Raw genomic sequence first — 69450 nt, 5'->3', positions numbered from 1 at the left:
GGAGCTGCCTGAATGGTTCCTTTAATGTAGTTGGGGGCAAAAATTGGTTGTTCAATGGTGCAGTCACTCATCAAGTCAAAGGGCATCATAAAAGAAAGCATGGGGTCATTGACTAAATGTGAAGTCACGAAGACCACCTAAGAAAGGAAAGAAACTTTGGGAAAGGAATGCGATTCGTCCTTGCGTTGAGACGTAGAAGAACAATTCTAAAGTCGAGGCTGCTTTGGCATTCTGGCCTAATTGAGAAACATCACAGATTTTCTTCCATCACTCTTCAACAAGGAAAATCTCCAAGTGGTAACGTTACAAAACATTTTGAAAGTCAAGGTTTAACCTCTCTCCCTTTTAAGGGAAATAAACGTAGAGTTAATTAGATCAAAGGAGAAGCAGAAATTACCTGTTATGGGACTTTCCTGGGGGTTCAATGGTTAGGAATCTGCCTGCCAATGCAGGGGACATGGGTTCAATTCCTAGTCCAAGAAGATTCCACATGCCACAGGGCAACTAAGCCTGTGTGCCACAACTCCTGAGCCTGAGCACCCTAGAGCCTGTGCTCCTGAACAAGAGAAGCCACTGCAATGAGAAGCCCGAGCACCACAACTACAGAGTAACCCCAACTCAGCACAACTAGAAAAAGCCCGGGCATAGCAATGAAGACCCAGCACAGTGAAAAAATAAATAAATAAAATAAATTAGATTAAAAAGAGAGAAATTACCCGGTATGAAGTGAGAAACAACGTTCCTTTCTTTGTGCCATTAAAGAGATGGGATTCCACTGGTTTCTGCAGGAAGCAGAGGTCCACATCCTCACACTGCTTCAACACACTGCAGAAAAGAAAGGCGGACAGCACGCGGTTTAGGAGTTATATGAAAAGACACAAACAAAGCTCTCGGTGCAGTTTCTAGCCTGGAGGGAGGTTTTTGGCTGCTACTGCTACTATTTTATTAAAATAGAAAGGAATTGAAATGATCTTATTCTCTGACAACTCACACTTGTCTTCCTCTTTATCACTGGGTTCTTTTTTTCTTTCTTTCTTAGCAAACCTAATTCTATTCTTAAAGTCCACTAATTCTTATACTTCTTGTGCATTTTATATAAAGCACTGTGTTAATGAAACTGTTTCTTGGACTCTGGTAAAGAAGGTGAGACATATGAAGTGAGCTACAGGATCCTCTGACATGTCTGCCATGTTCTCCCTTCACTCCTAACCTGAAAACCCTGGACCCATCCTACTCTTACAGAATCCTACTGGGGTTTTTTCTCTTTCTTAGTTTTATGTATATATATATATATATATATATATATATATATATATGCTATTAATATTTATTGAATGAATGAATGACAACATGGATATAAGTAATAATGCAAGAAAAACATGATATGCATCACATAGGCAGAACAAAATATCATGGCAGGTAGAGATCAGCTCTTGATAGAAGTAATTAGGAATGATTTTATAGAAAAATTGAAATTTGAGCTGATTCTTAAGAGATGAATAGTGTTTCATTGGGCAGAAGTGAGGGTAGGGGACAGTCCTGATGGGATGCAAACAGCATCAGTGGAAAGAACACTGTATACTTGGGAGCAGCCTACCTGCGTGAATTTATCAAAACATCATGGAAGTGTGATTAGGAGGAATAGTGAGATAAAGCTGGGCCCGTCCTGGGACCAGAGCTAGAGACATCATTCAACAGGCAAGGCAGAACTGTGACCTGCAGCTGTCTCTGCAGGTAGGTCACGTGATCAAGGAAATGGTGATATGTCAGAGGGATCCATTTAAGAACTAACATAGTCCTGATATGAGGTAATAAGAACTGGAATTAGGGTGATAGTATATGGCTAAAAAGTCCTTCTTAAAAGAGTATTAAAAAGTGGATGTCAGCAACAATAGTGGAACAGGGATCTCTAAAAGCCAGTCTAGAACTCTAGAATCTAATCAAAACTTGTAGCAACCAGGGGAATGTTTAATCAAGAAAAAAAATAAGAGCGTCAGTAAGAGCTTCGTGCACTTCAACTTAGGCCAGTACTCCTCCACTCCCTAGCTCGGCACAGCTCTGAAAACAGCAACCCACATTCTCAGTATAAGTACAAAGCGCTGGGGCGAGGGGAGAAGAACAGACCTTACTGTGGTTTTCTGCTTTGACCTGTCCAGGGGTTCCCTGGAGGACTAGCTCAGCATTCTCTCAGGATTAAGGCAGCTACCCAGGGCACGTTTGTTAAACAACACTTCAAAATGTGTGAGAGCTGTTAAGTGGGGCAAAAGATGATTTTGGGGGGCAAACAATAAAAAACTTAAAAGACAGGAAGAAAAGACTGGGGAATGAGATGCTTTGAGAAATAAAGGCTTTGAAAACCTCTAACATGTTCATGGGAATCTAGAAAGCATCACAGACTGGGTGCTTTCACATATCAGGGCTGGGTTGATGCTCAGAAGAAACCTGAGAAGGCTCTAGAACAGTTACCTCTGGCTGACAATGAGGCTCTGCCCAATCAGGAAGTAAAAATTAAGACAGTTTTACATTGCCTGACTGAGTGACAAAGACTGGCTCACACACACACACACACACACACACACACACACAGCCCATCTAGGATATATAAAGAACTCATACAACTCAACAACAACAAATCTAATTTAAAAATGGACAAAGGGATAACCAACAAGGACCTACTGTATAGCACATGGAACTCTGCTCAGTGTTACGTGGTAGCCTGGATGGGAGGGGAGTCTGGGGGAGAATGGATAAATGTATATGCATGACTGAGTCTTTTTGCTTTTCACCTGAAACTATCACATTGTTAACTGGCTATACCTCAATACAAAATAAAAAGTTTAAAAGAAAAAAATTCTTTCAAGGGACAGAGGATTTAAATAGACATTTCTCCAAAATAATATATAAATAGCAAAAAATACCAGAAGATGCTCAACATTATTAATCATCAGATAAGTGCAAATCAAAACCACAAATGAGATATCACCTCACACCTATTAGGATGACTACTATTGAAAAAGATATCCTAGGTGTTTGTGGCCTAGAATATTGACAGGTTGAAAATTCTGTGCACTCTTGGTGGGATTGTAAAGTGGTTCAGGCACTATGGAACAGTATGGAGTTGCCTCAAAAATTAAAAATAGAATTACTCCATGGTCCAGAAATCCTACTTCTGGGTATATGTCAAAAAGAATTGAAAACAAGGTCTCAAAAAGATATTTGTGCACTCATATTCATAACAGCCAAGAGGAGGAAGCAATCTAAAACTCTATCAGTGAATGGAGAAACAAAATGTGGTATATACATACAATGGAATATTATTCAGGCTTAAAAAGGAAGGAATATTGTCACATGCCACAACATGGGTGAACCTTGAGGACACTGTGCTAAGTGCAATCGCAGAGACAAAGACAATTATACGATTTCACCCACATGTGGAATCTAAAACAAAATCAAATTCATAGAAGCAAAGAGTATAACAGTAGTTATTGGGGGTTGAGGGGATGAGGAAAATGGGGAAATGTTAGGCAAGGATACAAATTTAGAGTTATGTAAGATGAGTAAATAGACCATTCAGGTATGACCTAAATCAAATCCCTTACGATTATACGCTGGAAGTGACAAATTGATTCAAGGGACTAGATCATGATAGAGTGCCTGAAGAACTATGGATGGAAGTTTGTAACATTGTATAGGAGGCGGTGACCAAAACTATCCCCAAGAAGAAATGCAAAGAGGCAAAATGGCTGTCTGAGGAGGCCTTACAAATAGCTGAGAAAAGAAGAGAAGCAAAAGGTAAAGGAGAAAAGGAAAGATACACCCTCTGAATGCAGAGTTCCAAACAATAGCAAGGAGAAATAAGAACACTTTCCTAAGTGATTAATGCAAAGAAACAGATGAAAACAATAGACTAGGAAAGACTAGAGATCTCTTCAAGAAAATCAAAGATACCAAGGGAACATTTCATGCAAAGATGGGCACAATAAAGGACAGAAATGGTATGGGCTTAATAGAAGCAGAAGAGATTAAGAGGAGGTGGCAAGAATACGCATGAGAACTATACAAAAAAGATCTGAATGACCCAGATAACCACGATGGTGTGATCAGTCATGTAGAGCCAGACACCCTGGAGTGCAAAGTCCAACTGGCCTTAAGAGGCATCACTACGAACAAAGCTAGTGGAAGTGATGGAATTCCAGCTCAGCTATTTCAAATCCTAAAAGATGATGCTGTGAAAGTGCTGCACTCAATATGCCAGCAAATTTGGAAAACTCAGCAGTGGCCACAGGACTGGAAAAGGTCAGTTTTCATTCCAATCTCAAAGAAAAGCAATGGCAAACAATGCTCAAACTACCGCACAATTGCACTCATCTCACACGCTAGCAAAGTAAAGCTCAAAACTCTCCAAGCGAGGCTTCAACAGTACCTGAACCAAGAACTTCCAGATGTTCAAGCTGGGTTTAGAAAAGGCAGAGGAACCAGAGATCAAATTGCCAACATCTGCTGGATCATTGAAAAACCAAGAGAGTTGAAAAACATCTACTTCTGCTTTATTGACTACCCCAAAGCCTTTGATTGTGTGGATCACAACAAACTGTGCAAAATTCTGAAAGAGATGGGAATACCAGACCACCTGACCTGCCTCTTGAGAAACCTGTATGCAGGTCAGGAAGCAACAGTTAGAACCGCACATGGAATAATGGACTGGTTCCAAATTGGGAAAGGAGTACATCAAGGCTGTATATTGTCACCCCGCTTATTTAACTTCTATGCAGAATACATCATGTGAAATGCCAGGCTGGATGAAGCACAAGCTGGAATCAGACTGCTGGGGAAAATATCAATAACCTCAGACATGCAGATGACAACACCCTTATGGTAGAATGTGAAGAGGAACTAAAAAGCCTCTTGATGAAAGTGAAAGAAGAGAGTGAAAAAAGATAGCTTGAAACTCAACATTCAAAAAACAAAGATCATGGTATCTGGTCCCGTCACTTCATGGCAAATAGATGGGTAAACAATGGAAACAGTGACAGACTTTATTTTCTTGGTCTCCAAAATCACTGCAGATGGTGACTGCAGCCATGAAATTAAAAGACGCTTGCTCCTTGGAAGAAAAGCTATGACCAACCTAGACAGCATATTAAAAAGCAGAGACATTACTTTGCCAACAAAGGTCCATCTAGTCAAAGCTATGGTTTTTCCAGTAGTCATGTATGGATGTGAGACTTGGACCATAAAGAAAGCTTAATGCATAAGAACTGATGCTTTTGAACTGTGGTGTTGGAGAAGACTGTTGAGAGTCCCTTGGACTGAAAGGAGATCAAACTAGTCAGTCCTAAAGGAAATCAGTCCTGAATATTCACTGGAAGGACTGATGCTGAAGCTGAAGCTCCAATAGTCTGGCCACCTGATGCGAAGAACTGACTCACTGGAAAAGACCCTGATGTTGGGAAAGATTGAAGGCAGCATGAGAAGGCATCAACAGAGGATGAGACGATTGGATGGCATCACCGACTCGATGGACATGAGTTTGAGCAAGCTCTGGGAGTTGCTGATGGTCAGGGAAGCCTGGTGTGTTGCAGTCCATGGGGCTGCAAAGAGTCGGAAACGACTGAGGAACTCAACTGAACTGAAGATGAATAAGTCTAGAGATCTAATATGCAGGCGTGAAGACTATATTTAATAATACTGTACTGAACACTGGAAATATGCTAAGAGAGTAGATTTGAAGTGCTTTCATCACACTAAAACAAAAAGGTAATTATTTGAGGAAATGAAATGTTAACTAACTTGACTGCAATAATCATTTCACTGTGTACATTACATTATTGTTATATACTTTATATACAATTTTTGTTTTTTAATGGTTAAGATAGTAATTTTTGTTATGTGTTTTTACCACACAAAAATGATGAACAAATTAGCCAAAAAGTGGAGGATATTTATGAACCAAGAAAATTCACCAAATACATATATAGTCAATAACCATAAGACAAAAATAATTTCATTAGCAATAAAACTTTAAAAAAAGATTTCATTATTTGGATTCCATTATCAGACTAGCTTCCCTGGTGGCTCAGATGGTAAAGTGTCTGCCTGCAACACGGGAGACCTGAGTTCAATCCCTGAGTCAGGAAGATCTTCTGGAGAAGGAAATGGAAACCCACTTCAGTACTCTTGCTTTGAAAATTCCATGGATGGAGGAGCCTGGTAAGCTACAGTCCATGGAGTCGCAAAGAGTCAGACATGACTGAGCAACTTCACTTTCCTTTCCTTTCCTATCAGACTGGCAGAGCTATCAAAGATTAACATTCAGTGTTGGCAAGGTGAAATTGGACACAAAGTATTAAAAAGAATGTAAATTGATACAGTTCTGTAGGGGGATTTTTCCAGTGGTCATGTATGGATGTGAGAATTGGACTATAAAGAAAGCTGAATGCAGAAGAATTGATGCTTTTGAACAGAGGTGTTGGAGAAAGATTCTTGAGAGTCCCTTGGACTGCAAAGAGATCTAACCAGTCCATCCTAAAGGAGATCAGTCCTGAATATTCATTGGAAGGACTGATGCTGAAGCTGAAACTCCAATACTTTGGCCACCTGATGCGAAGAGCTGACTCATTTGAAAAGACCCTGATGCTGGGAAAGATTGAGGGCAGGAGGAGAAAGGGTCGGCAGAGGATGAGATGGTTGGATGGCATCACTGACTCAGTGGACATGGGTTTGGGTGGACTCCGAGAGTTGGTGATGGACAGGGAGGCCTGGCGTTCTGTGGTTCACGGGATCACAAAGAGTCAGACACGACTGAACAACTGAACTGAAACTGAAACCGTAGGGGGAATTTGCAATAAATATATTTCCATTTATAAATATGTTAAATATAAAATATGTGTAATATTTAAAAATATTTTTACAAGGATTTTTATATAAATATGTAAAAAAAAATTTTTTAAGTCTATGTCCTCTGGGGACTTCCCTGGTGGTCCAGCAGTTAAGACTTCAAGCTCCCAATGCAGGCCTGGGTTCAATTCCTGGTCCGGGAACTAGATCCTGCACACCAGAACTAAAGATCCCACAGGCCACAACAAAGGTTTGTGTGCCAAAATCAAGACTCAACACAGCCAAATAAATAAAAATAAATATTTAAATAAATAACAAATAATAATTTTTTAAAAGTCTATGTTTCCTGACCCCCCAATTTCACTTTCAGGAATATGTCTGAATGGAACATTTTGACAGGTGAACAAAAATAAATCTTTAAGAAATTCACTGTGGCAATGTTTATAGCAATGACAAATTAAAACCAGACTTATCCCAGATAGTGGCTTGAGCAAAAATGTCTGCATATTGGAGTACCAGACATCAAAAGTAATGATGTATTAATAGATGCCAATACTGCAAAGCATTCTCAATACATCAGTAAATGAGGAAAACAAATTACAAAGCAGTCTGATAGGGGAAGGTGTGTGTATTTCCACAGGGGGATGTGCAAAAGGATACACATCAAAATATAAAAAGCACTTCATGTAAGAATTTGGAGTAATTAAATGTTTCCCAATTTTTCTAAATGGTATTACCTGCACATTTTAAAATATGGATTTTTTTAAAAAACAAAATCAGTATTTTCCTTTTTACCAGTACAGTCTGGCTCATACATTTATGACTTTTCAGCTGGGATCAGAAAAAAAATCTCCACATAACACAGCCAAGCTGTGATGAATTTCTTAACTGTGTATTGTGAATAGTCAGGAGAAGTCAAAATATAACCAATCTTCTTCCTCTCAAGCTATTTCTGTAGTTTCTATCCGAAAAGGTAGAGCCCTGACAGAGCTTTGCTTGCAGAGGAGAAAAAAAGAGACATAGTTCTCCTTTTCGAGGGGCAGCCAGCGTAGTGACATGAATACACACTACCAAAATTCAGAGCTCTCCCACATGCCTGACCATATGATTTTAGGCAAATTACTATTTGTTTCAGTTTTTCCACCTGTGACATGAAGAAAATCATACTGATCCTCATTGCAGATAGAGCAATTATAAACATAAAGCCCTTAGAACAGTGCCCCAATAAGGCGAACCATTGGAGAGCACAGAAAGGACTCCACAAAGATAATTCACATAAAATCAATATTTGTTATACTTTTTTTAAGACCACGCTTCATTCCTTGCCTCTAGCACACAAACAGAAAAGCAGAGAGACAAACTCGTAGCCCAGCTGAGAAGACACCCAAACACCAGATTAGAAGTGGCTTCCAGGCACAGAGCCACAGGCACACAGGTTTCAGTTCTCCAGGCCAGCGTGCAGGGCATCAGCATGGTGGGCAATCATCTCACTACTAGGAAAACTGAACAAAACAGCAGCCGTCCTTCAGGGCCAAGGGAGGATGTACAGCCTTCAGAGTGTATAAATCTGTCAGGAAAATATTCTGGGGAAGGAAGCATTGAAAAAACAGATCTGGACATCAGCACGATGTACTGTCTTAAAGGATCTTCCTGATAAATGCATTCAAAGCAATCTGGGTGTGTTTTGCCGCACCTGAGCACTGCATTGGGCTTCAGAGTCTCACTGCTAGGCGAGAGCAAAGGAAAATGAGGGCAAATCTGAGCAGAGAGAGGAGCATATTTAAGAACTGTTGGGGAGTTTGAACAGGACTCTTAACAGCCTGGGCAGGGGATTGAGGAGGAGAGTGAAGCAGGGGCCAAGGTATTGGGTTCAGTTCAGTTCAGTCGCTCAGTCGTGTCCGACTCTTTGCGACCCCAAGCATCGCAGCACGCCAGGCCTCCCTGTCCATCACCATCTCCCGGAGTTCACTCAGACTCACGTCCATCGAGTCCGCGATGCCATCCAGCCACCTCATCCTCTGTCGTCCCCTTCTCCTCCTGCCCCCAATCCGTCCCAGCATCAGAGTCTTTTCCTATGAGTCAACTCTTCACATGAGGTGGCCAAAGTACTGGAGGTATTGGGTAGGGAAGTAAAAATGGGCAACTCTGGGCTGAACCTGACGAGGCTGGAGGAAACAGGTGAACGGCAGGCACTGCTAGCACCACAAAGCCATGGGTGCAAACCCCAGGGCCCCCACGGGAGGTGAGAGAACATCACTCTTCCCAGACGTGTCTTCTTTTGGTCCCCATCTTTTCAAAAAAGTAAGACCAGCCATCTCCTTGATTGGGGATGAAGAAGAGAGGGGGCTTTTTGAAGTTCTGAGGGTGAAGAGAGGCCCTGGACAGTTTAGGATCTTTCTAGAAAGAGCCACACGCGTGCCTTTTCTACCTCCCAGCAGCCTGGGACCTTGTTGCCGTCACTCTACAAAGGTAGCTCACTCCTAACGGCACGGCACGGCACGCCACCCCGAGGGTCGGTGTGACTTCCCTTTCCTGCCACTGCACTTCCAACTTTTTTCTGAGGCAGCACACGGCTCACTCCCTGGGCACGTGCCCTTCACACGTGCGACACCCCTATTCCCGCCTCCGCCACATTCACATCCAGAACACCCGCGAGGCAGCGCCGGCTCTAATGGTCGGGGAAGAGCTACGCTTGCTATGAGCGCAGAAAAGGCGGGAAAGTCTCTGACTGGCTGAGAGTTTGTGCACCGCCAATTCTCCAGGCCTCTCCTCCCTCCGACAGCTCCACAGGCTTCCTTTCAGGCACCTTTCGCCAGTGGAGATGAGGGCCCCACGACGGCTCTCGCTGTGGCTCTGGTTCACTGCCATCCTGCCCAGGCCCCCTCCTGCCGCCCCGCAGATGGGAAGGGGCGGGGCCTGCGCCAAGCTGTTGGGCGGGGTTCTGAAGGGGAGGGCGGAGATTATGGCGCAAGGACCCGGAGTGAGTGAATGAGGCAGCTGGTCACGTGAGGGGCCTCCGTCAGGGGACCCAGCAGAGTCAAGGTTGAGACAGCCGTGAGGGGAAAGCGGGCAGGTCCAGGGGATTGGCTCCGCCTCCGGAGCGCCGAGGAGTAAGGGATGAGGCGGTGATCACCACAGCCAGACCCCGTCTTGGCCGCTGCTTTGTCGCCCCTGCCTAGCTGCCCCGCTGCCCACGAGTATGGACTTGAATTGGTCCTGTCAGGAATCAAAATTAAAAGCGGGATTTTCCTATGCTCTTCCTGACCCAGGTCAGAAAATTGTTGCCCTTTGGAGAAAAAGTTTGAAATGATTCCTCACTTCTCCTGAGGCGAGCAGAACTCTCTTCCCCCAGAGAAAGACTGAAATCAGAGCCAATTTTTTGTGAGGCAGCGTCCAGGAAATGGTGCAAGAGCTGGGTGAGGGGATCCAAGAGGGGATTTCGACCCTGAGTGAGTCTGTTCCAGCTCCAAGATGGAGAGAGCCTTTTGTCTCTCTGTCTCCCATCATACCTGCCCTGCCTCCTCCAAAGGGTGATACACTTTATCAGAGTTGCTCTTAAGACTAAAACGTTGTGTGTTTGCTTATTTCCTTGAACTTCACCAATAGCACCAGAGGTCTTCCAATAAAAGGATGTTAACGTCTGGATTACCTACCATCTATTTCATCAAATTTAAGATGTTGTCAGTTATAAAATAGGGGTTTCCCAGGTGGCTCAGAGGTAAAGACAGCCTACCAAGCAGGAGACACTGGTTTGATCGCTGAGTCAGGAAGATACCCTGGAGAAGGAAATAGCAAGCCACTTGAATATTCTTGCCTGGGAAATCTGGACAGAGGAGCCTGGTGGGCTACAGACCATGGGGTCATGAAGAGTCAGTTACAACTCAGCAACTAAACAACAGTTATAAAATGCACCATCTTAAAGTGTAACTCTTAAGGGGAAAAAGCTGCTAAATCTACTGACATATGTTGTAAGATGCATCCTGATTTCAGGAATATACACGTATACATATATTCTTAATTATGACTACCATAGGAATGGTGTGAAGCAGTGAAACAAACATCACACATTGCTCTCTAGGTCCTGTCCTGCATTGTAAACTAAGTATATAACCTTGGGCAAGATGATCATGCTTCCTAGCCTTGTTTCCTTATCTGTTTGAAGAAAGAAGTAGAACTCTGAGGTTTCTTTCAGCTGTAATATTTTATGTTTGCCAAGAAAAGAAAGAAAGTGAAGTCGCTCAGTCGTGTCCGACTCTTTGCGATCCCATGGACTGTAATCTACTAAGCTTCTCTGTCCATGGGATTTTCCAGGCAAGAGTACTGGAGTAGATTGCCATTTCCTTCTCCAGGGGATCTTCCTGGCCCAGGGATCGAACCCAGGTCTCCTGCATGGCAGGCAGACGCTTTACCCTCTGAGCCACCAGGGAAGCCCAACTGTCCCTCAAATCTTCTCACTTTTCTTCTCCTTGTGGCTCTAGTTCTGGCCCTCATCATTTAACTTGAATGACTCCAAGAGCACACTGACCTTGCTTCCTCTAGTCTTGACTCCTACCATTCGTTTATACCTTGAGATCATCATACAGAACGTTGAGGATCCAAACACAATTGCATATGGTTGTTGTATTCAAATTCAGAGAAATAATGTGCAGGTAGAGTTGTGTTATTTGCTGGCTATAGAAGACAGTGTAAACCGCATAGACAGGAAGGACTGACAAGTTCAAAAAAGATAAGAGAAAAGCTAGTGCTTTAAGTTTAAATTCTTAACTCTTAAAAAGTCTTCAGTGCAAAATAGGCAGGTTTCTAGCAAGATGGATCCACTCCTCTCACAGTTTTGGTTTTATGCCTTTGGAAAAAGGAGGAGGGAAAGCTCGGAAATTAATTGAATGAAAATAAGCATCGTTTCCATTGGAGGAAACAGGCTACATAGACTACCACATCCCTCAAGGTCATGTGAAAGATCTGTAACTTATTTTGGATACAAAATTCCAGGGAATAATGCCTGGCAACCAATTTCTTGCCAACTGAAGATGAACAAAAATTTTCCATCTCTAATTTCTGTCTCTGCTTCTTACCAACATGGTCCTATCTCACCCTCCACAGGAGTGAGATGATGTAATAGCTAATTTGGCCAAGGATAGAGGTGCACAAATAAAACACAGTTCAGACAGTTATTGTTCAAACAGCAATGTTTAGTTGTACAACACATAAAGTCTAGCAACATTTACACAACCAGTTTGAGTGTCTGTTGGCTTACTTTCAATTGGGAAAATTAACCATAATGTCACCAAAAGGTTGGCTGGGACTGGTAACATTTAAGAAATGGGTCGTTCTTGCATCCCCTAGGCTTGGGCCTCTTGCTCCATCAGGATTTGGTTGTAGATGAATGGCCCACAAGTCACCAGCCTTTGAGCAAGTTGTGTCCAGGTGGAAGTGGTCGGGCAGTGGGCAACGGGTAGTCCATAAAGACTCAGTGCAGGGGTGGGCAGTGGCAGCCAACATTCGCAAACATTCATGCATCTGATGGGAGGGCTTTGCCCTCCACTGGGGATTTTCCACCAGCCTACAGTGACCGACTGTGGCCAGGCTAATTCATTACTCACATTAATGGAGTGGGGGCGGGGTGGGGTGTAGGAGTAGCCAGGGTAGGTGGGAAAAGATTCCCTCTTATTGCTAAGTGGACAGAAGGATGCTTTTCTTCCTAGAGTTCACATCTCGTGAGCTTCTGGAATTTGGCGTGTGTGTTTAGTTCTTATTTAAAATCTAAGGATAAGGAAGTCAACTCCAGGAATGTCCCTTCAGGAAAACCACCATTCCTAAATGGCTGCTATATGGGGTAGGGAGGGTGTGTGGCTGCACTCTGGGCCAGTCACCAGCGGTGATTTTTTTTAAAAAGTGATCCTGGCCCTTGCTCCCCCCCATCTGGAGTGACCCATCCTTACAAATAAGCTTTAAGCAATGAAGGAGACATCCTTGTCCCACGTTGGGGCTCACACAGCTGACGTCAACAAATCCGACAAGCAGAAAAGTTGCTTTCTTGACCCTTTAAGGAAGTCAAGAGCAGCTCATGCAGATGAATGGACAGGGAGCAACGCCATATCCCTTGGAGATGGTTACAAGTAGCTGATATGGGTTTGCAAGGGCAGAAGAAGCTCTTGGTGAGTTCTTTCACCCTACGGATGGGCTAGGACCGGCTGACACAGACGATGGAGGAGGGCAGTGCTGGCGGGAACTCCATTCCACTGGGAGGAGAGGGGTGGTGTGGATAAATGGAAGCAGCAACTGTCCTAAAGAGGCAGCTGGCCGCCCCCATCTGCTGAGGGCTGAGAGGGGCTGTGGTGGTGGGCCCGACACGCACAGCGCTAAAGAGCGCGTAGCCCTGCAGCAAGAAGAGCTGAGCGGAATGGAGGGAGGAGCGGCGCCTGGAATGGCCTTCATTCGGCAGTGGGGCAGGGGGTGGCTGGCACGGGTGGAAGGACAGTGCCCAGGAGGCCTTCTCCCTGCAGGGGGGTTGAGAACGGTTGAGGGTGTGGAGACCGGCAGCTGACAGCAGGCATACAGAACAGCTCCTCCAGGGAGGCTGAGACCATGGTTGAGGAACCCCAGGCATCTTTCTCCTATTCTCTTCCTCGGCCTCGCCAGGGCCCCCCATGCCCACCCCAGACCTTCCCTGTGAGGCCAAGGTGTCCAGTCCCACGTCTTCGTATAAGCCAGGGGTCCCTCTTCTGTTGAAACTTAGCAACCTCTGGATTTTAACCCTGCGCTGTTCTGCTCTGACTGGTGCCTAACCTGGGATAACTGTGTGGGTGAGGGAAGATGGGGGTTGGAATGGTAATGAGCTTCCAGGAAAGATTGGAGACCATGAGTTAGGGGCCACTAGCAATCTGATCACCCACCTCTTTCTCCTGGTCTGCTGAATCTTGGTCTTAAGTCTATATGTTTTCCTAGCACCTGAGTGATAAGGGCCTATAAATTCTGGGATTTGTAGAAGGCCAGTAAAACACCTCGGGTTGGACCAGGAGATGAAACAGGAGGTTGTAAGAGGTCACTGTAAACTGTATCAATTTTTCCCCTTGCCTGAGGCTAAATTGTTTCCCCAGGTTGAAATTTCAGCCACCTTACAGACTAAAGGAGAAAGAGAAACTTGTGTGTCAAACAACATGGAAAATATATGCATTAATAAATACAGGGCTGAAGGGGAAGGCAAGAAAAGGCTACTTGTAGGCTTGTGAGTGTCATTGGGCATGTCTACAGGGGTGAGGAAGAGGAAGTGCAGAAAGCTGAGAAAGACAGACAAAAATGCAAGTAGCTTCAACACGAGAAAGAGAATAGAAGAGAAGGAGAGGGAGCTCAGTATACACAAGAAGGGGGAGAAACAGAAGCCAGCTTTAAGGAGGAAGAATCCTGATGGACAGGAGGGAGATGAGGTTCAAAACTGTCTCTGAAGCCAAACAACCAAGAAAGACAAACACTGTATATTGTTCTTGATACTTCTTTAGACTCAGTTCTGCTAGGACCTGACACCTAAAACAAAGGTTGTCTCACTTGACCAGCACATGTGTTTCTTTAACCAGACACTGGGAACCACAGAGCTCCCTGTGTCCTGTCCTTTGCAAGGCTGCCCACAAGCTCAGGGCCATTTTCATCACTCGACTGCAGAAACTGTGTTTCCCATGCTTCCCACAGATCTGATTTCCCTTGTAATCTCCTTTTGTACTGTCCTGTGATTTTACTGGGGATGTTAAGTGGCCTAAAGTCACTTTTGGAAGTAACCTGGCCATAAATCCTAAATATAGAAGTGCAGCTCAAGTGGATTAGGCTAAAAGGAAACGAAAGATGTCAGAGGGGGCAGGACAAAGGAGGGAAGGAAAGGGAAGAAAGAGAGAAGAGGGGAGCAGAGGAGAGTGAGGCAGGGGGCTGGCGGTGGGATATGTGGAAAGCAGCAGTCTGCGACAGAGACAGGTGGTAGCTTCTGGACAGTGAATGCCACACAGACCGAAGGGTGGAGCTCTCTCCTCCAATTGTAGGCACTAATTCTGCAAGAGCCCAGCACTGGCCGACTTCTCTGCTCTCCCTAATCTTTCTTTTCCCCAAAAGTCCTAGCCTCACAACAGACCACCCCGGGCTTACAGGGAGGTTAAGTCCTCAACTCCCCCCACCCCACCATCCCAGGTCGAGCTCCACAGACCGTCTTTGGAGAATCTCTGCGGTCCCTGCTCACAGGTGGGTTCAGAGATAAGAAAGCGTTACCTGAGGCTCACCTGCTCCCATCATTTTTAAATGAAGCCTCCCCCAGACCTCTTGAGTGAGGCACACGGCCTTGTTCTGGGACACAAGGAAAGGAGACAGATAATGGACAGCCATGGAGGAACCAAGCTTACTAGGATCTTTCCAGGGAGGCAGTATAAATACCTCAGCCCTGCACAGGCGCACACACATACACACATATGCACGCACACACACATACATACTCTCTATCTCTTGTACACACACAACACACACACACACACTGTAGACAAGATGCTCCACAATTACCAGACAGGCCTGTGGGACAGAGTAGAAAGGAAGAAGGTGGTGGGTGGTGGTCTGAGGATGTGTGTGTGTGGGGAAGTGGGTATGTGTGATGATAAGGAGAAAGGGCCATCATGGGTTACTGCCGTGGCCTTCCTCTGTGTCCACGCTCACCGGGGGGAGGCCTCCATTGTCATTAAGACGCTTGGCCCTGTAGGTCTCATAGTGGATGTTGTGTGTCACTTCCTTGAGGTCCTGGAGGTGCGTCCTGAAGGACACAGGGCAAGAGAAAGAGGGATGATTAGGGGCAGGACGAGGGAGAGAGGGCCCACGTCTGCGGTCAACACATGGCTTCCAGGGTCTGGACCCGGTGACTGGGACCAGAGAGCCAATGACACCTCGAGCCCCTTGTCCTTCAAGATGGGAGTGGGGACTGCGGCAGAAGCTCTGTCAGAGGGACCTGGGGACCGAGGAAGTGGATCTGAACAAGTGGCCTCTGGACCCCAAATAATTAAACCTGCCATCGGATGGGAGGGGTGCATCTTACCTGATGACAAAGTCTCGAAGCAGGGCAAACTCACAGTGGTTGAGGTTTTCCACTGTGAACAAACAAACAACAAAAACAGGTGGTCATTCACTACTGCAGATACCAGCAGGTGAACTTCTCTTCAGGTCATGGACTGAGCCATGGGCCGGGCATTTGCCACCTTCCAGAGGTGTGCTCATCTGGGCACTCAACTGCACTGGATTTTACTCATTGAACAAGGATTCATGAAGCAGCGACAAGGGCACAAAACTATTCTAGACTCTGTGGAATAATAGCTCATAGGTAGTATTATATTCCCCATTTTATAGGAGAAGAAACTAATACACACAGAGTCTAAGAAACTTGCCCAAGGCTGAAGACACAATTTCCATCTTTAAGGAGCTTATAACCTGATTGGAAGACAGTAAACGCACAGAGAGAATAATCGAGCCATCTTAAAAAGGTCAGGATGGCTTGATAAATCTAATTCAATATAGATCAAGTGCCTACTATTTGCAAATCACTTGACAAAGACATGGAAGCTGAAGAGAATTAAGTCATGAGCACTCTTTCTCATAGTCTATGGGTAGGACAGATGTTCTTATAATTTCATTCAATTCAATTGATGAGAAAAATGCTATTTAAAAAAAAATCCCAACAAAAGATAGAAAAATAAGAGACAACATGATATAATGGGATAAACTTGGTTTTGAAATCAAAATATCCAGGTCTCAAATCCAGGTTTCACCACTAATAAGTCATGTGATCTTGGGCAGGACACTTAACCTGAGATCCAAGTGCCTCAGCGAGGATGATCTGAGAACAGGGATTCCATCCCTACCCTGCCCCCCTCCGAGGGTATCATGATGAATTCATCACCTAAGTGATTCTCTGAGAGCTCTCAGAATCACTGTGACCTTCTCAAGGTCACATCATTCCTAATAAAATGAAAATGGTAACATCTGACAACCCTTCAGCAGCTTTTCAGATCATGCCTCCTTTCATGTGAAAACCTTTCTCTGGTTTTTCTGATCTTTATTAATCTCTCCATGTTCTGAACTCCTTTGACCCTCAAGCTAGTGCCTCCCAGTCAGGTGCTAAATCCATCTTTTATTTCTTCCTGCTCATGGGTCTCAGCTTCTCAATTAGATTGTAAGCCCCTTACGGCAGGGTCTGGCTGGCTCTGGCTGGCATTCATTTTATATATTGCATCCTAGGACTGTGCCTTGACCTACAGATGCTTAATTAATAAGCATAATTGACTGGCAACCAGTTCTTCAAGAAGATGCATTGAATTACCTTCAATGATGCCCCAGGGAGTTTTTCTGCCGAGGACCCGCTTGCCATTCACTTGGTACTCCTTGTCACTTCCCACCACAGCGAAAGGCATGCTCTCCTGCTGACAAAGCAGACACCCGCACATGTCATCCTTCTACTCTTTGCGCTTCCAAGGGTAGGATGGCATACAGTCCTGGGCCTCTAACCTTGAACTGCACATTTCTGAAGCTCATTCAGTGATCCCACTGATGGCAGAAGCCAGGCTCTTGTCTCTTAAAAAGAGCACTGGACTGGGAGTCTGAAGTCCCAGGGTCCCAGACCTGATTGCTCCCCTGCCTGGCTGGTTAACCTCAGTAAATCAGCTTTCCCACAACTGGCAAATGCTTTGTACTCTTTAGCCCTTTTAACAGGGTTTGGTTTGATTTGGAACAACTCTGTGAGCTAGCCAAGAAAGACAGACCTCTTAGACGACACCCACCAAATGGACAGCCAAAGTAATGAGTTTTACGTGGTCTCCCGCACTGGCAGAGGCCCATGCCTGCTGCCCTGCCAGAGTTCAAAGGCCACTTTCTGATGTACCTAGGCTCCTCTGCTCCAGCAGGTGTCTGTTCCCAAGTTGATCTGCCTGGTGTGTACTGTTACTGCATTTTGATAAATTAACTATTATATAAGCTGAGGACATACCAGTGTGGAGATCTGTTTCTCTGAAAATGAGATGTTTCAGAAAGACTTGATAAAAGTGAGCTCCTTTTGCATTAAGAGTGGATTTAGCAGGACTTCCCTGGTGGTCCAGTGGTTAAGAATCTGCCTTTCAATGCAAGGGACATGAGTTTGATCCCCGCCAGGAGACTAAGATCCCACATGCCACAGGGCCCAAGCTCCTCAACTAGGGAGCCTGCATGCTGCAAATTACAGAACCCATGTGCTCTGGCCCCAACTAAAGAGGAGCCCCAAAGCTGCAATGAAAAGCCTGCATGCCACAACTAAGACTAGACATAGTAAAAAATGTATTTTTTTTAAAAAGCACTGAATTTTAAAAAAGAGTGGATTTATCTCCAAAGAAGAGGCCTTGTCTCTACATAAAAAGAACATTTAATGAACATGATGGGTTTTTGATATTTTAATTTAATAATTCAGTAAAACATCTATTTTAAAACATTTAAGATTTGTATGTTTCATTTTTAAAATGATTTCTTCAGTTGATTTTTTCAGTGAACTACCTGTCTCAACTACATCAGGTGAGGGACTCCTCCTAGGTTACCACACTTGATGAGAAGGAGACTCAAGGCCTAAGTGAGGGATCTGTCCCAGGTTACAGTGATTAAAAGACGCTTACTCCTTGGAAGAAAAGTTATGACCAACCTAGACAGTATATTCAAAAGCAGAGACATTACTTTGCCAACTAAGGTCCGTCTAGTCAAGGCTATCGTTTTTCCAGTGGTCAGGTATGGATGTGAGAGTTGGACTGTGAAGAAAGCTGAGCGCTGAAGAATTGATGCTTTTGAACTGTGGTGTTGGAGAAGACTCTTGAGAGTCCCTTGGACTGCAAGGAGATCCAACCAGTCCATTCTGAAGGAGATCAGCCCTGGGATTTCTTTGGAAGGAATGATGCTAAAGCTGAAACTCCAGTACTTTGGCCACCTCATGCGAAGAGCTGACTCTTTGGAAAAGACTCTGATGCTGGGAGGGATTGGAGGCAGGAGGAGAAGGGGACGACAGAGGATGAGATGGCTGGATGGCATCACTGACTCGATGGACATGAGTCTGAGTGAACTCCGGGAGATGGTGATGGACAGGGAGGCCTGGCGTGCTGCGATTCATGGGGTCGCAAAGAGTCGGACACGACTGAGTGACTGAACTGAACTGACTGACTGACAGTGATTAGTGGGAAAGCTCAGACTAGAACCCAGGATTCTGATGAGGAATCACAGAACAGTGGAAGTTTAGAATTGAGAGGGATCTCGGAAATCATAAAGGTCAAGGGTTTCCCAGCCAGGTTTCATGAAGCCTTAAGATTCCCAGAAAACATCTCAGGGGCTGCTCAGAAATTAGGATTGAAAAGACCCTGATGCTGGGAAATATCGAAGGCAGGAGGAGAAAGGGGCAGCAGAGGATGAGATGGCTGGATGGCATCATCAACTCAATGCATGAATTTGAGCAAATTCTTCCGGGAGATGGTGAAGGACAGGGAAGTCTGGCGTGCTGCAGTCCATGGGATCACAAAGAGCTGGACACGACTGAGCGACTGAACAACAACATACTGGAGTCTGTCTGACACTTAGCTTTTTAGAAAGGGTTCTTCCAGGGGAGCAAAAGAGCCAATAAGCCACTCATCTAGCCTGATCTCTGAACTTTAAAGAAGGAGAAACTGAGGAGGAGCTCTGCCTGAAGCTTTTTCTGCCTATATCCTTCCATCACCCCATACTCTGATTTTGCTTGGCCTGGTGGGGGAACCAGCAGCTTCTGTTGGCTCTGGGGATGAACAGGAGAATTTGGCTTTCTGGGTGCAGGGTTCACAGTCGCAGCGAGGGCCCCGAGTCCTCTTCCTCTCTCATGCCACTTATGGTCTGGGTCAGGCAAGGTGGGGCAGGGAGTTTGGAAAGGGGAAAGCAGGAGGAAAAACAGAAGTGGTACATGATACATATCCCAGGGGGACCAATGTGGGCATCTATGTGATGAACAGAGTCCTAGGCACCTACCCGGATTTTGTCATTCTCTGTCTTATCTTCCAAATCCTCATCAAATTCCTTCTGGGGGTAGAATTCAATACCATTCACTTCAAGCTCCTTTCGAACCTAGAGGCGGGCGGGAGAAGCATGGTAGCCAAACGTCAGGAAAGAGAGAGGGCTACGTGTGTGTGTGTGCATGCTTGTGCAAATGTGTGCATACTGAAGCCAGAGGGGTAAATGGCAGTCATCTTTGAACTCTGAGGCCCTGGGCAGCAGGAGGATCCTGAATGAATGGGAGCCCCAGCCCTGCAGTTACCCCTGCCCACCACAGACTGCCACGAGGAAGAATCCGGGGGTGCAGTCTGTTCCTCTCAGGGTGTGTAAGATCAGGATCCAGAGAAGCAGGACCGCTCAGAACAGACTCCATGGGGGCAGTGCTCATGCCTTACTTGTTTCACTCCTCTTGGCAGGGAAGAGAGGTCCAGCTCGCCACCCCCAGCCTCTCCCCATTTGTCCTCTTTCAAAGCTCAGCTTAAGTCTCCTCCTCCAGGAAGCCACCAGTGCTTTTCAATAATCTCCTTGATGAAGTTTCTTAAAGGCAGCAAACGTCTTTATACTTCTCCGGCATTTCCCCAACCCAGTCCCCTGTGTGTCCAGCACAGGACAGAGCTTATGGAAAATAACGATAAAGACCAGTGGATGGTTGATTAATTAGTCTCTTCCTTCAAGCAACCTAACAGTGCGGAATGGTTTCTCACGTTGGAGGTGATTTATGCATTTAGTGGTGTTTGCAGGTACGTTGCGAGAAGGCTGGAGCCGCACTAACTTCTCTTCTCCACCAGCCTCGCCTCTCTAACAGTTGAGTAGGAGCCAGGTGAGAAGTGGGGTAGGAGGTGGGTATAGTAATAGAGGATAGATGAGGGCTTGGACCAGAGCGGGAGAGGCAAGCATGGGGACAGGAAAAGGAGGAGGGGCCTTCTCACCCTTTGCTTGAATTCAGACTTCTCCTCCAGGGTCATGGTGTCAGCCTTAGCAATGACGGGGATGATGTTCACAACTTTGCTGAGGTGTTTCATGAACTCCAGGTCGAGAGGTCGCAAGCTGGGGCCCAGAGGAGGTGGGGTGTCAGAGCCACCGTGCCCTCCCCCACTCAGCCACTGCCACCACTCCAGGGGCACCCTTGGGACAGGAGGACTGGGCTGAGAACTGGCTGAGGTAGCCACCATCTCCTGTCTGCAGAACAGAACTCAACTCTCTACCCACACATGGTCCACCAACTCCCTTTCTCTCTCCCTTGGCTCTGGGGTATATCCTGGCTTTCTTTAAGCCCCACTCAAACCACTCCTTCACAACACCTTTTCTGACCTGAGATTTCTTTCTCCTGGGAACAGCCATGGACTGTTGTCCCTACCCACGCATCCTTGTATCATGGTTATACGTGTGTCTATTCTGCCTACGGGGCAGCACTTTTGGACAGGCCTCCCCCTGTCCCCAAGTATTCCTGCAGGGGTCCAGCTGGGGCCTGGCCCCTCCCCTACCCGAGGGCCTCTGGACTCTGGGGCCCCGATCTGGCTGTAGTTTGAAGTCCACCAGATATTTAAGGCAGGCTGCCTGCTGGCCTTCTCTGACCTTGGGTCCAGGCTCTAGGGAGGGAAAAACGCTAGCTTTCCTGCTGAGTTCCTGAGCTGCACAGTTGAAAACCTGCTGAACGTCTGGCTCCTTCAAAACTGGGGGCCTGCTGCACTTGTGCCATCATCTCAAGAATGAAATTCTTGCCTAGTCACTGGGCTCAGGGACAGTTAGGAGACCTCCCCAGCAGGAAGGTGGCCTGCTTGTCCATTTGGATGGCTCCATTCTCCAGGAGCACTCCCTATCGTTCAGCCTTGCCTGATGCTCACAACCAGAGTTCCCGGCATGCCCGATGGTTGTCAGCCTTCATTGCTGGACACCTGGCTCCTCTTGCTGGGCTGGCCACCCTCCAAATGCCTACAGCTGGGTCCCCCCTCCCCACCTCCACCTGAACACCAGTCCCAATCCAGTAGCCTGGGCCCTTCCCATCTCATCCTTCTTGCTGCCCCTGACCCCAGGCCTCTGCATAGCACGTATCTGTTGAACAAACGAGGAGCCCTTTGCTCACAGCAACCAACTTCTGTCCGCTGGCACAGTGGTGCTATGGCGCTAACACACCGATGGGCAGCATGGGGGCTGATGGTGAGCTTCTCTCTCCTGTCAAGGATCTCTGGGGGACTCCCAGGGCCATGACTATGCGGGGGCCCGCCTGACCTCCCCAGCTGAGTCTAAATGTCGCTCATTCACTACAGGCTGGGATCAAATGATGCAAACCCGAGGCAGGTGTGGGGACGGGGGCAGGCCTGGCACATACGAGTGTCCGGTCGGGGAGATGAAGTAGAGGCAGCAGTGGACGCGAGTGTCAGGGATGCGTTTCTTCCTGGCGATGTTCACCTCCTCCTTCAGGAACTTCTCGTACTGCTCGTTGATGTACTTCTCAATGGGCTCCCAGCTGGAGCAGGGGGGAAGAAAGCAGATGGAGGCCCAGGACACGACCCGGGAGCTCCTCTCACCAGGGTCAGGAGGCAGGCTCTCACCTCCATCTCATCCCCTGCCTCCCGAGGGCTCTCGGGGACCTGTTGACTATTCTCTCTCAGCCCCCATGGGTGGCTTTCCCTGTTAGCAAGGGCAGAACTCCTCTGTGGTCCGAGTCCTCTGACTGGCCTATGGGAACCTGCAGAACCCCACCCTACTCCTGACAGCGGTGCACTTTGCCCACATCCATCACTTACTAGCTGGGCCACTCTGGGGAAGTCTCTGCCCTTCTCTGAAGCTCTTTTCTCATAAGTGAAAAGAGAGTAACAACAGGTGCCTGGAGAGAGGCATGTAAGAATTAGGACAGAGGTATAATACTGAACGGGGCTTCCCTGGTGGCTCAGTGGTAGAGTCCTCCTGCAATGCAACAGATGTAGGTTCGATCCCTGGGTCAGGAAGATTCCCTGGAGAAGGAAATGGCCACCCGTTCTAGTATTCTTGCCTGGGAAATCCCATGGACAGAGGAATTTGACGGGCTATAGTCCAAGGGGTTGCAAAGAGTCGGACACGACTGAGGGGCTAAACGACAACAACATAGTTCTGAACAGAGAAATGGCGCAGAGAAAGCACCCAAGCCTGGCGCTATAATAATCATAGCATAAGCACAAGCATATATTAACCCCAGTGCAACAATTCATCCTTATCATGCTGCTGCTATAATAGTAACCTTTCCCCGTCTAGGAGTGTGTGGACAGCCAGAGAAGGTGACCAGCCACTTTCTGAGATCAATACAGCAAATTCCAAGGTGTGTTGTTGAGAGGCCCTGTCTGGCTGGGGCAGCCCCAGGCTCCCTCACAGAGGCACAGCTGTCTTCACCCCTGTCTGGGAGCAAACTTCTGCCCAGAGCCTTCTGTAAAGCAAGGAGTGTCACTTGCCATCTGGTTTTACAAGGATTAAGTCACTAGCCACTGTAGTCACTGACCTACAATATATCCTGGAAGGAATTTGGGACAAAGAACAAGATAAGGCTCTCTGCGCTTTGAGGAAACAGGCCCTTCAATAGTTGTATTTCAGGAAAAAAACTTTTGGACCCAAATTCTTACACTTTCCCATACTTAGAAAAGCACTAAAATCATTAACAGAGATCTCTGTTCCTCCTGACTGGCAGTAGCCTTCTGCTGAGATGTATGCCTGGCTGCACGTATCCCCAGTCAAAAAGCACACGTATACTGGCCTCCGCCCACCTTTTCAGAGCAGGTCCTCCGAGCCATCTGGGAGGCTGACTCAGGCTACAGTCTTCAGTGTGTGCGTGCGTGCTCAGTCGCTAAGTCGTGCCGACTCTTTGTGATCCCAAGGACTGCAGCCCGCCAGGCTCCTCTGTCCGTGGGATTCTCCAGGCAAGAATACTGGAGTGGGCTGCCGTTCCCTTCTCTAGGGGATCTTCCTGACCCAGGAAATGAACCTGCGTCTCTTGTGTCTCCTGCATTGGCAGGCAGATTGCTTACCTCTGAGCCACTTGGGGAGCCCTCAGTAAGAGAGTGAATAAGACCCGACTTAGAACTCTTACATTGTGCTTCTTCTTTTTTTTTTTTTTTTGGCTGCACCATGAGGCAGGCACCGTGCATTCTGTTCACAGCCGACACTTCCATCCTCACCTGGGCAGTGTGCTTCCCCCATTTTGGCTGGATGCTGGATCCCCAGAGGCTCTCTCCTCATGGGAACCGCCCTCCCCCGTTTCCCTCCTGCCCTCTCTTTGTCCAGGTGGCCAACACCTGGCCCTCAGGCCAAGCCATCTGCCACAACCTCCAGGTCCGCCTGGGTTTGCACCCCAGCTCCCCCTGCTCCGTTGCTCCAGCTCCTGACCCACTCCCATCTCCAGGCAATGCCTCGGCTGACATTCCCTCTGCTCTGTCCCCCTCTATCCTCACGCCCGGGCCCCATTTGGTCTTCCCCGCTTGCTTCCTGACAACCCCTCTCCCCTCTTTCAGCAAGTCTTGCCATTTGAGCCCTCAGCATGGAGGGCACAGATGGTTCTCAGTTTGAGTGAATCTGCTCCACATTCAGTGTCTGCCTGGCAGTCTTTAGGATGGAGGTCTCATACACGGGCAGACATACCAGTTTTCATTGTTGATCTGGTCTCCAAAGCCCGGGGTGTCAATGACAGTCAGCTTCATCTTGACACCACCTTCCTCGATCACTGGGGAGGGAACAGAAAAGGCACCTGGAGGGTCACTCCTCCAGCTGATGCCAGGTGCCCCACTGCCTACCAGCTGGGGGAGACCTGGGCTCCTTACTTCTACAGGACCAATGATTAGAAAAATCAAGTTCAGGGTCCTCAACCCTTCAACACCTTTGTTCATGCCGTTCCCTGCACCTAGAATGCCCTCCTTACCCCTCTGTCTGTCTAAATCTACCCAGTCTTGGGACTTCTCTGGTGGGCCAGTGGCTAAGACTCCATGCTCCCAATGCAGGGAGGCCCATGTCCAATTCTTGGTTGGGAACTAGGGTTGCAGACATGAACACTTTGCACGCTGCAAAGAGTTCTCATGCCCCACTGAAGATCCCTCATGCTGTAACTAAGACCTGGTGCAGCCCAAAAAAAAAAAAAGGGTATTTTTTTTTAAATGAAAAGAAAAAAATCCACCAGGCTTTATCATCCCACTCAAGTCCTGCTTCATTCCTCTCTAATTCCCACACCCCCTTTTCTGGACTTACAGTCGAAAGAGCTGGCTCCATCTTGTTCAAGGGCTTAATTCTATTCCATCTTCAGGTTGTCTTTCATTGGTCTCATCCCCCAGATGCCCCATTCTTCCCCTATTCTGGCAGAGGCCCTTGGGACAGTGCCCATCAGGGTCCCTGCTGGGTCCTCACCATGCCCAATAGCTTTGATCTCCACTGTCTTGGGAATCTTCTCCTCCCGGTTCCAGCTGGAGGCCTTGCGGCTCACTTGGGATTTGAAGAGGGTGTTGACCAGTGTTGACTTGCCCAGTCCACTCTGACCTGCAGCAAGACAGGAAGAGGATGAGAAGGCAGGGAGACTCCAGGCCCAGCTCCCAAGCCTAGCATCTCTCCCCTGAGCTTACAGAATTCTAGAGCTGTGATCCAAGTCCTTGACTGACCACTCACTGGAGAGGCTAGAGGCTGAGCAGGGAGAGCGAGTGGGTGGGAATGCTTTCCTACTTGCTGGTGAAGGACCTGGGGAAACATCAGTCGAACTGCACATTCTCTCCTTCTGGAGCCCTGGGAGCGCTGGGAAAGGGGCAACCTCTGCACTTGTGTACCGGTTTTCTGTTTCATTTTTGCTTGACCTAAGTCTTTAGTCCTTAATCACACTTAAAGATGGAATTACTTTGCATACTGACTTTACGCTTCTGAAGATTTCATGCCAAGGAAGAGCTCCACAACTAAAAGATAGGTGAAAACCACTGGTCTGAGCAGAGTGTTTCTCAAACATGCACAAGAATCACAGGATAATAACGAAGGCTGAGTGAAGAATCAATGCTTTTGAATTGTGGCTCTGGAAAAGACTCTTGAGAGTCCCTTGGACTGCAAGGAGATCAAACCAAACAAACCCAAAGGAAATCAACCTTGAATATTTATTGGAAGGACTGATGCTAAAGCTGAAACTCCAATACTTTGGCCACCTGATGCAAAGAGCTGACTCAATGGAAAAGACCTCGATGCTGGGAAAGAAGGCAAAAAAGAAGGGAGTGATAGAGGATGAGATGGTTAGATAGCATCACTGACTCAACGGACATGAATTTGAGCAAACTCTGGGAGATAGTGAAGGACAGGGGAACCTGGTGTGCTGCAGTCCATGGGGTTGCAAAGAGTAAGACATGGCTTAGTGATTAAACAACAAAGATGCTACATGGGAAGTGGTAAGAGATGAGTGGAAAAGGAGTACCAGGCCAGGCTAGGAATTCAAACCCTTAAATTTATGAAATATTGTTAAGTAGGATGGGTGATGATGAGTTTTGCAGGGTGGAAAAATTATTCAGTCACTGGTAGACAATGGATTGAAGACAGTGAACCAGGAGAAAAATAAGTAATGTCATCATGCACGCTGTCTAGTTTAGCCAATATTTTTTAGAGCAAGATGTTCCAGATGATTTACACTCTGGCCCAGACATATCAGCAGCTCTGAGTCAGGTGGACGTGGTAACCCAGGGTAGTAGCAGGGTGCTGGCAGTGGAGATGGAGAGGGTAGACAGACTGGAAGAGATATTTGTGAGGTAAAATTGACAGTATTTAGTGACCGACTGGATTGGGGGATAAAGCAGGAGGAAGAAGGATGATTCCCAGACCCCAGTTTCAGCAACTGAGAAAATCTGTCAGTGCGATCAAAGGCAAAGGTCCCTTCCTGCTCTTACATTCTGTGGCCCAGTGACCCTACTTAGTGACCGATGTCCTAAAAATTCTCTTCAAGCTTGAAAGCACTATCAAAGATCAGAAAGAAGACTACCCTTCCTCTGACCCTCCCCCAACTCTTGAAGGTGGGGAAGAACAAGGGTGATGCTCCCAGGCCTTGAGCACAGCTATAAGGCTGCCTGTGTACAGAGAGGGGGGCGAGGGGGCCAGGTTGACCATCATCCATTCACATCTCCCACCCTCAGATCAGCCAGCCTTGTGGGAAGAAAGGAGTAAGGCCTTTGTGATCAGCACGCTGAGATCTTTCCTCTGAGGAAGAGCTCGTTCTAGAGAAGCCAGGGCTGAGGCCATTCTAAAGAAAGAAGTGGGATCCTAAAGGGCGCTGCCTGCCACCAGGGTCTCCAGGGAGCGCACGGCCTCCGTACCGACCACCATGATGTTGAAGTCGAAGCCGGTCTTCATGGTCTTCTTGCGCATCTGCTCGATGATGGTGTCGATGCCGATGTAGCCCAGCAGGTTGGGGTTGATGCCCACGGGCTTCATGGGCACTGCCGGCTTAGGCCTGGGCTCAGGCACCAGCTCTGACATGGCTGCGTCCGTCCTGGTCTCCGGGAGCCCTGCAAAGCCAAGGTGGGAGGGGCGGGCTGAGGTCACGTGGACACCACAGTATTAGTCTCTGGATACACAATCATACAGAGTTAGGCCTGGATGGGACCGTGGATGTCCTCCAGTACAGGTCTCCCATCTCATAGATGTGGAGACTGAGGCCTGGGGGTGGGAGGCGGTGGTAAGGGCTCGCCTGAGAACAAAGAACAAGTCAGATGGAAAATCTGGACCGGTACCCAGACCCTCCAGTTGCTGGGGTACTTTCAAATGCACCTCGCTGCCCCAAAGCACCACATCCGTGTCTCTAACCCAGGGGTTTCTTCGCCTTGGCACTGTTGACATGCTAGGTCAGATAATTAAGGTAGGGAGCTGTCCTGGGCATTGGAGTCCGTTTAGTGGCATCCCTGGCCTCTACTAGACGCCTGTGCATGCTTAGTCACTCAGTCGGGTCTGACTGTTTGCGACCCTTCAGACTATAGCCCACCAGGCTCTTCTGTCCATGGTATTTTTCAGGCAAGAATACTGGACTGGGTTGTCATTTCCTTATGCCAGCACTAGCTCCCAATTTAATGGCCAAAAGTATTTTCAGACTATGCCAGATGTTGGCTGGCACTGCCAACAGTTGAGAAGTACTGACCTAAGAGATGTCTGGGGTTATTCCAACCTGAGTCCTGCCTCACCCAAATAAAGGGCAAAGCAAAGACCTTTTAGGATTCTGGACCTAATGTCTATTGACTGCCTGTCCCTGCCCTAGTTGCTTCGTCTTTTAGAAACCCATGGGTCTGGGACTTCCCCGGTGGTCCAGTGGTTAAGAATCTGCCTTGCAATGCAGAGCATGCGGGTTTGATCCCTGGTAGGGGAACTAAGATCCCACATGCTGAGGAACAGTTAAGCCCATGCACTGCAAATAGAGTCCATGAGCTACAACGAAAGATCCAGTATGCCACAACTAAGACCTATGCAATAAAATAATCTTTTTAAAGAAAGAAGCACATGCTGCTAAGTCACTTCAGTCGTGTCTGACTCCTAGCAACCCCACGGACTGCAGCCCACCAGGCCCCTCCATCCATGGGATTCTCCAGGCAAGAACACTGGAGTAGGGTGCCATTGCTTTCTCCTGTAAGAAGCACATGGGGCTATCTCAACTCAGCAGAGCGAGCATCAGTCGTGTCTCCCAGTCTGTGTCCCCTCTGTTCCATGAGCACTGGTGCAAAGTAGGAGTCTCTGTGCCCTGAGGATCCCCAGACAGCCTCCACGCCTTATTATCATTTTTTAAGTCATTTATTGCTTTCAAATTTTTTGTTTGGCTGCACCGCACAGCATTCAGGACCTTAGTTCCCTGACCAGGCATCAAACCCATGCCACCCGCAGTGGACGTAAGAAGTCTTAACCACTGGACCACCAGGGAAGTCCTCTCCAAGCCTTAGTTTTAAATCTAAGGAGGAGTAAGTCTCCCCTGCTGACCAATGAGGAGAGGATGAGGCGCAAGTAGGGGCAGTCACAGGCCTAAGATGACATGACACGCTGTGTTCTTGGCGTGGTGGGTAACAGGAGAAAGGAGAGCCTGAGATCACAGCTCTTCCCCAGTGGAGAACGGCAAACACCCTTCTGGGTCTGGTGCATCATGGGCACGCTCATACACATGAGAAATCTGTGTTCCCCCATCAGGGCACTGTCCCTCCAGGGTGGGGTTCAGGACATGGCCTCTCCACTTCCCTCCCCATAAGACGGGTGTGTGTGGTGACGTGGGAAGGGCCTGGCTCTGTGACTTGCCTTCTCTGTGGCCTCGGGTGAACCGCCTGCCCCCATGCACCCGCCTCCTCTTCTGTAAACTTCTCAGGATAGTGATGAAGGCTGCGGGGAGCCCCGCACATGAGACGCACCCCCACTCTGCCTCACTGCTGCAAACCCTCTTGGTCCTGCCCCTTCTCAGTTCCCAGTCAGGAGGGGGAATGAAGTGGTGTATGTGAAAAGCACTTGTTAAAGGGAGGTGCCTGAGATGCTAATTACCCAGCGCGGTCACTGGACTCCATGCTCTCTGGAGGCCCCCTTCCGGCCTGGCCATTCTAGAATCCTATGGCTCCTGGTTACACCCTGCAGGGTCTCCGGCTCACAGGGAGAAGTGATGGAGCAGCAGATGGGAAAGACAGAGAGGGCACGGAGCCTCCCTCCCCAACCCCCGAAGCCAGCCAGGAGTCTGTTCTTGCTCCCCCACCACCTGGTCCTTTCCCTGGTCCTGGCATGACTCTCCTCTCTCTCTCCACTGGAAACCATTCTTTCCTTGTCATCCGCGGGCACAGCCAAATCTGACGGAGTCTCGGGACCTCCCCAGGGCCTGGCGTGGTTCCCTCCTGCTTCCCAGGAAGCTGTTGCCAGCCAGGCGGCTCCAGAAGGCACCCAGATTGGCTCGGGCCTGAAGCAGCTGACTATCAGCAGCCTGGCCTGCGCCTCCACTCCACACGTGGTTCCCGGGCCCAACTCAGCACACCTGCCCTGGGGCCATGCCCTGATTTCCCTGTCCAGCTGCTCGCCAGGTCAGTCCTCTCCATCCCCCGGATGCCTCTACGGCCAGCCCACTGGTCACCACAACCACTGTTGTGAGATGGAGCCATCTGTGTACACGTGTGTGTTTGGGGGGGGCAGGGTCTTACTCTGCAGACCTGGAAAATGAGTCTGGTATTTATTTATTTATTTATGAGTCCTTGCCTCATACTGTCTGGTGAGGAGACCTCCAGAGCACAGGGCGTATGCAGCTCCAAAGTTCAACTCTGTAGCTCCCTCCTCTGCCCCTGCAGCCCCTCCAGGTCGGGCCATGCCAGCTCCAGACGGGCAGCTGGCCCATCCTTGACTCCCAGGTGGATGGCCTCCGGGAGCCTCAGTGTTCTCAGGAAGACAGGGACAGTCCTGACCTCACTGGGTTGCTTTGATTTTTACACAAAAGTGTGGGCATAAACCTGGCACCGAACACATGCCAGTTGCCACCCTTCTTCAGGACAGGAGCCATGTCTTATGGATTTCTGTGCCCCAAAGTACCTAGTATAACAAGGCACTCAGCAATGAATGAATGGATGCAAGCCTCACTGAGTAATGAATGAATGGATGCAAGCCTCACTGCAAGGCTGATGTTACTCAGAGCCATCACCTTTCTCCTCCTTTGGATGCTGCTCCCTTGGTGAAGCAGCTGACCTCCAACCCAGCAAATGGCTCTTGGGTGGGCCCCAGGCTCAGAGATAGACTCTGTTATGAGACCTTCTCCCCACCACAACAGGAATTGGAGGAGGGGCTCCCCAGGGGTGGGGAAGAGCTAGGGATGGGCTCACAGCCGGATGTAATCAAATATGCCATCCTGCCTACATGGTTCCTGGGGCTCCTTCTGAGCTCCCAGCTTTCTCGGGGTCCTGCCTGCAGCACCTCCTGCTGGGAGCCACCTGCCCCAACCGTGCTCCGGGGAAAGACCCTGTCCGTCCCCAGCTCAGATCTGGCTTAGTCCCCACAGAACCTGCTACCCCCTGCCCCGCCCCCACCTCCCTGCCAAGCAAGAGCCCTGGTGCTTTCTCTTACAGGGAAATGAACGGGCTTTGTCTTTGTCCAGCCCAGGGACCCCACCCCTCTGCTGGGAAGGTGGCCGCAAAGGGAGGGGACCTTTCCAGAATAGCACCTGCCTTCCTGGCTTCGTGGGGATCCAAGGAGTGGGGAGCCTCTTCCTTCCGGAGCCGGAGATCATTCCCAACCCCCAGACCCCAGCAGTCTTTAAGACTCCACCCCCACCCGCAGAGGCAATTTCAGTCCACCCCTAGCTCCAGCCCCTGGCTCTCGGCGGAGAAATCACAAAAGATATCTTAGTACTTTCCCATTCACAGAAGCAAAGGGCGCTGAGATATATACCCCTTCCTCCATCCCAGTCCTCTGGAGGCCAGCGAGTTCCCTTGGAGACCACCAGCTGGTGCCTGTCTCAGCGTGCGCCCGCCCGCCGCTGTGTGTGGGGGAAGGGGTCTGTGTGTCAGCGCACAGGTCTCTGAGCCCGGCTGTAGGTGGTCCCGATACCTGTGCGTGGTGTGCGTGTGTGCACGTCTTAGTGTGCTCCAGCGCGCATCGCGGTGCCCGCTTGCGTGTTCGGGGGTCTCCGTGCCTCTCCGCCTTCCCGTCTGTGCATTTCTCCAGGCTTGGGCACCTTGGGAAGTGTGCCACCGTGTGTGTGTCCGTGCACATATGTCACCGTGCGTGGGCTCCTCCGCGCTTCAACCCTCCCCCGGTAGCATCTCCAGCTGGGCTGGCAGGGGCCGCAGCCTCCGCCTCCTGGCGCGCGCCGATGGCCCGGCCGGCCTCCTTACCTTTGGACATGAATCCTCCTTTGTCTCCGTTTCCTCCGGGAAGATGCTCAAGGGCGCGGGGCTGCAAGGCTGAGCGGGACGCGGGCTCCTCCTGGGCCGAGTAGCCCCTGCAGCCGGGCCTCGCCCTTCGGCGTTCTCCGCCCACCCGCCCGGCCCGCGGCCCGGCCGCGCCGCCCCAGCGCCCCGCGCCGCCGCGCCCGCCCGAGACTTCGACTCCGTGGCTCGGCGCCGCGCTGCCCCTGCCCTCGCGCACCGATGCCGCCGCCGCCGCCGCCACCCGCACCACGTGACCCGCGCGCCGCCCGCCCCGCCGAGGGCCCCTCCCCCTCCCACGGCGTCGGCGCCCGCACCGGCTCTCCGCCCGTCCGCCCGCCCGCGGGAGCGCGGGCACCCAGCGCCGGCTGAGCGGGGGCGCTGGGCCTCGCAGGCTCGAGATGCCGGGCGGGGGGGGGGCGGCGCCCCGATCCCATCCCTCCGCCTGGATCCCTCTCCCGGCCTCTAACTCTCTAAGGCTGGGGTGGGGCGGGGGCGCGGGGGACCGGTGACAGCTGCGGGATGCGGTGCGCTAGCGTGAGTCACGCGGTGGTTGGGATGTTGGGCTGATTCCGTGGGGTTCTGCCCAGGCGTGGGTGCCGGTAAAACCGTGCCTGATTCAGGAGCCCGGGTTCCAGGCCTGGCTCTGGGATGACGAGCCCTATGACCTTGAACTGGTCAGGAACTTTCTTTCCTGGGCCTCAATCTACGGGTCAGAAAAAAAAAAATCTTTCTTGCATTTAATCCTCATGAATGGATAGCATATTGCCAGGCCAGGTGGACATAGGAATGAGGACCATTCTCTTATATCCTCAAAGAGCTCTGGGTCTGGTGGGGTAAGACAGAAAGCTGGACCGTCCTAACACAGGGGGTGCGGTGTGCACAGGGAAACTGCGGGTGCAGGGAGGTGGGCACTCTGGGAAGAGGGGGTTTGTAGGATTTCCTGGAGGGGGTGCGGGCCAAGATGGAAAAGCAAATGTAGGTGGGCGGGAAGAAGGGAAATCGTTCCATGGAGAGAGGAGGGCTGCGGTGAGACCAGAAGTGAGTGCTGCCTGATGCTGCGGGCAACAGAGCTCCAGCGCGCAAGGAAGCAGGGAAAATTCCAGACGGATACAGAGCAGAGGCTGGAGAAGTCCACAGCCTTGGGAGTCAAGCTAAGGAGCTGGACTTTAAAAGAAGATAATGGTGAGTCACCAACAGCTGTTAAGCAGAAAGTGCTCCCGTGAGATGAGTCCCTCATCTCATGCCAGTTGAAGGGGGAGGGTGGCCTTGCAGGGGCAGAGGGATGGAGAGAAAGGGACACAGAGCCTAGGACTGAGGAGGCTGGGCCACAGAGTTGGAATCTGACTGGGATGAAGGAGAGAGAAAGAGCAGGATGCCTGGGTCTCTAGTGGGGTGGGGCCTGCAGCTCTGGGAGTGATATCAGGGAAGGCAGAAGTCAGGAAGAAAAGGGCTGCCTCTGGACCTGCCTGGGAGCTGTCTGGGCGGAGGGGTCCGGCAGGCCGCTGGCTGTCCACACCTGCATTTCGGAAGAGAGGGCTGGGCTGAAGATGGAGAGAGAGCTGGGGTCCTGGAGGAGGGAAGACGAGAGCCTGAGTGGGCTCCCCCAGACCGAGTGTGCAGAGTGCAGTGGGAAGGGGGCTGACAACCCCCAACCCCAGGTAAGCCACAGGACCAGATGCTTTCTGAGCATCTGTTCCAGACCCAGAATCTCTGAGCCTTTGAAAGGTTGGGAATGAGACTGCCAGAAGAATTCCAGTCGCTGGGTCCCTGTTACCTTGCATGAATGCATGCTAAGTCGCTTCAGTCGTGTTCGTCTCTTTGAGATATCTATGGACTATAGCCCACCAGGCTCCTCTGCCCAGGGGATTCTCCAGGCTCCTCTGCCCATGGAGTGGGTTGCCATGCCCTCCTCCAGGGGATCTTCCCATCCCAGGGATCAAACCCGAGTCTCTTATTGTACATCTCCTGCACTGAAGGCAGGTTCTTTACCACTACTACCACTTTAGACATGTCAGCTATATGATTTAGGCAAGTCACAGCCTCACGAAGACCAAATGAACTTCTGGCCCTTGTGTTGACCAGTTTATAGTTCGTGTAGGACTTCCAACATACAAGTCTCCAACTCACCCTTTAGGACTACAGCGCTGGGGCTAGGGAACCAAGAGAGATTTCCAGGTAAGACACCTTTTAAGCAACAGCTATCAGGGCTTCCCCCCAGTGGCTAAGACTCCGAGCTCCCAATGCAAGGGTTCTGGGTTTGGTCTCTGGTTAAGGAACTAGATCCCACATGCTGCAACTAAGAGTTAAAATCTATAACTAAGAGTTAAAATCTTCCCTCTCAGGACTTCCCTGGTGGTCCAGTGGTTCAGAATCCACCTTCCAATGCAGGGAACATGGGTTTGATCCCTGGTCAGGAAACTAAGATCTGCATGTTGCATGTACTGCAACTAGAAAAATTCCACATGCCATGATGAAGATCGAGGATCCTGCATGCTGCAACTGAGACCCAGTACAGCCAAATAAATAAACTTTTTAATGTTAAAAAAAAAAAAGGAAACAGCAACAGCTATCTTCCTGAAAGGCTGAATGGGAATGATTTAGAAGGTCTCACTGATAGTGTGAGATCACTGTTCACATCTGGAAGAGCCTGGCAGTGTTGACTGTTAGACAAATCACCACTTACTGAAGTGCTGGTCTACATTTTCTTGTAGGTGGGTTGCTTTCAAGCTGGACTCACCTATAGCTCACCTGATTATTTTAGGTCTTCAGGGAACAGAGAGATAGTCATGGAAGACGGCAAAGGACAAATGCAGCATAATTGCTCTCCCGCAAATTACACCTGCAAGCCTTTCTTCTGAAGGCTTCCCTCAGCTTGAACTCTGACTGGCAGTTTGGGACCCAGCTCAGGCTGCCTCTCTTGTGTCCTGCCCCTCAATCCCATCCCCTTCCCCCAGCTCATTCAACTCTGACCTTAAAATCTTCCCTCCCAGGACTTTCCTGGTGGTCCAGAGGCTCAGAATCCACCTTCCAATGCAGGGAGCACAGGTTGGACCCCTAGTCAGGGAAGTAAGATCCCACATGTTGCATGTGCCACAACTAAGACCCAGCACAGCCAGATAAATAAACTAAATACATAGATATTAAAATAAATGGCATTCTCACCTTAAAAAAAAATAATCTTCCCTCCCTTTCCAGATCTAGCCAAGCATAACCTCTCTCCAGGCCCTTACACCCCTGCCCGCCCACCCTCAGCAGCCCAGTGCCTCCCCAGCCCAGCTCTTTGCATTTACCTTTGGTTTCTCTGGCCGGGTCCAGCTCTGCGGCCCAGTCCGTAGCAGCATCTGCTGTAGGGTGGCCCAGGGCTGCATCTGTGCTTCGGCTCAGCATTGATGGCTGGGTGGCAACGTCTGATGTCTCCAGGTTGATGACACTGTCCAGTGTGGTCTCACCAGCAGCCGGGTCTGGGGTGACTGGCACAGCTGGACCCATGGCTATGACCAACTTGCTTATATCCACAGCTGGAGAATTCGTAGTCACGCCCAGCTTGGCTGTGTTCACCAGCCTGACTGTGTCCGGCCTGGCTGTGCCCAGCTTGACTGGATCTGGGGCTGCCCGTTCCATGGCTGCACCCCCTGTGGTGGATTCTGGCTTGGCTATGCCCTCTGTGGCTATGGCTTTGCCCACCTTGTCCGGGTCTGGAGTTACCAAGTCCATGCCCCTGCCAGGCTTGCTTGTGCCTACTGTCGCCACATCCACGGCCGAGCCCAGACTGGTATCCAGATCAGGGGACTCAATGCCTGTGTCCAGTCTGGATGGATTTGGTGTAGCCACGTTGACAGTCAAGCCGGGTCTGTTGGTGGTCCTTGTGGATAAACGGCTGGCTGTGCGTGGCCTTGTATCCAGAGCAGCCAAGTCCATGGCCATCGCGGGCCCTGTGGTAGGGGAGGCCCTTTGGAGATGGAGCCGGGGTCTCGGGATACCCCTGGACCGGGGTTTGCCTCTTCCTGGAGAAGCTCTGGCAGGAACATGTGCATTCACTGGAACGGGGTGCCTTGGACCCACTGAGCCTGCCCCCGCAGGACCTGGTGGACTCGGAGCCAAGCGGGACTGGAATGGTAGGGTCAGGTACGAGCTCACCAGGGGCTTCTCCGCTGTGGGCATCCTGCTGGGTTTGGCCAGACCTGGGTTCCCTGGGCCCTCGGAGTGGACCCTGTCCCCTGGCACTAGAGACACTGATGACGAGCCAACTGTGGGCAGCCTCCTTCCTCCGTGGGTGGCTGCCTCCCTTCCCGGGCTGGACAGCTCTTCCCAGTGAGAAGGCAGGGGGCCCAGGGGCCGTGCCTGCCTGTGCGGATGGACTGTTAAGGAGATGGAACTGAACTTCCTGGATGCCAGGCTCTTGCCAGTCTCCTGGGAGGACTCGCTCCAGGCCCTCGCTCCAAGGCCCGGTCGGCTGGAAGCCTGTGGGATGTGGCTTGGGGAGAAAGCATCCAGATGGAAGGTCTTCCTGAGAACAGGGATGAGAGGTGACACCCCACCGGGGAGCTTAGAGGGGCGGGCTGGGCGGCCCAGCAGGTGGCTGCGGGAGGAGTTTCCGGGGCCGGGGGCCCCATGCGGCTGCATCTCAAAGTCGTGGTCCATCCAGGTCTTCCACTTTCCCCTGATCAACAGAGCAAAGGGGCCAAGCAGGGGTGAGGCGGTGGAGCCTGGAGGTGCCGGCCCTCCCCAACCTGACCAGCCGCTAGCCCTCCTCTGAAGGGGCCTTGTTTGGAGGGGGCAGTCAGGTCCTCAGTAGGGTACACGCACCCCTTCCTACAGCTCCCACCACTGCATGCCTACACATGTCACACACACACACCTACCTGGACACCAGGTGAAGGTGGTACCCAGTGAGCAGGCTGCCTGGCGTGATGGATGAAACCTCTCTTTTTACCTGGGCCCCTGTCTCTGTGGACAACTCTGTGGAGGTCACATATACATGTCTGAGGACCCCAGGGGAAGACAGTGGTTATGGAGGCCTGTCTGCCTCTTCCATAAGGGGCCAGAGGACTCTGGGTTCCCACCCACACCCCCCAAAATAGGAATGCCAGTGTCCAGGTAGGAGGCTGAGAGACGACCCCTTTGGCTTGGGAACAGGGTAAGATCTGGAGCTCCTCCCAGAACCAGGGAAGAGCCCTAGGCTGCCTGCTGCTGGAGCCGAAGTGGAATTGGAGCTGAAAAAGGCCCTGGATGAGGGGAGGCGTGGGAAGTGCAGCGGTAACAAGCGTTCATGGGGGACTCGTTCGGTGAACGCACCTCTGTCCCTGCCCCTGTCCCCAGAGTCACAGCGAAGCAGGCCAAGCTACATCAGAGGTGAGCCCTGTGGCGGAAGCATTAACTCAGCCTTTGGGGTTCAAGGGCGGAGGCTGACCTGGGGCTGGGGGAATTCATATGGAGGGTCCAAGGGCGAGAAGACATGGTGTCTTTGTGAAAACCCTCTGTGGGGCTTCCAGGCTGTGTCTGGGGGAGGAGGAGACCAGGCTGCAGGTGTGCTGAGACCCAGGCCAGGCCACCACGATGCTCAGGCCCTGGGAGGGGACCTGGTGGGATCTTGCAGGTGGTCACTCTGTGGCTATGTGGCAGAGAGACTGGGGGAACAGAGGAGGAGGCAAAAAGGGAGTCCTCTGGCGTCTGATGGTATGCTTTCACAGCCGTGGGCCCGGTTCAATCCGATCGGGGGGAGCTGAGATCCCACAAGCTGCGTGGCAAGGAGAGCCACCACTCTATGGGCTGGGGTGGGGCTGGAGAAGGCTGAGCAGCACAGAGGAAGAAGCAGAGGGACCACCTGGTCAAAGGGAGCTGGGGCAGGGGTAGGGGCCATCCAGGAATCTGCCTGGTGGTCTGCATGGATGAGCTCCCCCGAGGGGAGCTCCCGAGCACCCAGATGGCCAGCTGGTGCACACGCTGGGCTCCGTGGAGCCCTCCTTCTGGAACAGTTATTTCTGTTGCTTTCAACACAGCAGACAGGGATGTGATGCTGGGGGGTGGGTGCAGGGCTGGTAGCAGGGTTCACGGGGGAGAGTGACTCTGTGGCTAAAGCCCTAAAGTCTGGTGCAGGGACCAGGCAGGACATCAAAGGGTCTTCATCACCCCTCACAGCAGGGCCCCAGCCCCTCATCCCCCTCCAGTCACATATTTGTCCCCAAGGCTGTCCTGGCCTTTATCACCTCCCTACTTGGCATGTCCCCGCAGCCCTGCTTGTGGGCCCTTACTCACAATGATACACCCCGGGCACAGGCTCACTTACCCTGCACTTAACCACAAACATCTACCCTTGGTGTACACACACACACACACACACACACACACACACACACAGAGCTGGCCAGAGGACAGAATTTCCGAATCTGTTCTAACGTCCCCAGATCCCTTCCCTTCACTGAGCCTCCCTCCGTGCCCCATCAATCACTTGGTCCTGTCCTCCCCCCAGCCACAAAGACTCACCCGCCTTGATCAGAGAACAAGAAAGGTCTGAAGGTTCTCAGTCTGGGAAGCGAACTCCAGGGCAGGGCCCTCACCTCCTCCGCACCCAGATTCTGGCCAGCTTAGGTGGTGACCAGTTCAGGGGCCTCATCCCTCTGGTCCTTTCATGGGCTTTCACTCAGCATCCAGGCTTGTGGTCTTAGGCCCAGGGCCCAGCCCTCTCCTGACCTGTCCCACCAGCGATGTCCCCAGCTGGGCTGGGCTCCGGGGTAGGGAGGGGCTGGCTTCTTGGCAGTGGGCGTCAGTGAATGGCTGCTCTGAGCCTCTGGAATCCCAAAGGGCCATGGGAGGCTCGTAACGGCCAGGCTGGGCCACTATGGACTCAAGGGCACCTGGGGGGTGGTGCCCTGCTGTCTGCCCTCCCCAAATCTCCTCTATCTCCCCCGGACTCTGACCCTCGGAGAGATGTCTGCGGTAAGAACAGGGAGACTCCAAACACAGCCACACTCTGCTGGTCCTGGAGCTGACCTCCCTTGTGCCTGCCTCTGCATCGCCGCGCACCCTGTTTAGCTCTCTGACCCTCAGACCGTCTTGCCCACCCGCCTGAGGTCTTTCGTGGAGCAAGCTAGAGATAAAGCAGGGACCGTCTGCTTCAACAACTATCCCCCAAGCCTGTGCTCACTCCAACCAGACCCTGTACTGAGCCCCTGAGCCTGCGAAGATGACCCTCCCCTGGGGTTGAGGAAACCCACAAGGCCTCCTAGCCCAGCGCTGGCATTGTGGGCTGTCCGCAGACCCTGGCCCTTGGGCTGGGCTGGGTGTCCTCTTCTGTCTGTTTCATAGGAATCAGTTCAGTTCAGTTGCTCAGTCATGTCTGATTCTTTGTGACCCCATGGACTGCAGCATGCCAGGCCTCCCTGTCCATCACCAACTTCCAGAGCTTACTCAAACTCCTGTCCATCGAGTTGGTGATGCCATCCAACCATCTCACCCTCTGTCGTCCCCTTCTCCTCCTGCCTTCAGTCTTTCCCAGCATCAGGGCCTTTTCCAATGAGTCATAGGAATAGTCATAATAATTGCGGTGCTAATGATAGCTGCCGTTTACTGAGCACTTACTATGGACCAGCACTGCCTCAGGGCTGGGAAGGAGCACGCAGCCTGCTCAGACAGCTGATGTAAACAATCCTTACGGGAACTGTAGCCGGCGACAGCAGACACTGAGCCCTGACCCGAGCCAGGAGCTAGACTCAGCGTTCTTCCGGCATCCCCTGCTTTCTCCTGATGAGGACACGGTGGCCCACACCATGCTGTGTGGTCTGGTCCATTTTCCCATGTGTTGCTCTCCTTAGCCAGCGAGCTTCTAGAGCCGCACTGGCCTACAGAACTTTCTGCGATAATGGGAGCGTTCTATATCTGTGCTGTCCAATGTGATGGCCGCTGACCACACGCGGCTCGTGAGCACTTACCATGTGGCTACAGTGAACACGGAACTGAATGTTTATTTCATTTTAATTTATGGTTATCATATTGGACAGCATAGTTCTGAAGGGCCCGGATATTATTCTTCTCTGAGTCTTCCCCCAGGGCCTGGCAAGGATTAGCCTCTTAAGTTTCTGTAGAATGAATGAATGAAAGACAAAAAATGATTCAGTGAGTGGTGGATACGTGGACCTAGGAACTGTCCCTCTTCTTATCCATTCTCTCCTCCTCCAGCTTTAGGTTTTCAAACTTGGCTGTTCCTGGGTTGCCAGGGCAACCTGCTGGAAGGTTGGGTGGGGGAGGGGATCTGCCTGGAGTTCTGTCCCCTTCTCCCCTGCCTTTGAGGCCTGAGGACCAGCCTGGTTCCCGGAAGAACAGACAAGGCTGGGGGAGGGGCTGGCACAGCTCTTTCTGAATTGTGTTGTGTTGGAGGGGAGCTTTTACCGCCCACCCCACTGGATAGCATCATCTCTGAGCTGGAGTCGGGGGTCTTAGCTTCTCTCCTCTCTTCGGCCAGTGACTCAGTGTGTAGCTTCTATCAGATCTCTTGTCCATCTGGGCCTCAAGTTGCCTTTTCAAATAGGGACCAGATGCCTTCATGTGGCCTCTTGAAGGTCTAGAACTCCTCCATCTTGCTCCGTGCCAGAATGTTAGGGCCTTGAAAGCAAGGTATGAGTCTTGTTCATCTCGGTATTCCTACTGCCCATCTTCCCCAGCTCTCTCTTCCATTCTGGGGGACCTAGAGAAAACTGCCACTAAGTCACAACTGCCTGCCCTGTGATTGCAAGCTTGGGTTCAGCTGCCCCCTAGTGGCCAAAAGTGGCAATGACCACCCGCCTTGTGTCTGTACCCAAGTTTCTTTACCGCCAAAGGAAAGATTGACAGGTCTGAAAGTGGCCTCAAAGGACAGACCTCCACCCAAGCAAAAAATCCTCGTGGTAGCCTCCCAGACAAGTGATGCGAGCTCTAGAGTCTCCAACCTGGGTGTGTTACAGCTGTGCAATTTTGAACAAGTCGATCTCTGTGAGCTCCTGTTTCTTCATCTGTGAACTGGAAATTGTATCAGTCAAGACGGGTTAAATTATGTCTCAGTCACAAACAATTCCAAAATCTCAATGGCTTGTAATATGGAATGCTTGTTTCTGATTCATGCCTCGTGTCCACTGCCGTTTGGCTCTGCTCCATGTCATCTCAGGGACCCAGGCTGATGGAGCAGCCACCTTCTGGAGCTGGGCTAGTCATTGAGGCAGAAGGCAGGAGACACTGGTGAGGCGTGCACTAGCTATGAAATGCATTGGCCTGGACTTTTCCGACCACAACTCACCGGCAAGAACTAGTCGAATTGTCCCAGCCATTACAAGGAAGCAAGGAGATTAACCCTACCGTGTGCAAGAACTGAACAGAACTGGCCCACACGCACGGCTGTGAGGATGCAGTGAGAAGTGCTAACGCATTAACCATCATACAATGAATTCAGGCCTCTGCCACTGAAATGACTGTCTTGGGGACTTCCCTGGTGGTCTAGTGGTTAAGACCTCGCCTTCCGGTGCAAGGGGTGTGGGTTTAATGCCGGACTGAGGAGCTAAGATCCCATGTGCCTTGTGGCCAAAAAACCAAAACATAAAACGGAAACAATATTGTAACAAAGTAAAGACTTCACAAAACAGTTTACATCAAAAAAAAAAAAAACAACAAAACCTCTTTAAAAAAGGAAATGCTGCTGCTGCTGCTGCTACTAAATCACTTCAGTTGTGTCCGACTCTGTGCAACCCCATAGACAGTAGCCCATTAGGCTCCCCCGTCCCTGGGATTTTCAAGGCAAGAACACTGGAGTGCGTTCCCATTTCCTTCTCCAATGCATGAAAGTGAAAAGTGAGAGTGAAGTCGCTCAGTTGTGTCAGACTCTTAGCAACCCCATGGACTGCAGCCTACCAGGCTCCTCCATCCATGGGATTTTCCAGGCAAGAGTACTGGAGTGGGTTGCCATTGCCTTCTCCGAAAAAAAAAAAAAAAAAGAAATAATTGCTCGTAATTCTGATTTCTTCTTTTATTTACCCTTGTGTTTTCCAGGGACCTCTGCATCAATTCCAGTTGTTTACAGCTGCAGATACAGAGAGGGTAGTGGACTTGCCAGGCTTTACCCAATGAACGAGTAGCTGGACACCCACGTCTCCAGGGCTCCAAACTCTGAGCCCTGAGTCCTTCACTTGATGGGGTGTAGGAGAAGGGGCTTTGTGTTCCCAGGGTTCTTGGTAAGGATGCTGGCTGACCATGTGATGATCTTTTGTGGGGTGGGGGGTGGGGGTAGTTGCCACCCTCCTCCCAAAGCTGGTCCCTCAAACCTTCCCAAGGCGGCTCGTTCAGTCCGAGTGGAGAGCGAGGGGGTAGAACAATGAGCACCCTATGCCTTCCCCCGGGGCCAGAGTCCGAACATTGCAGCCAAGCCTACGCAGGGACCCTGCACATTCCCGCCTCCTGTCCTGGGCCCAGCCCAGTCACACCCACCGTATCCTGACAGCAACCAGATGGTGGGAAAGGAGAGCTCCCGGGGCTCTTCAAAACCTCCCAAAGTACTTTTAAAACCTGCATAACAACCTGACCTCCAAGCCTCTCTAAAATCTTTGTCTCTCAGCAGCTGGGCTGTCTCTGGCAAGACAGAGAGACAGGTGCCATTCATCCAACAAGCATGATGCCTCATGCCAGCTCTCCACAGACATGTGCCCAAAATCACAGCACAAGACTGGGGCCAAAACAGGGAAAGCTGCTGGTGGGGTCAGGGAAGGCTTCCTGGAGGAGGTGGCAACTAGAGAGTGATCAGGTTCTCTCCCTGGACCTAAGCCTTACTTGAAACACAACTTTTGGCTTGTTCAGGCTCCTCTCCCACCACTTAAGGCACTGGTATTCTGTGCTGGGACCACGTGACACCCCTCACAGTCCTCAAAAAGGACTGGGTCCTCCCTAACCTCCACGGCTTTGCGCTTGCCAGCTCCTCTTCTCTTTACAGGGAAAACTCTTACTCAGCCTTCAAAACCCACATCAGCAGTCATATCCTCCTTGATAAACCCCTTCCTGGGATTCAATGCTCTTTTCAGTTTCTTACACATCCTTCTCTTGCTACAATTACAGTTGTTATCTGTTCACATATCCATCTGGCCCTCCAGTCTGGGAGTTCCTTTGATTGCGAGATTATCTCTTCTCTGTCTTTGAGTTCTTGGGGCCAGTCCTGGTGCTGGCATGGAGCAGGTGTGTGACACGCCTCTGCAGGGTTCAGGAGAAGAGCTGTATTCTGCATACCATTCATACACTGCTTTCTTGCCAACTGTCTCCTTTGACATTTGCCACAGCCCAGTGAGGCAGGCAGGGCAGGAGCGATATACAAGCAGCCAGGGCGCAACAAGAACCTGACGTGAGCTGAGCACAATGCCAGGCACTGGCAGGGGGCATTCCTCTGAGCTTTAATCATCTATGAAATCTCTGTGCCTGGTACATGGAAATGCTTGGTGAATTCAGTCGTGTGTCTGAGAACAGGAAACTTGCCCCGCAAAATGTGACTGATTTTTCTTTATTTATTTTTGGCCGCACTGGGTCTCCGTCGCTGTGCGTGGGTTTTCTCTACGCGCGGTGAGCGGGGGCTCCCTTCACTGCAGGGCACAGGCTTCTCGCTGCAGCCGTTTCTCCTGTTGCAGAGCAGACTCTAGAGCGCCGGCCAGGGCTTGGGCCTGGTCCCCTGCACTGGCAGGCGGATTCTTAACCACTGGACCACCAGGGAAATCCCCCTAAAAACGCGATTTAAATGAACAGCTTTATAGGATTTACTATTGTCGGGCCCTCACATCAAGTTGCTCCCTGGTAAGCCCTGGCAGATGGGAAAATCTGCCTCCATGGACACTGGCCTGTTTCTGTGACCTCTGCCCTCTGGGTCAGCCTCCTAAAAATGATGCTGAAGGTGCCGTCTTAACATCCCATTTGAGACATTTCTTCTTAGTATTTAGAACCAGATAACTTGCCTTTCATTAAGGGTCGACCCTTCCCTTCTATCACCTAATGGGAATAAAATGACCTCTTTGTGTTTCCTCTTCCCCTCTGGCTACCAGGAAGCTCAAAGACAAGCAGCAATAACACAGCAGGAATCAGAGTCAGAATATTTCCTCCTCACCCCCATGTATGTGGCTCCTTCCGCTGAAACTTCTTAGGTCCTTTATGGGAAGAGCACATATAAATAAACATTTGCATATACATGGAATCTAGACAAATAGTACTGATGAAGCTGCTTACAGAGAAGACATGGAGATGCAGATGTAGAGAGGGGACTGATGGACGCAGCAGGGGAAGGAGAGGGGGGGACAGACTGAGAAAATAGCCTTGACATCTGTACACTACCACGTGTGGGATCAGTAAGCGGCAGGAAGCTGCTGTCTAGCACACGGAGCCCAGCCTGGTGCTCTGGGATGACCTAGAGGGGCGGAATGATCATTGGGAGGACTGAAGCTGAAGCGCCAATACTTTGGCCACCTGATGCGAAGAGCCAACTCATTGGCAAAGACCCTGATGCTGGGAAAGATTGAGGGCAAGGGGAGAAGGGGGCGGCAGAGGATGAGATGGTTGGATGGCATCACTGACTCAATGGACATGAGTTTGAGCACACTTTGGGAGATAGTGAAGGACGGGGAAGCCTAACATGTTGCAGTTCATGGGATCACAAAGAGTTGGACATAACTTAATGACTGAATGACGACAAAAAGAGGGAGGGGATATATATATATATATATATATATACACACACACATAATTATGGCTGATTCTCATTGATGTATGGCAAAAACCAACACATTGTAAAGCAATTGTCCTCCAATAAAAAAATAAAGACTAAGTAAATAAATATTAATGTGATAAGCCCTGGGGAGAGAACTGGGAAAGGATCCAGGCTTAAGAGCAGAAGGCTTGGGTAAATCCCCTACCCTCTCAGCTTCAGTCTCCTTGGCAACCTGGGATGGTAGATTCTGCCAAGACTCGTGGATACAGCCAGCCTCACTGTGAAGAAGACCGGCCGCTGCTCACGCCTCGGGTAGGGTCACAGTCAACCTCCCCCTGTTTCTGTACACCCATTTCACTACCTCCGCAACCCCGCTGAGGCTGTGAAGCTCGTAACCTTGAACACCTTCACACTTTAGATCCAGTATGGCCAGAATTTTTATTTTTAAAGAGGAATCAGGATTTTCGGGCAGTGCAGTGGTTGGGACTACATGCTTCCACCCACGTAAGAGGCATGGGGTCGATCCCTGGTCAGGGAACAAATATCCTGCAAGCAGTGTGGTGCAGCTTAAAAAAAAAAAAAAAAGGAGTCAGAAAAAGACTTTCATGTGAAATCTCCTGACTTAAAAATGTTGCCAATTAATTTGCATTTGTTCAAACTTGGCTGCAGGCCAGATCTAGTCTGAGGCCTTCCCTGACTCAGCCGGTTAAGCCTAATAATCCCGGAGGGACTGTCTGATGGGTCTGGACTAGGGGTGAGGGAAAAATTTTCGTCATTCCTTCTGAGCCCTGACTTCCTTCCGTAACATCGCAAGAGACCTGACACACAGGAGTCGGAGTCAGGTCCTGGGAGGACCTGAGCCCAGATCACGTGGGCTGGTCCAGAGGACCCTGATCCAAGCTGGACCTTACAGAGGACCCTGCCCCAGCCTTGAGTGGAGTTTAAAATGGGCGTCTGACCTAGGATGAGCCGTGAATCCTTCCCCTGAGATATCTGTGCTTGCAGCCAGAGAGTATGTGTGTGCGTGCAAAGTCGTTGCAGCCCGCCAGGCTCCTCTGTCCATGGGATTCTCCAGGCAAGCATACTGGAGTGCGTTGCCATTTCTTTCTCCAGGGGGTCTTCCCCATCCCGGGATCGAACCTGCACCTCTTTGGCAGGCGGGTTCTTTACCACTAGCGCCGCCTGGGAAGCCCTGCAGCCAGAGCGAGGGACAGGTAACTCTCTCTCCAGTGCCTGGAGCTGTGAGACATAAAATTTGCCAGCAGTTGGCTACTGCATTTTCCATGATGGGGGCATCAGGGGTGGTTAGTGAAATGGGTATACAGAAACAGGAGTGAAAAATGGTTTGAGGGGACTTCCCTGGAAGCCCAGTGATTAAGACTCCATACTTCCACTGCAGGGGGCATGGGTTCGATTCCTGGTTGCGGAACTAGGATCCCACAGGTCATGTGATGTAGCCAAAAAACAAAAGATTTGAAAGAGAGTCCTAAGAGGGAATGCCTGGTCTAGCTGTCCTGAGTCCCTGCCACTGTCCCGTCCTACAGAGCTGGACCACCCCAGTGTCTTTGTGATAACTTTCCCCTTCTTACCCAAGTCGGGATTTTTCTGTCCCTGGCAATCACTGGTCCTAACTCATGCATGTAGCTTCTGCTAGGGCACTTTCCACTTTCCTGATAAACTAGGGCAGCACCCAGCTCCTAGTCCTGGCCTCCCAGCCCCCTCCCCCATGCCTCACACCTCTACCCACTCAGCCTTGTAAAGTAAGAAGTTCATTACCCGCCCCCTCCTGCCCCCTCGAGGGGAAGAGAGCGCAAAACACATCGGGGCTGGCGCTGCCCGAGACACTGAGGCGTGTGGAACTGGCTACCGAGTGGGTGGTGTGGGTGGTCTTGGTTCCCCCCTCATTCTGGTGTTGGGTGATGGAAGACACTGGAAGGGCCCTGCCCTCCAGTGGGTCCCTACAGAACCCACTCACCTGCTCACCTACCTCCGCCACGCCCTGCATGCCTGAAAGTCCGTACAAAGAGCCCAACTCACATACCCACCAAACTCTGAGGGTTTCTGCCCCTCCTCCCCATCCCAGACTCCCAGTCTCAAATCCAGGCGCTGGTAACCCCCTGGGTCACCCTGGTTCACTTCTCTTCACCCTTGTATCCGCCTCCGTAAAGCAGCAGTCTCAGTCCCTCTTGGTTTTCACCCAACCACCCTTCCCTTTCCCCTCCCCTCCCCCCCTTCCCTTAGGTAACAGCTGCAACCTACCCCCTCAGACCACAAGATCAGCAGAGCCACTCCAGCCCCGTCCCCTGTGGCTGGAGCCAGAGCTGCCTGGTGATCAGTGTACCCATCCCCTGAGCTCAAGAGCCAGGGGCTGACGGGAACTTCTTGCTTGAACACGCCATGTGCTCCTTCCTGAAATCAAGGCCCTAGGGCTGTGTGAACCTGGGACTGTCTGGGCAACTTAGCACCTCACGGAGAAGAAAAATCCACCTGGATGAAGCCCGCAGGGCTGAGTGAGACGGGGAGAGGGAAGGATGGCTTGATGGAGCACTGATGACATCCTTGAGCCCCAGGGTCCGGCCAAGGCTGAGTCCAGGAGCAGCTGTGTTCAGTTTGGTGCCTCGTGGCTGCAGAAGTCGGGCGGTAGTATGGGAGAATCTCTGAAAGCTACAGAACGCTTTGCTGGGTCAGACGGAGGTCAGGGCGGTGAGACTCAGAAACAACAGAGCCAGGCCAGGTTGCGACAGGAGAGGTGCCCAGCACTGGTGCCTCTCTTACCTAGCTCTAACCTGGTTCTGCAAGACAGCCCCTGCGATTCCCGGGTTCGCTCCAGGGAGGAGGGTAGCCCCACTCCTCGAGCTGAGAGAAGATAGCTTTTGTCCTGGCTGACTCCTAAGATGGGGCTTGTTTATGAGCAAGCCTGGGCCTGGGATAAGGAGATCCCGTCCAAATCTCAGCCCCTTGCCCTGTGCGCTTGGCAAATCCCTATGAAAATGGAATGGCAGGGATTCCCTGATGGTTCAGTGGTTAAGATTTTGCCTTCCAAAGCGGGGAGCATGGGTTCAATCCCTGGTTAGGGAACTAAGATCCCTGGCTGCAGGATCCCAGATCCTGTGGGGTGTAGCCAAAAATTTAAAAGAAAAGACAGAATGCCAGCTGCCTCCATGTGCTTTCCCCCTTTCAAGGAGGGAGGATTTATTTTATCTTTTTAGTTTATATTGGAGTTTAGCCAGTTAACAGTGCTCTGATAGTTTCAGGTGGACAACGAAGGGACTCGGCCATACATATATTAATGCACGAATCCATTCTCCCCCAAACTCCCCTGCCATCCAGGCTGCCACATAACACTGAGCAGGGCTGCATGTGCTGTTCAGTAGGACCTTGTTGGTTATCCATTTTAAACATAGCAGTGTGTACATGTTGAACCAAAATTCCAAAGGAGGGGCTTTTTTAATGGACATATAGTTCTTTTCAGCCTCCTTGCAGCTAGGAGTACCCACGTGACTAAGTATTGGCCAGTGAGGTGTAAAGGGAAGTCAGGGTCCAGCCAGCCACAGTGTCCCTCAAGCCTTCCACCCTCCCTCCACCCTGCTCCTCAGGATGCAGAAGAGCCCCCTGGGGGTGGGGGGCGCCAACCGACAACATCCCTTCTGCAAGAGAGGAGCAACTCGGGTCCCTGAACACTGCATGGACCTAGCCACCAGACCAGTCTGGATAACCTCCATAGGAAAGAGCCGTGAGAAGGAAAGGACGTTCTATTTGGTATCAGGCTGTGTTGCTTTGCATCTCCGTGCCTGGATTTATATCCTCACTGGTTCTCTACCCCCAGGGATTCCAGTTAGCATTTTTGGTTGTCCTGGGTCAGGGGAGGGCACAGGGCTACTGGTCTGTAGTGCATGGAGCCCAGAGGTGCTCACCACCCTACCACGCACAGGACACCCTCCCACAGCTAAGGATGATCTCATCCAAAGAGTCAACGGTGCACCCACTGAGAGACTGCTCTTTCCTTTTGGCGATTCGGTTCCCATCCCCCAAATGGGGGACAGTGAACAATCGTGGGTTTTTTTGTTTGTTTGTGTTTGTTTCTGGTTGCACCGGGTCTTCATTGCTGGGCACGAGCTTTCTCTAGCTGCCGCGACTGGGGGCTACTCTTTGTTGTGGTTCTTGGGCTCCTCGCTGTGGGGGCTTCTCTTGTTTCAGGGCACAGACTCTGGGCACACGGGCATCAGTAGTTGCAGCATTCAGGCTCAGTGGCTGTGGCTCACAGGCTCTGTGGGCTCAGACTTTGTGGTGCATGGACTTAGTTCCTCTATGGCACGTGGGATCTTCCCAGACCAAGGATTGAACCCGTGTTCTCTGCATTGGCAGGAGGATTCTTATCCACTGCACCACCAGGGAAGTCCCTGAACTATCATGTTTTTTATGAGGACCCGGTGAGATGATAGACATGATCCTACTTTTAGGAAAGGAGACAGTCCTGCTGAGATAGTCATGGAGTCTTTATTATTCCAATAAATTAAGGTGGAAGCCCCAGAGGAGGGGAGTGAGGCAGGTGGCCAATAGATGTCCAAAAAGAAAGGGTGGTGCTCCACATAGGAGGGGGTTCCAAGGTGGGCTTGCGGGGAACAGCACAGAACCAGGAGAGAAGGCAGGGCTCCTGCCAGCAGCCTCAGTCTTGGGAAAGGAGAGAAAGGGGGGAGTCCAGCCAAGGGAGGGGGCGGGAACTGCTGCTGGTGGCCCCCATAATGCCCATGGAACTCACTCCATCCCCCACTTCCCACCCTGCCTGGGGCCCCCCTCTCCCTCTCACACATACATGCTTCTCCCCCACACCCTGCTGTCTCCAACGCTGCTCACTCCTCCCAAACTTTCTCTCCCTCTATCACACCCACACACATATACACACACCTCCTTCCTCTGTGGTCTTGCCCCTGGCATGCGCCATCACACACACTCATCCATGCTAAGTTTGGGTCCAGAGTGTTAGAGCTGGGCTGGCCTAAGCTGACTTCCCTCCAAAGGGGGCCCTTTCCTTGCATCAGCCTTGAAGCCTGGCCCATGGAGCTGCAGGGTCGAGACCATCGGCTGGAGTGGGGAGCCGAATGTCACCCAGGATCCAGAAGGGACGTGGGAGACCTGGAGGCTCAGGAAAGGCAGAGTGCCTGGCTCTGGGTGGAGGGCCAGGAGCGCCGGGCAGCACAAAGGCACTGAGGGGAGCAGGACGGTGTCCACGGAGCTGGGGAGGGCAGGCGTGGGGTGAGCCAGCTTAACCTGGAGAGCAAGCCCGGGGCCATCAGCAGCAGCGACATCTCAAGGCACTCCAGGTGCCCCATCCCTGCTCAGCCGGGGTCCTCCCGGAGGACCTCCTTCTGGGAGGAGCCAGGCTGCAGAGCGATCGCCCGGAGGACCAGGGGTGGCCTCCCTCTGCCCCAGGGTCTCCAGGCTGGGTGGCGAGGGAGAGGGCACCCCCCACGGCCACCATCACAGGGCAGCTCAGACCTCGGGGCCCCCGAAGGCCAGGTTGTCGCGGACCATCAGCGTCTTGCGGAAGTCGTGGTCCACCAGGGGGCGCTGCATGCGCCACTTGTGCGCCTCCTGCAAGCCGGGCTCGAAGTAGTAGATGCAGGCTCCGAAGCCCACCAGGATGAGCACAGAGATGAACAGGTAAACAGGCACGAACCAGTCCAGGAAGTGCGGCATCGCGGCGGCCTTGGCTGCTGAGACATGGTCGGTGAGAACCAGCAGAGGGGCGGCTTGTCCATCCTCCCATCCACCTTCCCTCCCGGAGAGGGCACCCGCGGTCTTCACGGAGCCAGGCGGCCAGAGCATCACCTCGCGGGTGGGCAGACCGACACCCAGAGAGTGGAGGGCAGTGACTCAGCACCCTGGCCCCTGAGCAGGCACACAGCTCCCCACCCAGGGGCCCACCCAGGGGCCCACCCAGCTCCTACTCACCGCCCTACAAGGAAGCCTATAGCGGAGGGCCCAATGTGGCTCAGTCTCTCAACAGAACGTGTGGCCTCAGGCCTGTTGCCTAACCACTCCGGGCCTCAGCATTGCCCCGAGTAGAAGGGGGGACAACTACCAGAGACTTGAGGGGACGGGGTGAGGTGACTGACCTCTCAGAGCTCTCAGTAAAGGACGACTCGGGCGGTCCTCCTCCGAGCCCCCTCTCCCGGCTCTGACTGGGTGTCTGCAGAGGCTGCCACTTGCCAACCCCCTCACAGATGAGTGGGTCCCCAGCCACCCTCACATCCTGGCCAGGTGTCGCCTGGTGAAAGCGTGGTGAACAGCCACCCATCCCCAGGGGACCTCGTTGATATCAACAAGGTCTGCACAGGCTCCCGAATTCAGGCCCATGCCCCATGTCATAATTATAAGAGTGTGGACATAGGCAGCAGCCCCCAAAGACGAGCCTTGATTTCCATGTCCGTAAAAATGGGAAATTATAGGGCTGTTGTGACTGTTGAAAGAGATAATTTATATAAAGTGCTAAGAACCAGTGCCTGACGCTTACTGAGTGCTACATAGCACTTTGTTCTTATTCTCTGAGCCTCAGTTTTCTTACCTGTAAAATGGGCATAGAAGTAGGACCCACTTCTTAAGGTCTCTGTGAATGTTTAACAAGACAATGCCTAAAGTTCATTTAGCATCATGCTGCCTGGTGCAGAATCAGCACTCGATGAATACTAGCTGATGTTATTTCCAGGGCACCAGAGGTGGGGAGAGCAGGAAATGGAAGCTGGCAGGTTTAAGGTGATTCACAAGTGTTACATGTATCCAGCTCCTTAGAGTGGACCACCCCTGCTCTCTGCCAACCATGCCAACCTCATCTGCATGCCGCACCACCAGAGGGAACCACTTGTCAGTCACCTGCGTGTGCCTGCATGTTATACAGTCTCCATCTCTGTGTGTGCTTTCATTTTCCTGGAATGTCCTTTGTGTTCATGTTCATCTGGCAAACTCCTATACATACTTCAAAAGCCACACCACAGATTATCTTCTCCAGACATGGGACAAATCAGGACCCATTCAATCCACCTTCGAATGGCTCCTGAGGTGTGAGAAAGGGGTAGGGTGAGGACCCCCACCTCTGCCTGCCAGGCAGGGAGACCACGGTCAGAATGGAGTCACAGACCTTACAACAGGTCTCTGGGGTAAGTATCATTGTCCACATTTTATAGATGAAGAAACTGGGACTGGAGAAGCTCGCTAACTTGTCCTGAGTTACCCAACTGAGACGTGATGGAGTTGGACTCCAGTCCCCCAGCGATGTCCTGAGGTTTGATGGGGAAAGACACCTGAACTGGGTGAAATGAGCGAAGGCCCACCTTGTCTTCTAGGGAGGGAAGAATGACCTCCAGGGCTGCCTGAGAAGCCCCAGGTTCTCAGACCTTGGTCCCCAGACTCCAGCCCTCTTGTCCCTGCACTGCCGGGTGGGTCTCCAAGGAGGGCTGTGACCCCAGGGGAGGGAGAGGTGCTGCTCCCCAATCCTGCATCCATCTGGAAGCCCTCCCGTGCCCTCCAGGGTCCCCACTGGCTGCTCTGAACCGCAGTGGCTCAAGGTGCCTTATTCTCTTCACTGAGGAGTAAAATGAAGAGTGTGCTAATGGCCCAGAGTTGGCCTAGAGCCTCTTCTCCTAACCATCTGCCTTTCTGGAGAGCCAAAGAGAGGGTTCTGAATTGCTGGTGTGGCCTGGGTTTGGGGGAGGTGGAGAAGGGGATCTATGAGCAGGAAGGCTGGTCCAAACTAGCCCGACTGAGGCCGAGAGGTTCAGGCCCCCTCCCCTGGCCCACCCAGGACCCCAGGCTCCTTTGAGCTTAAACATGAGGATGGGGGACTTGGACAGAGCAGGAGCTGTTTCAGCCACAGTGCTGTGGGCCCGTGGAGCAGTGGTCTGGGTCTCCCACCCTCTCCAGCCCTGTGAAGAAAATCCCAGGCATTCTGGGGCAACCGAGGACCCCAGACCTTCTCCTGGCTTCTCAGAGGACTGACTCAGCTGAAGCAAAACCTCCACTGGCCTTCTGTGTGACCTTGGGTCACTCCTCACTCTCTCTGAACTTCAGCGTGTCCCTGCACAATGACGAGGTAGGGGTGGGGGTTACCAGATGACCTATAAGGAATATTCTAGCCCCCATTCCAGCGCAAGTCCCATCCAGGACAGTGCAAGGGTTGCAGACCTCCTTTCCCTGCCTCTCAAGCCGCTGGCACCTCTCCACCTGGCAGCCCAACCCCCGCGCCCGCAGACCCACCTCAAGCCCTGCAGAAGCCTGTTCCGGGGGCTCTGGGCTGAGCACGCCGCCTCAGCCCAAGCAGCTCAGTGTAGGCCTGTGGACTCAGTCGTAGCTGCTGTCCCCAGAGATGCTGCCATCTGCAGCCGCCCTGGGTGTGGGAAGCAGAGAAGGGGCAAGGCCAACGCCCCCCACGGGAGACAGTTTCTCAGGCCCAGGGGCTCTGCCTGGGCTAGGGGGCAGTCCTGAGCTGGGCAACAGTGTACCTCTCCCCGCCCATTGGAGACCCTTCCCTCTGCCCCCACCCTCAGGATAGCAGGAGGAGGGACCCGCCTCCGCCAATCAGCAGCCTGGCAGAGCAAGGGCTTTATCCTCCGTTGCCCTGGCAACCAGCCTTCTCTTCTGGATCCCCTGCACTGTGCACGTGGTGCAGAGATGACAGGCAGGGCAGGATAAATTTGGGACGGATGGGAGTCACCCAGCAGGCTGCTGGGCCCCAAGAGGAAGCGGCACCGACCAACATAACTAGGAGACTGGGAGGCTTGTCGTCTGAGGGTGCGGAGAGATTGGGTCCCTGGCATGGGGGTGGAACACCAAGGCAATAGCAAATAGAGCCAATGAGGGAACCAAGACTGAGAGTCTGGACACCTTGGTCCAGTGTAGCGTTTATCATATGCCAGGCACTGCTTCGGTGCTTTGTTTACATTAACTCATTTATTGGTCCTCCAAGGTCGCATGGCAAGAAAGTCTCAATGCCAGGGTCAGAGCCCTAGCCTGGGCTGCAGGCTCCCTCTCAGGGGCTGGGTTCTTCCTCACCAGCCCCAGAGCCCCCCGGGCTGGGGTACAGCCTAGGTGGTCATGGCTTTCAGGCACCGAGCCCCCCTGGGCATGCCAGGCCTCGCCCCCACATCACTTCATTTGCTCCTCCAGCTGGGTGGGTGTTAAAGCCCATTTGGGGGATGACACAGTTTCGGCTCAGAGAGGTGCAGCAGCTTACCCTCTCCTTCTCCAAGATCATTCGGCTTCTCAGTGACAATCGCCAGAGGGGCGGGGGGTGGGAGGGGGTCCCGTGCCCAAGCCTGGGTCCTCCCACCTGTGCTATAGACAGAGTGTGTGCAGAGTTTCATGTGCCCGGTGAGCATTCCATGAACAGCAGTGGTTACTGTCTCAGGAGGAGAGAGCAGCCCTGGAGGCCCACGGGGCAGGGAAGAGGCTCTGAGGAGCTGTCTCCCTGGGGAGTCCATTCCCAGAAACTGAGGCCGGGCAGGTGGGAACAGCCATGGGTAAAGTGGCTTTGGGTCTCTGGGTCCCCCACCCCATTCCACACACAGCCTGCCAGCTCTGAGACCACCTGGGAGTCCTGCAAGGGTCCTCTCCCCTATATCCAAGGGGAGTGAGTTTGAGTTTCCAGAGGGATTTTTTTTTTTAATGATGTTGACATCTTTTCAGACTTCCCTGATACCTCAGTTGGTAAAGAATCCATCTGTGGGGCAGGAGACCCCATTTCGATTCCTGGGTCGGGAAGATCTGCTGGAGAAGGGATGGGCTACCCATTCCAGCATTCTTGGGCTTCCTTTGTGGCTCAGCTGGTAAAGAATCTACCCACAATGCGGGAGACTTGGGTTCGATCCCTGGGTTGAGAAGATCCCCTGGAGAAGGGAAAGGCTCCTACTCCAGTATTGTGGCCTGGGGAATTCCATGGACTGGATAGTCCACGGGGTCGCAAAGAGTCGGACATGACTGAGTGATTTTCGCATCTTTTCAAAGAAAGATTTTTAAATTAATTGTTAATGTTTATTATTATTATTTTGGCTCTGCTTGGTCTCTGTTGCAGCAAGCAGGAGCTATTCTTCCTTGCTGTGCAGGCTTCTCGTTGCGGTGGCACCTCTTGTTTCTGAGCACAGGCTCTAGGCACACAGGTTCAGTACTTGCAGCGCACAGGCTTAATTACTCCACAGCACGTGGAATCTTCCTGGACCAGGAGTCAAACCCATGTCCCCTGCATTGGCTGGCAGATTCTTATCCACTGTACCACCAAGGAAGTTCTCCAGAGGGGTTTTATTAAGATACAAGGTATGAAAGTGTTAGTTGCTCAGTTGTGTCTGACTCTTTGCGACCCAGTGGACTGTAGCCCGCCAGGCAACCTCTGTCCATGGGATTCTCCAGACAAGAATACTGGAGTGGGTTACCGTTTCCTCTCCAGGGGATCTCCCAGGCCCAGGGATTGAACCCAGGTCTCCTGCACTGCAGATTCTTTACCATCTGAGCCAGCAGGGGAGCCCAGCTCAAGCCTGTAAAATATAGTGATGAATTTTTACCTGTGTATACACTTTTGCAATCAGCACCCGGATCACGTCTAGGGTGTTTTCATCATCCCAGACAATTCCCTCCTGCCTCTTGACAGTCAACACCACCTTCCCACAGACACTCAGTGATCTGACTTCTGTCACCAAAGATCAGCTTTTCCTGGACTTGCGCTTCACGTAAATGGGGTCTCACAGTCCAAGCTCTTTCATGTCTGACTTCTGTTGCTCAGCACAGTGCTCACTCCGTTGATGATGCTGCCTGTATCAGCGCCCCACAGCTTGTTTATCTGTTCACCACGGAAGGACGTTTTGGGCATTTCCAATGTTGGACTCTGATGAGAGAAGCTGCCAAAGTGCTGTTCAACATTTCAGAGTGGGAGGGCAGAGAGGAGGTGGCAGAGGAGGACGAAAGGGCACAGAGAAACTTTGGAGGTAATGGATATGCTCATCATAAAATGATTGGGATGGTGCCTTCCTGGGTGTATCTTTATGTCAAAACTTATCAAATCATGCACATTAAATATGTGTAGCTTATTATGTGTCAATGACACCTTAATAAATCTGTTTTTTAAAAGTGATCCATGGCCCTTGGATATTGTTTTAGTCATGTGATTCTTTATTCACACAAAAAGTTTTTTATAATTTTTATTTATCCATTTATTTTTGGCAGTGCTGGGTCTTGGTAGCTGCACCAGCTTACTCTCTAGTTGCGGTGCGCAAACTTCTTATTGGGGTGGCTTTTCTTGTTGTGGAGCATGGGCTCTAAGACACGGACTTCAATAGTTGTGGGACACGGGCTTAGTGGCTTCGCAGAATGTGGGATCTTCTCGGGTCAGGGATCAAACCCTTGTCCGCTGCATTGGCAGGCAGATTCTTTACCACTGAGTCACCAGGGAAATCCCACACAAAAGCTGGTGGGAAGCTCAACATGCAATAGAGATAAAGCCAGAGGTGCTTCTGTTAAATGGTGGAAATGGCTGCCCAATCCCACCCACTCAGCTTCCCCCTGCCCCTCACAGTGCCCACCCCCACCGAGGCAGCATCTCCCTAGGGGTTCCACAAAAGTCAGTTCCAAACACACTGGCCCAGAGGGTCTCTGATGGCCCTTCCAGTTCTGGGTTCTGATGATATTAATACAAGAACTTCCAGGCCTGGATCTGAGTTTCCTGCCAATCTTTACCCTTCATCACTGGATGGATCTTACACACCACTATTTTCTATTGCACTACCTGGGGGACAAGCATCAACTTGCCTCGATGCCTCAGCCAACAGTCAGCAAAGTGTAATGGGGCTCTCCCCAGGGAGCTTTCACGCACCTGCAACTGGGCTCCAGCTGCTTGCCAGGGTGACTCTCACCCACTGTGCTGCCTTTCATTGCTGTTATCTGCCTGTCCACCCTGAAAACTCCAGACAGCAGGAAGGACACCTCTGTGCCCGGGTCAGCCCAGCATCAGGCCCAGCCCCGGCAGGCACTCCACACAGGTGGGACTGAATGGGTCTCAGCTCAGCCCCTCCTGGAACATGATGAGCAGGGTCCAAAGTCTTTCCTTGACTCTCTCAGGGCCTCATTCGACAAATATTTATTGAGCAACTACTCTGTAGTTGTAGATACTTCTTAGTTATTTATTTTAAAAAGTATTTTTATTATATGAATAAGAAAGGCTTTCCTTTTAAAAATATTTGTTTATTGATCTTGGCTGCAGCAGGCCTTAGTTGCGGCACACAGGATTTTCAGTCTTCATTGTGGAGTGCAGAATCGTTAGTTTCAGCATGCATACTCTTGGTTTCAGCATGTGGGATCCAGCTCCCTGACCAGGGATCCAACTTGGGCCCCCTGCATTGGGAACATAGCGTCTTAGCCACTGGACCACCAGGAAAGTCCCTACCAAGCACTTTCTAAAGTGCTGGATGTACAAACTGACAAAATCCTTGTCCTTTGTGTTTTATACTTTAGTTGGAGAGACAATGAGCCGATAACTATAAAACTGTTAGGAGAAGCAGTCTGCCACGGGCTTTGAGTCCCTGCAAGTTCTTGCTGGGCAAGCCAAGAGAGCAAGGCCCTGAAAGCTGCCTACCCAGGCCATTTCTCAGGGCTGTGTTTATAACAAGCAACGTTGAGGGATGAGGTAACATCTCCTGGAAAAAGAACAAGCATGCTTATCACTCACTATAAAAGCAGTATTAACTTCTGTGTTCCTCTCTGATAATGCCATGCGCAAGATATACAGACAAACACAATGGGTCCTTTGCAGAGCTTGGGGAACATGGGGAAAAATGACACAAAATGAAGTATCAGCGACTGCTTTTTCTGTGAGTAATAACAATGTCCTTTGCCCCTGACCCAGGAGTTCCATGTCTCCTGCAGCACCCATGAAAAGACTTGCTAAACCATAATAAATAGAAACAGTTTATTAGTTTGCAAAATCTCAGATGCTGTACATTTGTAAGCAATATGTGAAGTGCTTTTGAGAAAACTGAGCAGAAAAGAGAGAGGAATTATGGGAGGGCTTGCTATATATACATAATTTTTTTTTTTTTTTCTGAGCTGAACAGCACGTGGGATCTTAGATACCCAAGCAGGGATGGAAGCCAGGACCCCTGCATTGGAAGCTCAGAGTCTTAACCACTGGACCATCAGGGAAATCCCAGGCCTTGCTACTTTATTTCATTATTGTTTTCTACTTATTTGTGTCAGGTCTCTGCTGCATAACACAGGATCTTCATTGAGGCACGCAGAATCTCCAGTCTTGGCATGCGGGCTCTAATTCCCTGACTAGAGATCAGACCCAGGCCCCCCGCTTCGGGAGCCCTGTCTTCATCACTGGACCACCAGGGAAGTCCCACGCTCGCTATTTTAGATGAGATTGTTCAGAAAGCCTCCTCTGATCCAGTGACGCTGGTGCAGATACATGAATAAAGTGAGGAAACAAGCCAGGTGACTATTTGGAAGTGCATTTCAGCCAGAACCACAGGGGCAAAGGTCCCGGTGAATGAAGTGAAAGTCACTCAGTCCAACTCTGCGACCCCATGAACTATACAGTTCAGCTCAGTCGCTCAGTCATGTCTGACTCTTTGCGACCCCATGAATTGCAGCACGCCAGGCCTCCCTGTCTATCACCAACTCCTGGAGTTCACCCAAACTCATGTCCATCGAGTTGGTGATGCCATCCAGCCATCTCATCCTCCGTCATCCCCTTCTCCTCCTGCCCCCAATCCTTCCCAGCATCAGGGTCTTTTCAAATGAGTCAATTCTTCGCATGAGGTGGCCAAAGTATTGGAGTTTCAACTTCAGCATCAGTCCTTCCAATGAACACCCAGGATTGATCTCCTTGAGGATGGACTGGTTGGATCTCCTTGCAGTCCAAGGGACTCTCAAGAGTCTTCTCCAACACCACAATTCAAAAGCATCAATTCTTCGGCGCTCAGCTTTCTTCACAGTCCAACTCTCACATCCATACCTGACCCCTGTAAAAACCATAGCCTTGACTAGATTATACAGAAGTGGGTAGCCTTTCCCTTCTTCAGGGGATCTTCCCAACCCAAGGATAGAACCCAGGTCTTCTGCATTGCAGGTGGATTTTTTACTAGTTGAGCCACCAGGAAAGCCCCTGGGAGCAGGTGTTAAAGAGAGAAAGACAGAAGATGAGGCTGGGGAGTCCATCAAGGGCCAGAACACACAGAGCCTCAAAGGTCATGTAAGGCGTTTGCAATGTACTCTGAGTGAGAGGGGGACTACCAGTGGGTTTTGACCAGAAAAGTGGCCTGCTCTGATTTCTTATTCAAAAGGAAGACTCTGATTGCTGTATGAGACTAGCCAGTAGCCCTGGAGATCAGTGTGGACACAGGGAGCCTGTGAGAAGTCTATTACAGTAGACGCAATGAGAGATACCAGCATCTTCTCCTGATTGGGGGGTGGAAGTGGTGAGAAATGGTCAGCTTCTGGATGCATTTTAAGAACAGAACCAGAAATTGGCTGTGAGGTGCAGAGAAAAGGAGCCAAGAATGACTCAAGATTTTGTTCTGAGCAGCTACAAGGAATGAGTCAACTGAGCTGGAAGAGACAAATTTACCGTATTAAAAAAGAGAGACATCACTTGTCAGGAAAGGTTCCATATAGTCAAAGTTATGGTTTTTCCGGTAGTCATGTATGGATATGAGAGTTGGAACCATAAAAAAGGCTGAGTGCCGAAGAACCAATGCTTTCGACCATGGTGTTGGAGAAGATTCTTGAGAGTCCCTTGGACAGTAAGGAGATCAAACCTGTCAATCCTAAAGGAAATCAACCATGAATATTCATTGGAAAGACTGAAGTTGAAACTGAAGCTCCAATACTTTGGCCACCTGATGTGAAGAGCTGCCTCATAGGAAAAGACTGACGCTGGGAAAGATTGAGGGCAAGAGGAGAAGGAGGCAGCAGAGGATGAGATGGTTGGATGGCATCACCAACTCAATGGACATGAGTTTGAGCAAGCTCCAAGAGACTGTGAAGGACAGGGAAGCCTGGCATGCTGCAGTCCATGGGGTCGCAAAAAGTTAAAAATGATTTAGTGACTAAACAGTCCTGAATATTTATTGGAAGGGCTGATGCTGAAGCTGAAACTCTAATACTTTGGCCATCTGATGCGAAGAACTGACTCATTTGAAAAGACCCTGATGCTGGGAAAGATTGAAGGCGGGAGAAAAAGGGGACGACAGAGAATGAGATGGTTGGATGGCATCACACAATGGACGTGACTTTGAGTAAACTCCAGGAGTTAGTGATGGACAGGGAGGCCTGGTGTGCTGCAGTCCATGGGGTCGCAAGGAGTTGGACACGACTGAGCGACTGAACTGAACTGACTGAGCGACTGAACAAGAGCACCTGGAATGACCATGTGTGAAGGAAAAATGAATAAACAAATCACTGAATACCGTCTTTCTCCCAGGAGTGAAATAAAAGGCCTGTCTCTCAGGCAGCACCTTTGGTGCCTAGGGGCAGCCGTGGAAAACTTCCCCTTAGAAAGGACCTACTGTCTAGCACATGGAACTCAGCTCAATGTTATATGACAGCCTGGAGGGGAGCAGGGTTTGGGGGAGGGGCGGGGCGGAATGGATACATGTGTTTCTATGGCTGAGTCCCTTCTCTGTTCACCTGAAACTATCACAACATGGTTTGTTAATCGGCTATCCCCCAATAAAAGATAAATTTTTTAAAAGGAAAAATGGTATTGTCTCCTTTAAGAAGGCCCTGTCTGGCCCCGCCCCACAGGAAGCCCCGCCCAGATAGTGTCACGTGTCCCGCGGTTACGCACTAGGGAAGAGCCAGAGGGCTGTTTGAAAGCGCGGCGCGCACCCTGAGACCGGCCGTTCCGTCAGTCAGCGGGGATGTCGGTGTTACGGCCGCTGGACAGGCTGCCTGGCCTGAACACGGCCACCATCTTGGTAGGCGTCAGCAGCCCCGATTCCCGCGCCCGCCTTTCCTCCTGGGCCGCGCTTCAGCGGCCAGGCCCTCTGCGGCGTTCTGAGATTCTGGCCCGGGCTGCTCCGGCGGGAGTGTGGTGGGCGGGAGAGCCCCTTTCTGAACCAATAAGAGTTAGCTGCCCTCTTGACGCCGGGAGCCCGCGCGCCGGGTGGATGCAGGCCGTCCAAGACGCGGTTGTGGTTTTCCCCCTGTATCCGCGCCAGGCCTCCGGTAGAAACGAGGCTGTCTCAGGGAGGGTTCAGGGGCGAGGGGGCGGGTAGTGAGGGGAACTGGAGCGGGTGCACACCTCAGACCCTCACCAATGCCTGCTGTAGTCCTCTCGGTTAAGAGTGCCTCGCGCGCTCCGGGGGTCGCGGCTGTCCGGGCCCAGCGGCGGGGCTGCTGTATCCAGGGATCCATTGGCCGCCTTCTCTCTCTGGGCAGCTGGTGGGCACGGAGGATGCTCTTCTGCAGCAACTGGCCGATTCGATGCTCAAGGCGGACTGCACCTCAGAGCTGAAGGTGTAAGTAGCCTGCGCTGGAGATGTCCGATCGCTGGCCTGGGCGCAGGGGAGAGCAGGGAGCTGGGTGGAGTGGCTATGGGTGGAGCGGAAGGCCAGAGAGGCCGGCGCAGGCGGGGCGAGCTTGGACGCACCGCTCGGAGCCTCCGTCCTGACGCGCGATCTGTCCGTGTGAAGCATCCTCCGTCACTTCACTTGTCACTATAAAGAAATTTCCATATTATGCTACGTTGGCCAAAACCGATGTCCATCACTACAGTGGCAATAATATTGAACTGGGCACAGCATGTGGAAAATACCAGAGTATGCACACTGTCTATCGTTGATCCAGGTGATTCTGATAGTATTAGAAGCATGCCCGAACAGACTGGTGAAAAGTAAACCATGTACAATTGTTCTTTAATAAAACTGGCCAGAGCTTGTTTGTTTTTTTTTTAATAAAAAAGAAATTTCCTTGTTCACATGTTTGTTTACTTGTTTCCAGTCTGCCACCCCAAGGCACCCCAAGGCACCCCAAGGTTAGCCCCTTGAGGGGAGGGACTTTTCACTTGTGCTGGCTGGTGAAGAAGCCCCACTGCCTTGAGCAGTACTTGGCCCAGAACAGTTAGTTACTCAGATATTCCCCAAATTTGGAGAAAAGGTGGCTAAAGTATATTTTGCTTTCCTTTTTCTAACTGATAGGGAGTAGAAACAGCTGCTGGCAGGAGTCAAGTGACTGAATATGTGTGGGTGTCATTCTCTCCGATTGAAAGATAAGCTCCAAGGGTCTATATTGAATGATCCAAATCTAAAGGGTATTTCCTTTATGGGAATTGGAGATGCCCTTTGCTAGTGAGAACATCATCTTTCCCTCGAAATAAAGATTGTTTATAGGTCCATCTGTGCCCTACCTGTCTTACCAGGCTCTTAGGCTATAGAACACCAAACACAATCACTGATAAACTCAACCCCGTAGCTCAGAAATAGGAAAAGATTTAAAAAATAATTAGCATTAGAGTTAAAGGAAAATGTGGACAAAGTTGCCTTCCTTGAGCAAGATGGCAATCATTACCAAAAAAGGAAATACTATTATCCTATTTTTAGATTCCATCTACTGTATTCTAGTGTCTGAATGTGTATACATTTGTACATGGAAAGATAGTTAGAAAAATGTTCTAACACTAATAGTAGTAATTTTTAGGTAACTGAACTTTTAGGAGTGTGTGTGTGTGTGTGTGTGTGTGTGTGTCTTTTAACTTTTGTTATATTTTGTATACTTTTTGGTATTCTTGAATTAGAAGCTGAGGGGTAGGGGCAGATGAGTAATAGGAATAAATGGAAATGGGCAGAAGTAGAGGATTCCAAAAAAAAAAAAAAAAACGTTTCAGGTGGATATTTGACAATCTGAGACCAAGTACTTACAAGAATGTTGAAGGTGACTTCCCAGTGTCACACAGCTGTTAGTTGACAGACTGGGATTTAAACCCACTTCTGTCTCACTCCAAAAGGCTTCAGTCTTAACCCCTAAACTTCATGGTCTAACACCTTCCCCTCCCCTTCTGAGCCTGGCCTCCCTCCCAGCATTCAGGATAGATGGCTAGATGCCATCTTCTATCCCAAACCCCCTCTTGGCAAAGCAGTTACTAAACTTTCTGGCAGGGAGAGTAAAGCAGGGGAAATCTGAACAAGATCAGCTCTGCCCTGCTTCTGTGCTCACTTGAGGAGTCTTGCCCACAAAAGCTTCCTGTGAGGGCTTCCCTAGTGGTACAGTGGCTAAGGCTCCGTGCTCCCAATGCAGGGGGATTGGGTTTGATCCCTGGTCGGGGATTAGATCCCACAAGCCACAACTAAGAAAAAAAAAAAATCCCTGCAGGTTGCAAAGATCCCACTTAGAGCAACAAAGATCTAAGAGTCTGTGTGCCACAACTAAGACTTGGCACAGCCAGGTAAATAAATATTTTAAACACACACAGAAGCTTCAGGTGAATAGGGGAGGAGCTTTTGACAGCCTCTTCCCTACCAAGGGTAGCGTGTGAACGGCCATTGTGATGTGGGTACATGAGTCTTGAGTCCTGCAATCTCTTATTTTTCAGCCACTTAGCAAGGTCCCTCCCTCTGCCATGCAGCGTGAATCGGCCCCGGATTGACTTGATTGTGTTCGTGGTCAACCTGCACAGCAAACACAGGTGAGAGCCAGAGGATGGGGCTGTCAGTGCTCAGGTGCGGCTCAGGGCTGTGCTGGGACGGTGGCCTCACTTGTCCAGGGAAGGAGAGGAGACAGGGGGAGACTGCCTGGGGGCAAGTAGAGGGTGAGAGGGAGGAGCCAGCGCCGACGCAAGATGTTTATTACAGATGTGAGTGAAACGGACCTTGAGAACAAGGTCCGCTAGGGGAGGAATCTAAGCTTTTGAACAGACAGTTACAGTACCTGTGATGTGTACTGTCAAAGGGGGAAGCCTGGGACTGTGAGAGCCTGAACAAGACCTCTGACTCTGAGGGCTCAGGTCAAGCTAGAGTTCCTGGCGGAGGTGACATCTGCGTAGACACCGGAGGGAATTCCCTGACGGTTCAGTGGTTAAGACTCAGCGCTTTCACTGTGGGGCCTGGGTTCAATCCCTGGTCGGGGAACTAAGAACGCACAAGCCACACGTGGCAATCAATCAGTTAAAAAACTCCTGAGAGATGAGAAGGAGTTACCCAGGCAAGGGTGACCGCGAGCAGAATGTCCCGGGTGGAGGGCTGGTGTAAAGGCAGGAGCACAGCCTGTGTGGAGGACCGTCCAGGCCTGGGCAGGGTCAGAGCCCAGTCCACTCTGGGGCTGGGGCAGTGGCAGCATGGGTGATGCTGATGCCTGTGGCCTGGCCTGGCCTCCCCACGGTGCTGGCAACCCTGGGGTCAGGACTGCAGCCAACCTAGGGAATACAGGTGGAAGGCCTCCCCTCCTTCCTGGAGACAGCTGGCTAGGGACACAGGGTCCAGCAGAGAAACCAGGGCAGACACCTAGCCCTGTGGTGGGGGATAAGGGAAGGCTGTGGTAGAGACGCCTGAGAACCGGGGGGCACGGAGACAGCAGACCCAAGGATTGAGTCCAGACCGCACGACCTGACCGCTGGGAACCAGTCAGCAGTGACTTAGGCCCAGGCGGGGCAAGAAAGAGCTGAGACCTGCCGTGGGCTCCCTGGTTCACAGGTCCGTTGCTGTTTGGTTGAGGTCTCTCTGTTCCCCGGAAGGCTCACCGGAGAACCGTCTGCGCCATGGGGCTGTTGGTCTCAGGCCTTGTTCATTCATGAAGCCCGACCGAGATGGCTTTTGGCCTGGAAGACAACAGAGTCTTTCATCACTCCCTGGACACCAGTGAGTGAAAGCCTCAACCCAGCAGGTCAAGGTGCCCTTGTTTAGAGGAAAAGAGTGTTTTCATACAACTGATATGACTTAAAATCACTGTCATCTTACTGGAAAGCAATTCAGCAATAGCTGTCCACACTTTAAAAAGACACGTACTGTGACCCAGCCCTTCCACTTCCAGCATCTGCTCCACAGAAACATCTGCTTAGTAGATGTCGGAAACAATATTGATGCAGTGTTCTTTGTGACGGTGAAAAACTGGAGACCATTTAAATATCCACCACAGGGCAAGCAGTTAGTTTGGGGTACGGTGCGGTCATTCCAAAGAATGTAATAGAGACATCGAACCCAATTAGACCCAACTGGCTGATATACATATCACTGTCTGTATTTGCATATGAAGAAAATTCCAGAAGAACTACACCCCAAACTACTGTGGCAGTCATCTCGGGGGAGTTAAAACTAGAGGTGATGCTGGAGACGGGGAGTTGTACTTTTTAGTTGTACACCAGTATTTATTATCTGATCGTTTCACAAACTTGACTCACTTTGTAATTAGAAGCAGTTTAAAGCTACAAAAGGACAAAGTGTTCCTCCAGGTCTGTATCCCGTCACCGTCGTCTTATGCCCTGGCCTCTCTGGGATCAGAGGCGCAGGGCTTCTTCTGCCTTCTCTGTTGTGAAGTATTCCTCTGCTTGTTTTCCTGCCCTGGCCTGGCTGCCCCAGTCTGCAGAGCGTGGAGGAGTCCCTGTGCCACCTGGACGCGGCCTTCTTCCTGGGGAAGGTGGCCTTCCTCGCCACGGGGGGTGAGTGCCTCCCCTGCCTGCTGCCGTGGGTGGGCCCGTGGTGGACTCCGTGCGAGTCGGAGCTGACCATTCTGCCAGGTTAATTCTGCTGAGATCATTGCCCTGGGGTGCCTGGTGGCTCATCTCCTGTTACTCTTCTTCAGACAGTTCTCAGAGACTCTGTAATGGCAACAGGGGAAATAATAGTAGCTAACGTCGGGGACTTCCCCGGTGCTCGAGTTGGTAAGACTTCGCCTTCCAGTGCAGGGGGTGAGGCTTCAATCCCTGGTCAGACAGCTGAGATCCCGCATGCCATCTGGCCAACAATATTGTAACAAATTCAATAGAAACTTTAAAAATGATCTGCATTAAAAAAATTTAAAAAACTTTAAAAATATATAGCTAACCTATATTGAGTACTCACTATAGACCAGACTCCGTTCTACGGGCTTTGTTTCTGTATCGCTTAATTTTCACAAAAAGTACTATTGAGGTAGGTGCCGTTGTCTCTCTTTTACAGTGAAGGAAGCTGGTCATGAGGTTAGGTAACTTGTCCAAAGGCCCCATAGCTAGACAGTGGTAGAGCAGAGTTCATCCTTAGCTGGTCATATTCCAGGGCCCATGCCTTTAATGACTATACCATGTAGCTTCTCATACTTTTTCCTCTTTTTTATGTGTCTGACCCCAATTTTCTGCCCCCTGGGGGACACCGTCCTGACCAGCCCTGCTGTCTGGGCCCTCGGGGTGTCCATGCAGGCCTCTGTCAGACTCCTCACCCTTCTACCTACACGGATGGTGTGTCTGCCCCCCTCCCCCAGCTGCACTGCCAGCTCCTGGCACGAAGGGCCTGGCTCACATTATTTTCAATAAGCTTTGGTGGAGAAGTGAACGCCAGGTCACTTCTGTGTATTCGTTCACGGACTTTCTGTAGTAACTCAGCAGAGTAGGTGCTGTTACGCTCCTCATTTCGTAGATGAGGAAACTCATGCGTTTATTCCAACTCTATCAAGTCCCTTTAGCCTGTTTTCTGATCTGATGATCTTGACTGCCCTGAAAAGAAGATAGAACAGGCCTGTCACCCAAAGAAGGTAGAAACTGTGGCCCAGAGAGGGGACCTCCACGAAGGTGGAGGTGACCGGCGTGGCTTCTTTGCAGCTGGGCGGGACAGTCACTGCAGCATCCACCGGAACACCGTGGTGAAGCTGGCCCACACCTACCGGAGCCCCCTACTCTTCTGTGACCTAGAGGTGAGGACCTGCTCACGTGGGCCATGGGACGGCACCGTCAGAACCCAGAGGGCACGGCGGGCTGCTTCATGAGTACCTGAGCGAAGGGGCTCCTGATGTGGAGGCCAGATCCTTGTTGGAATCCTGGCTTTTCCACTCACTGTCCTTGGGTGGGTCACTGTAAGCCTTGGGTGCACCCCTGGAAAGTAGGGCGACACTCCATGTACATCCTGAGTTCCGTTCGTACACCAGATGCCATCACCTCTTGCTTTGACATTTTTCTCTGTACTCGTGACTAAGTCTTGTGTGTGGGTCTATGGGTCCCTGTTAATGTCTCACTTTTCTTGCTGGGGTGTAAGAGCTGTGAGGCCAGGCATTCTGTCTGTCTCATTAACCAGCAGTCAGGATGCCCTCTGTTCCCCCTTACCTCCCTAGATCGCAGACCTTGTCCGCTCCCAGCCTGGGGCAGGGGGTCCAGCAGGCAGCAAGGGTGGAGGTTGGGTGGACAGGTGGATAGATGGCTGAATGGATACATGTGATGTTGGTTCTGCCCTCTCTTGCTTCTCCTGGGGTTTCTCACAAGCTGAATCCTAGCTGTGATGGTTAGCACAGCAGATTCTGCTTTGCTGATGAGTTTTGCTCTCCAGCCTCTCTGTGCATAGTGTGAAGCCTGAAGACATTTTGCTAAAGGGTTCTCGGCAAGAGTTGATTCTGCTCCCTCTGGGGGTCTGCTAAGGGCTCTCGGGTCCTGGGCTGCCCCACCTGCACACCAGACCTGCTGGGTTGGTTTAGGGGTCTGTTTATTTATTTCTTTATTTTATATTGGAGTATATTGATTTATAGTGTTGTGTTAGCTTCAGGTGTACAGCAAAGTGATTCAGTTATACATGTATCCATTCTTTTTCTGATTCTTTCCCCATATAAGTTATGTTTATTGGTTTTGGGGTTCATTTTAAAGATTTGTGTTTCTGTTCTGGGTCTTAGACCTGTCCCTAAAGGCCAAGTGATGTGGTGCAGAAGGAGCTGAGTCAGCGTGTGGTTCGTCATCACCGTCTAGACCAGAAGTGCTGACTCTGGGGTCTGTGGACCCCTCTGGTCCAAAGGGAGAAGCGTTTCAGGGTCTATGGACCCCTCTATTGTGAAGGGAGAAGAATTCAGGGGAGTTGTGGCTTTGGACAAGAAAAAAAATTAACTTCTGTTTTCACTAACCTCTAGGAGGAATTTAACATTATGAACGTAGATGGGAGGCAACAGCAGTGTTAGCAGAGCCTGTGGTTGTTAGCGACAGAAGCAGCAGACACTGGCACGTCCCGTGGGGACGGGGTGGACCCCGTGAGCTTCTGCGATTCTGCAGAAGCTGTTAGACCTGTGCTCGGGCCTCTCACTCAGCGTGTCGCTTAAGGCGCACATACTGCTCTGTCACAGATCTGTGTTTCACATCTGATCACTGTTTTAAGAACCCTGGCGAGACCAAGGCTCTGACCTCACAGGTAGGGCCTGAGGCACCCTGAGGTGCCCATCCTTGCCGGCTTTGCTCACAACAGGAGAGGTGGCATGCTCACAGTCACACAGCTAGTAAGTCAGCAGAAGAGCCAGGTTGGTGTGCTGCTGACTCTTTCCTGGCTTAGCAGGCTGGCTGCATGGCTTTGAAAAGTCAGCCCCTCCCCGCAACACACAGGTGTGCGCGCGCGCGCACACACACACACACACACACACACACACACACAGATAACTCGCTGGGCCTTCCTTGTCTTAGCTCTCAAGGGGAATGGCAATCCACAGCAGAGCTGCGCGTGGAGGTGCAGTTCTGCGCGCGGCCAGGAGGTGGCAGGCTGTACCAGGTCCTGTGTTGTCCTCTAGCCTGAGAATGGTAGTTGCTCAGTTGTGTCTGACTCTCTGCGACCCCATGGACCATAGTCCGCCAGGCTCCTCTGTCCATGGAATTCTACAGGCAAGAATACTGGAGTGGGTTGCCATGCCCTACTCCAGGGGAACTTCCCAACCCAGGGATTGAACTTGGGTCTCCTGCATTGGCAGGCAGATTCTTTACCATCTGAACCACCAAGAAAAGGTCTGTGGCTGACTTTCTATTTCCAGCCTGGAGCCGGCGGGCTGAGAACCTAAGCCTGGCATCCTCTCATCCGATGCACCCAGTGTTTGGACAGCCGGCATGCCTGGTACCTGTGTGGTCCTGTCCGGGGCACCTTCCCTCACTTCGTGAGCTGGAGCCTCATCGTGTTTTGAGGCCTTTGCATGGCGAGAAGCCCTGGCCCCGTTTTACAGGACAGGAAGCACTCCCAAGGAGGTGCAGGATCCGCCCAGTGCGGTTCCAGCTCTGCTGCTAGGCCCTGTGCGAGTCCCTGAGAACCAGATGCCTCTGACACTGGCCCTGCCCCTCAACGGAGGGGAATAGACCGCACGTCGCACCTGCTGTGGCAGGAGGATCCGCAGGGCTTTGGAAGCCAGGCAGTCAGTCCAGCCGTTCCTTCCCGTCGGCGTCGGGGCAGTCACAATGGGCTCAGCTCTCTGGGGGTCACGTCTCTGGAGTAAGGTGTGTGGATGGGAGGAGGTCCAGCCAGAGGCAGGAGGCCGGGGACGAGGCTGCAGGAAGCAGACCGTGGAGCCTGAGTGAGAGCAGCGGCCGTTTGGAGGGACCGTTCGGAGGCCAAGGCCGCAAAGCCCAGAGGATTTCTTTAACAGATATTTCTTAACATAACCTACAACCTGTCCAGTGTTGCTCTAGGCTCTCGGGGACAGCATAGAGCAAAGCAGTGTTAACACTCTCAATTCTGTTCTGGTGGAGGAAACACAGTAAGGAAGTGGAATGCGTGCTGTGTTAGGGCACGGAGATGCGACCCGTCAGGTGGTGGTAAAGCGACAGGATTTAAATGGGGGTGAAGGGACTCCCTAAAAATCTGACCTTAAGTGAAGACGAAGGGAGGCGCTGTGGAGCCTCCTGGTGGAAAAGCCCACGAGGCTGGAGAAACTGCAAGTGCAGAGGCCCTGAGTTTGGATGCTGCCTGCCATGTGCAAGGTCCACAGGGAGCCGTGGGTGCCTGGAGCAGAGCCGGGGGACTGACATTCGGGCCAGATCAGCAGGGCTCTGTGGGTCGCAGTAAAGGCGTGGTGGCTTTCACTCTGAGTTAGACTGGGGCAGCGGAGGCGTATGGGGCCAGGGAGGGCCACAGCCTGACTTGGGTTTTGAATGGGGCCCCTCCA

The 69450-nt window shown here is 51.2% G+C and overlaps 4 protein-coding genes and 1 non-coding gene across 11 annotated transcripts in view; 1 reads left to right on the top strand and 4 right to left on the bottom strand.

Annotated features, from left to right (window-relative positions):
* Positions 1 to 9705, bottom strand: part of WBP2NL (WBP2 N-terminal like) — a 19619-nt gene extending 9914 nt beyond the window's left edge. Inside the window, exons 1-3 of the mRNA XM_068971549.1 lie at positions 9644 to 9705; positions 717 to 825; positions 1 to 137 (exon numbers count right to left, since the gene is read on the bottom strand). The exon at positions 1 to 137 is cut by the window's left edge and continues 5 nt beyond it. Of these exons, the coding sequence (XP_068827650.1) occupies positions 1 to 137; positions 717 to 825; positions 9644 to 9705 (308 nt within the window). The remainder of the gene's footprint in view (positions 138 to 716; positions 826 to 9643) is intronic.
* A 1486-nt stretch (positions 9706 to 11191) lies between these two features.
* TRNAG-GCC (transfer RNA glycine (anticodon GCC)) lies at positions 11192 to 11264 on the bottom strand. Its single transcript has one exon. It is a non-coding gene; the product is annotated as a tRNA-Gly (tRNA).
* A 2004-nt stretch (positions 11265 to 13268) lies between these two features.
* Positions 13269 to 36347, bottom strand: SEPTIN3 (septin 3). 7 transcript variants are annotated; one of them, XM_068970400.1, is made up of 11 exons: positions 34997 to 36347; positions 27159 to 27350; positions 25234 to 25362; positions 24478 to 24559; positions 22202 to 22339; positions 20802 to 20919; positions 19849 to 19944; positions 17171 to 17270; positions 15893 to 15944; positions 15520 to 15613; positions 13269 to 13334 (listed from the first exon to the last, which is right to left on the bottom strand). In XM_068970400.1, exons 1-11 carry the CDS (start codon positions 36345 to 36347, stop codon positions 13269 to 13271), a joined length of 2418 nt encoding a protein of 805 aa, XP_068826501.1. The 7 variants fall into 7 exon arrangements, with proteins under 7 accessions (XP_068826501.1, XP_068826505.1, XP_068826506.1 ...); XM_068970404.1 differs by lacking the exon at positions 34997 to 36347 and adding an exon at positions 31671 to 31680; XM_068970405.1 differs by lacking the exon at positions 34997 to 36347 and adding an exon at positions 31671 to 31680 and having other exon boundaries at positions 17171 to 17267.
* Positions 36348 to 49890: 13543 nt separating this feature from the next.
* On the bottom strand, positions 49891 to 50097 carry SMIM45 (small integral membrane protein 45). The gene has a single exon (XM_068970031.1). It carries the CDS (start codon positions 50095 to 50097, stop codon positions 49891 to 49893), a length of 207 nt encoding a protein of 68 aa, XP_068826132.1.
* A 10148-nt stretch (positions 50098 to 60245) lies between these two features.
* The window catches only part of CENPM (centromere protein M), an 11016-nt gene continuing 1811 nt past the window's right edge, over positions 60246 to 69450 (top strand). Inside the window, exons 1-5 of the mRNA XM_068971805.1 lie at positions 60246 to 60356; positions 60820 to 60899; positions 62969 to 63061; positions 64947 to 65026; positions 66161 to 66252. Coding sequence (XP_068827906.1) covers positions 60300 to 60356; positions 60820 to 60899; positions 62969 to 63061; positions 64947 to 65026; positions 66161 to 66252 — 402 coding nt within the window. The 5' untranslated portion in view covers positions 60246 to 60299. The remainder of the gene's footprint in view (positions 60357 to 60819; positions 60900 to 62968; positions 63062 to 64946; positions 65027 to 66160; positions 66253 to 69450) is intronic.

The sequence above is a fragment of the Capricornis sumatraensis genome, chromosome 4 (genome assembly GCF_032405125.1).
Source record: "Capricornis sumatraensis isolate serow.1 chromosome 4, serow.2, whole genome shotgun sequence".
In the NCBI taxonomy this organism is placed as follows: domain Eukaryota; kingdom Metazoa; phylum Chordata; class Mammalia; order Artiodactyla; family Bovidae; genus Capricornis; species Capricornis sumatraensis.
Note: the sequence above shows the minus strand (reverse complement) of the source record. Positions and strands in the feature narration are given on the sequence as shown.

What these genes read in the sequence shown, in the direction of transcription:
- SEPTIN3 (XM_068970400.1), bottom strand. Translation starts at nt 36,347, where the DNA reads ATGGACCACGACTTTGAGATGCAGCCGCATGGGGCCCCCGGCCCCGGA. An exon ending in AGTCTGAATTCAAGCAAAGG is followed by an intron (nt 19,945 to 20,801) that starts GTGAGAAGGCCC and finishes GCCCGCCTCTAG; the next exon opens with GTTCGAAAGGAGCTTGAAGT. An exon ending in CAGAGAATGACAAAATCCGG is followed by an intron (nt 17,271 to 19,848) that starts GTAGGTGCCTAG and finishes CTGCTTTGTCAG; the next exon opens with CAGGAGAGCATGCCTTTCGC.
- SMIM45 (XM_068970031.1), bottom strand. Translation starts at nt 50,097, where the DNA reads ATGCCGCACTTCCTGGACTGGTTCGTGCCTGTTTACCTGTTCATCTCT.